Below are 72,089 nucleotides of genomic sequence, written 5' to 3' on the forward strand. Positions count from 1 at the left end.
CATAGGATTTAAGGATTGATTATGTTACATAGTTATTGGACCTCACAAGAAATGAATTAATCTTTTTTTCTCAAAACATTCTTCCTTTTATGTTTATCAATGCTTGTCCCGACAAGCATCATGTGGTTCGCCAAAATATACTTGTATATTTTAATAAATCCTAGGGATAGTTGATGAATTAAGTGCTCACCACACTGAGCAGACTTAAAAAGATTTTTAAGAACCCATTCTTTTTAGCAGCAGGTTAAGAGGGAATCTTGTAGATAAATTTATGCAAATATTTTAAGTTTCTTTGAAACATGGTAGAAGATAAGGATTTGAAAACTTTCAAACCTCAAACCCATTTTTTTGACTCTAATGAAAGAAAAAAAGGGTGACTCAGATGGCTTGGCTTGGCTTGGGGGACAAAACAAAATATTTTTGTAACATATTGCCCTCATTAGTTTAATCAGCAGCACATCAACTTGCACTTGAAGCATAATAATTCTTTTTTTTTTCTTTTTGCCTATTAAACTAATAAGAAAGAATAAAGAAGCTTTTTGCTGATAATTTAGCCTCACATCATGTCAGGCAGACGACATCGTGATTCTATAGTATTGTCTGATAACCGACGCTAAGACTTTATCCCCATCTCGGATAAATACTGCCTTCATAATCTGAATTGTTTCAGCAGCCTGTATTTTCTTTATCTTGTAAACTTTAGGTGAGATTCTGCTATTACATCATATACTTTTGTGAATTTAATATTTATACTTAATTTAATTAATTTTAATTTTTAAAGTTTAAAATTTTGGTTATGATTAAATAGTAATAATTAAATTTGTTTAATTAAATTCTACTATTAATTTTATATTATGTGTAAAATTTTCAATTATATCATTCTTAGATGCTATATTTTTAAAATTTTGAAAGTAAACGACATTCATTAAAGCTATTAACTAGTTTTCTTTGTGAGTTATATTTGAAGATGATAAGTTGTTGTAACATTACACATGCTAACACATCAAAATTTAAAAATAATAGATCTTAATGAATTTAATAATTTAATAATTTATCATTTGGTTAGGACTGAAATTTTAAAATTTTAAAAGTATAAAAATTAAAAATAACTAAATCTATAAGTTACATAAAGTACAGGGTCTAATAACAAATTTTAACCTATATTTTAGTACCAATGGCAACAGGGAAAACAACACACAGCTCTCCCAACCTTGGCTCAAGTTAAGTGGAACCTTTTACAGATTTTGCATACAGTTGGAGCACCATGGAACCCTTTTTGGACGATGGTTTTCTGGATCCTTCTCACAATTATTTTCAGCATGTGCTTCTCGTTTAAAAAATTAGTGCAAATTCTTGTTGCTTGTCGGCCATTAAAATACTAGGCTACAATACAACTTTTTGCACAAATCAGTATGTGCATAAAGTTTAGGAAGGCCCATTTGAAGCTACATCGAGACGATTAGGTGGGCTAGATCCATAAACAGGGGATAAGGTGATTTACAGTGGAAATGTCGGCATAACTCAACTTACATGTAGCACTTACAGGGTCTAATGCACAACTATGTTGACTCAGTTGTGAAAACTATGGGATTAAATTATAGAAGCACGTGCTAAAATAAAATTGCCGAAGTACTACTCTATCAAACATATGCCCATTTTGGAGATTATTTTCCCTTCATGGCATTGACATTTTTAATTGTAAACACAGCTCCCATCATCGCTACGGGCCGTTGGATCGAAGTTTGCTGCCGATGGGTCAGTGCAGCCTTCAGGGACAGGAAGACTAACCTGCTGAGCTGCTTTGCCTGCATCCAAACAATTATGAAAAGCTTACATGTAAGCTTCCTATATCCTTTATTGTGTTTTTCATTTATTTATAATCCTAAAGCCACCATCAAGGGGTCTAACCATAGAAACTTCCATTCTTGATGGCATCATCATTAGCATCTCCAAGAGCTGCCTCTTTCAAGTACTTATCAGACAACTGCACTCTCTTCACGTTCTCCTGTTCTTGGACAAGCATGTTTCCATACTCAAGTAGCTTCTGAAGAGTCATTTCGGGCTGCTCGAAAGTAGGAGGTCCCTCCCTCGAATTCACAAGTCTTTTGCCAACATTTTGCAGCCCAACATCTGAAATCCATTTCCTCACTTCATCGTCATATACTCTTGCCCTGAGAGCACCAAAGAAATCTGCAACAAAAGTAATTAAAGATAATTAGCGTTCTCTCGTCAGCAACCAATAGGAAATATCCTCAATTCAAAGATGGGTAATCACCAATAGATTGTCCAAGGAAAGTGTCAACAAGCTTGATAATGTCTTCCCGAGGAACATTGTCAGTTCTGAAAATACCCGAGCACACCCCAATCCTATCTTCCCGAGTAGGGGCCCAGTAGAATTTCTCCATACGACCATCACGGATAAGAGGAGCATACAATGTGGAGAAGTCATTACCGGTAACTATGATAGGAACACGAGGGTTCTCTTCCTTGTTGTACATACCAGGGAGCTGAACATTTGTAGGGTTATCAGCAATGTTCATGAGGGTAGCATTCACCATTTGATTGTTGACCGTGTATTGGGTGGTTCCTCCCATCCTTCCCGCACCTGCATCGAGATCGTTGATAAAGAGGCAACACATCTTTCCCTTTCTGATGATATCTGCTGCCTCACGATACCTTTGCCTAATCAATTTTGCAGGCTCTCCAGCATTCCCACTTTCCAGTTCACCAGCACTCATCATAATGGGACTGGATATTGTCAACAGATTTAAAGATTAAGGATGTAAATGAAAATTTGAAGGTTCTTGTTATAAAAAATCAAGCAATTTGTGTCAAACTAATAGGCTAACAAATGTCAGCAATTTTCCTGAATCACTCAAGTATGTGAAAGAGAGGGATGGAACAATAAGGATATAGACTTACTTGATTCCCATCTTGGCAAAGACAAGCTCACATTGGAATGATTTCCCTTGGCCTTTACCTCCCCAAATACCCAAAATAAGAGGAACCTGTCACAGTTATTCACAAAAGTATCCAACTTTATTGATATTCATCAAAATGATAGACTTAGCTGATTAAACATATCTCGAAACATTCTATGAACAAACCTTAATATTTGGCAGATTCAAGAAGTTTTTGGTGATGTGAACAACAACCTTGTCCATGAACGCAGGAGCAATGTAGAACCCATCAATGATATTGTCATAGTTGAACCTACAAACAGTTGAGCGACGTCAATTCCCACACTACAATTCCATGATTTCTTCAAATTTGCATAAACTTTTTAACATGAAATCCCTTAGCATGCAACTTACGTGCGAAGACCTTGACTGATGTAGTCATAGGAGCTCATGATAGCATGGTGAGTTCCAGTTCCCACAGGAGCCTGGAAGAGAGTGTCCACCATTCCCTTTCCTCTGGTAATATCCTGTTGGTCATCAGATTCATCATGGACGAGTCCCACCCACCTGTCTTTTGAGGTCTGCTTTGACTCATCATATTCACTAACAACCTTGAAATTCTTGGGAAAAACCTTGTTCTGGTTGACCTTTGAGGTACCCTTCTTCACACTTTTCCCCAAGAATATTGAGCTTGGAGTTGGACCACGGCCATTCGACTTCAGCTGTAACAAAGAAACTCTCTTTTTAACTACAACACCACAAGCTTCTAATAAAATAACAGAATGCATATCCTTATTACTTAATTATGATCTTCTTCTTAACTGTATATAAACAAGAAACAAATGACTAGAAATGCATTTCTTTTTCCCTCTAGGAGTTAAAAGACGATTAAAACAATGAAGAAGAGACAGTTGAAGGACTACAAAGTCGAGAGACGCTACGGTAATGACTAAGACAAGATCAAAAAAATAGGCGGGAAAAAACATAGTAATACCGGCACTCTGTTAACAGCTCCAACGGCTGGGACAGCAGTAGCCATGTCTCAACGGCTGAGATCAGAATTGGGAAAGTCTAAAAAAGAAAAAACTCGAAACAGTTGCTGGAGTGTTGTGGTTTGAAGATGAAGTTAGGTGTGGTGGGGGGCTTTATAGGGAGGAGGTATTGGAAGGAAGTGGGCAAAACCTGTGGATTAGCTTACGAATTGACTAACGGCCATACATTTACAATTTGGAGTTTTATGAGGGGGCATTTGGTGAGGTAGACGTTTGTTTTGGATGTGGGGCTAGTTTTGGTTACATACAAATAAAATGGAGGCTTCGCGGAACAGTGTTGCCTATGAGCTTGGGGTTTAAGCTTATGTTCCTCACCCAAATGGTTTGGCCTGCGTCAATTAAACAGCTACCCATTTTTTTTATTTATCGAAATCAAGATATTATTGCTGATAACAATAATTAATTTCTTTTGTTACCGAGTAATCTCCAAAAAAATAAAATAAATGGTTAGTCCGAGCTATCCATATTAAACATTGCCTACAACTTTGTATTTTTCTTTATTGGTAAGTTTGTTGAAACATTTTTAATATATATAGTGTTTCAAAGTATGAACTAAAAGTTAATGTAACTTTATTATTAATAAAAAATTCTGAATTATGTATTTTAAATTTAAAAGTTATGTTATTTAATTATTAACAAATATTCATAGTTATTCAATAGAAACGGTATAAAAATGTCTTTATAATCGAGTTATGCAAAGATTTGATAATTAATAATCTTTTAGAAAGAAAATCTTCTAGCAGGACTTCCTACTTCATTAGGAGAAAAGATTAGAAATCAAATTAGAGGAAATTACAGATATATTATTTCATATGAAAAACCTTACCTATGGTGAACTAATTAGTTTCGCCTAAAAAAAAGATTAAAAATTTGTCAAGATTTAAAATTACAAAACAACTTAAAATGAATACTCATAAAAAATAATACTAGATGATAAACCAATAAAGGAGCAGTTGAATCTCAACATTCTCCTTTAATGGAGATTCAATATCTTCATAAAAATATTGGAATAAAAGTAAGTTCTTTAAGAATGAAAGCTCCTGGTGGTGCAGGAAAATAAATCTCATCAAAAGTTATTAAAATGATAGTAGAATAAAATAACTATACAAATATCAGTTTTCATACAATATGAAAACAATTAGATTATATTGAAGATTTGGTAGAAATTCACCTAATAAAAAAGAATCATAATTATTCAAATAGATATCTATTGAATAATTATGATTATACTAAAGATATGACTATTCGTTTAGATAATTATATTCCTATAAAGAGATATGAGACCTCGTATAAATAAAAGTAAAATTTTATTCGTATGATACACTTAAAACATAGAAACTAAGTTTAGTTTTGTTCTCCCACTGTGTCTTTATTTTTAGATTTTTTATAAAGAAATATTATAAAATTCTTAAAAGGTAGATTTAAAATAATAATTTATATTTATATTTAAATCTCAAACTTAGTGGGAATATCTTATTTTTGTTCATTAACTATGTAATAATATAAACTTGAGAACATCATCCGTGGTTGCATTGTACTTTAATCAAGAAAAAGGGGTGTGGTTGTTGGCAGTTGAAGATAAATTAAATTGAATGCAGGATGGCATTGGCAACTCCAGAAACTTCTCCGTTCAATGTAAGAAAAAGAAACCAACAATGTGGCCAAATACATGACAAGAGGACGTCGGTTCTTTGGTTTCAAAGTGCAGCTGTCACGATCTTGAAAAGACATCGTGTTATTTTAGTTTGGGGTTTTGGGCCTGCATTGAACCGAGCTGTGACCAAACTGGCTCTGATTAATTCTTGACCTTCTTATCTTGTTATTGATTTGAAAAAACAGTGCAGTTCGAGATGCTTCCTAGCAATTCTATTTTTGTCTAAGGAGATCTATACAATTCTATTTTGTTTTATCTAAAGTTCTCATCAATTTATGAGAAGCATATAAATGGTTTTAATTTTTCTAATATTTTTAGTGTATTTATAAATTTTAATAATTTTTATTTTTAATTTTTTAAATTTTTTTTAAATATACATATCACATCAACACATTTATCTTTTCAATGATTTCATTTATCATATCATTTAGTGTTAATAGTTAAATGGGTCAACGGCTATTTTCATTATGGAAGAGTTTAATTATTTTTTGAATTTTTCTATTTATTTTTAATTTTTTGAAACTTTATTTTTTTAAATTTCAACAATTGAATTAAAAATCGATGGTCTAGTCGTCTTAACCACCAATCCAATTCTTACAATAGGTTTTTTTATTTATGAAGGATCTTTTATTTTCTTTCATCATTTTTTTTTTTGGCTTCTATGTTGATAATAATGGGTGGTTAAATGATAAGAGATGTGATATGACTTAACCCTGAAAATAGGAAAAGAATGATAGAATTGGGAGAGGCAAGAGAATAAGAAAGGAAAGAACCAAGAGTTGTTTTCCTAATGTATATTTCATGCCTCTGTATTACAATCATATTACTTGGTTTACAGGGAAAATAAAAGAAAAACGACAAAAAGGAAAGTTATAACAGCAATAACAAACTAACAGACTTATTTGATGAAAACGCCCCGTTTCATTTAAGTTCATAGAAATTACTTTTTTTTCACGAGAAATTTCAGCTCATATCAAGATAGTAAGGATGAGGTGGTTGAAAGGGGCCCTGGCCTTTTAGGTATGGCAAGATAGAGGCTTTGTGATGAAAGAAAAGAGTTCTTTATTAGTAGCTCAGATATAAATGGAATCTAAAGAATTCGTTGCTTCTGATATGAGAATTCTTCAATATTGATGACAAATATGAGATGACATGGTGTTGAGTTAAAATTATAAAGGAGAGAATGATATTAAATGTGATTTTTTTGTAACACCCCTAACCTGTATCCATCACCAAAATAGGGTTACAGGGCATTACCGACATTTACAAATCACACGGACAAAAATTTAAAATATTTCATATCATAACAATAAACACATTATATCAAAGTCGAATCATACATAGTGTCACTTATACAAGTCCTCGAGGCCCAAAATATACATTAGAAACAAATCGAGACTAAATCGAAAACTCAGAGAATTTTTCGGAAACACTTAAAATTTTTAAAACTGCAGGGTCATGTGACTCACACGGCCAAGAGACATGCTCGTGTCTTAGGCCATGTGGTCATTCGAAATAGGGACACACGGTCGTGTCCCAGCCTGTACCCCTGCCCGTGTGAGTATATTAACTTGAGTCACACGGCCAAGCCACACACCCGTATGCTAGGCCGTGTGGACATACTAACTTGCAAACATTTACAAAGCTACAGGGGACACACGGTCGTGTCACCTGGCTGTGTGTCGCACACGGCTGAGACACACGTCCGTGTCTCTGCCCGTGTGGATGAAAATAGGCTATTTTACAAGCCATTTTTCTCACCTAACAAGGATGTACCTACAGTAAAAAATGCACATGTATACCAGCCATAGCAAGGCACCAAAATCATGCATAATCTAGCTTTATACATATAGTATAACCACACTCAACCAATATGCACATAGGCATCTCAAATAACAACTTATAAACATGTATAACCAAGTAATCCATTTGGTCAAAATAAACAACTAACTTCCAATTTGATTTGCATCCATACATACCATAAATCTTACTTACCAAAACACAAACCATTTGGTACCAAAATGTCATTCTTTAACTAATATCAATTAACCAAAATACCTATACATAACAAGGTACCAAATCACCACATATACCACATATCATAAAGCACATATACCATATGCATATTCAACTATCATTTCATCTTCTGTCATTCAAACAAACAAGCCAAACATTAACCATAATAAGGCTACTCACATAAATGTCAAACTTTGCCATTATACCGTCAAGATACCAAAACTTAACCAAGTCAAATGGCCATTTCAACATTCAAACACACAAGCCAACATTAACTAGAATACCTATACAAGCTATTATAACCAAAATCAAAACATCCAAAAGTACCAATAGAACTGATGGATAGTGTGATATAACTCCGACAAGCTTCCAACCCGATCGAGCTTTCAATAATCTGCAAAGTAAAGAAAAATAACTACGTAAGCAATTAATGCTAGTAAGCTCGTATAAACTTTAATCATATCAATCCATTTCCAATATGAAATTTATACATATCAAGAATAATCATATACCGATACCATACGATTCATGAAAACAAATTCAACAACTCACAAAATAAGTAAATCCACAGCATCACCTATACATATTATCCCTAGCATAGTAGGATTTTAAACAACTTTAAACTCTTCCAAATTTCTTTATTTTCATTTGCGTCTCATTTCTTTCCACAGCCGTTCCATATGCATAACACACAAGTCATAAGCATATCATTCAACCATAGCCACAAGCTAGTGCATTTAAACATAGCCCTTTTCGAATTAATCACATGATAAGCCATTTCATAAGAAATTGCATAATTTAAACCTTACCACTTTTTCATTAGTACAAGAATATTTTCATTTGAGCACTTACCATTTCAATGCAACTTATAAGTAAACATAATACCATTCAACCAATAGCTTAGCACTTGCCTAAGCATCAAACAACAGCACATGTTAGCATACTTGAACATATTTCATATAAATTCAACATTGATAACCTTATTTTCTTAACATGTCATACTTGTTGTAACATCCTTTACCCGTACTTAACGTTGGAACAGGGTACGAGGCATTATCGGACTTAAACACAAGCAACCATACATTTTCGAGCCAAAAATTTTGGTCCAATTTTAAAACTTTTTGCATTCAATCATAAGGTCCCTATGCGAGCCGACGAGGCCCAAAACATATATTGAAAGCAGTTCGAGACTAAACCGGTTTTACCACCAAATAGAGGTTACATGCCAGTGTGGCTTGGGACATGCCCGTGTGGGCAGGCCATGTGTCACACACGCCCGTGTTCTTAACTCGTTTAAATCTCTGTTTGTCACCCAAGAACAAATTGAAGACACACGACCAAGTCACACGTCCGTGTGTTAGGCCATGTGGTCAATTTAAAATTTATGATTTTTCATAAAATAGGTGTAGACTTCACACATCCAGGACATACACCCATGCCTAAGGCCATTTCATCCACACGGGTGAGACATACGCCCTTGTCTCTGCCTGTGTGCTCAATTCTAAGCATTATATTTTGTAAAAATTAGAGTGCAGGGGACACATAGCCTAAACACATGCCTGTGGGGCAAGCCGTGTGTCACACACGACCTAGATACACACCCGTGTGCCTACCCGTGTGGACAAAAATAAGGCTATTTACCAAGCCATTTTGTCACCCTTTGTTGCATACACCTACACAACACAACATAACACCAATCCAAAAATTTACATACAACCAAATCAACCACAACCAAGACATTACACCTGATGGGCGTCGAAACCACCAAATATAATTTTTACAAAATAACTCTAATTAGTAGTAGAGTGGTAGTAGGGTCGAGTCCACAAGGATTGGATGCTATAATCAACTTCCGTGTATAGCTTATGATCAGATTGTTTGTCGTGTCGAAGGTTATGGCAATAGTCGTGGCAATAGTCATGCCCATGACTCCAATCGTACTTGCAAAAATTAGAAATAAAAATAAATCGGGGATTTTTGAAATGTTTAAAAACTAGATAATTGAAACAGCATAAATAATTAATTAAATAAATTAGAAAATAAATTCAGAATTTTGCAACATATAAAATAAGCCTTAGCCTTAGACTCGGTAAATTTCGTATCAAGAATCGATCCTCGAAAATTAATCTTCTCCTCCAAATGATAAGTTGGTTATAGCAGTTAAGAACGTCCTAACCACCAGCTCCTCCTCTAGTAGCTAGTTCCGATACGACCTGCAAACTAACCCTAATCGATTATCTAACCGATATCCAAGAGTTCCCGATTCATGATTCTGGCAGCCTTGCTTTCTGAAGAACCCAACTCGAATTAATGGCCTCAACCGCGTGGGTCATTTAAATCTGATCACTTCTTCCTCGATTTGTTCTCGGAGATCCAAATACAGCACGACCGACTCGTTCCTCTAACAATCAGCTAACACGACTCCAACCCAGCGTGCACTTTTTGACTTGTAATCGACTTAACCTTAAGAGATAAGTTGTCAATCCTGATACTTAGGAAAAGAATGAATACCGATTGGACAAATTTTAGCACGAATTCGTATCTCACGATACCCGTCCGGAAAGGACACCGGCCTAAAGCTAAGATGAAATTTAGTGAAGCATGAATTTATTCATGCTTGTAAGTTGTGGAAGGTGATTGAATTTGTGTGATAATGGAAGAAATTGGAGGATAAAAGGGTCTGGAAAACAATTGGACGAATTTAGAAAAAACAAAGAAATTGAAATAAATTGGACAAAATTCCCACGTCAAATTGAAAGAGAAAAGAAAATAATTCAATCCCAAATGGAAATAGGAAAAAAGAGAATAATCCAATTCTAAATTGAAGTAGGAATACAAAAGTAATGGATGATTTTCAAAAAACAAAATACCCTTATTTATATACATGGGATTTACTAAAAAATAGCCTAACTAATTTAATAAATTAAAATAAATAAAAATAAAAAAATAACATCTTCCTATTTTTGGATTTTTACAAAGTCAACAAATTTTGATAAGTCATTGGTTTTCTCCATCTTTTTTATTTGGCCCCAATTTAATGATTGTCTTTCAATTTAGCCCTTTTTAGCTTGTTTTCGACCGATTGCATCACTGACAAGATTAGATCATAAAAGGACTTAATTAGCAGGGTTCAATTCAACAATAAACCAAATTAAACACAAAAAAATATGCAAATTAACATGTTTATCAACACCTTATTCACATACTCACATTTATCATACATAAACTTATACATACATATAAATTCAAATCATGCAAATTTCCACATCCATGAAAAAGTATCATCATACGTATATACTTATACCAATATTAGCCAATTTCAGCCATTTACAAGATGAATTACCAACCAATAAAGGCCAACACATTAGGCCAATTCAATTATGACACATAACAGAATAATCAAGTCCCCTATACATGCCATAACTTAAAATAGTGCATTCATTAGTACCCAAAATAATAAGTTGATAGTGTGAGTGGATCTCCAACAGTCTCCAATCCCCGAACTAGCTTGATGACACTATAAGGCAAGGGAAAAGAAAGGGGAGTAAGCTATATAGCTTAGTAAGTTTCCATGCAAATAATAAGCATCATATCCAAATATTTATCATACGATTAACATTACAATAAATGGCATGAATATTACTAAGTTCTTATAATCATAACTTACTCAATCATAACCTTACCGAGGGTTCATCACATATCGAGCTCATTACATATGAGTTTTATGTTCATACCTGAGTCATCTTGAATTGGATTTGCATGCAATTCACCTTTGACATACTCATTAAATTACCCGTTGAACCACTTGGAATACTAAAGGATACTCGAGAATCTCGTACACATATTACCTTACCAATGTCATATTCTAGATATGGTCTTACATGTAATCTCGTATCGATGACAATAGCCAAGCTATGGTCTTACACAAAGTCTCATATCAATGCCATATCCTATATATGGTCTTACACGTAATCTCAGTAACCTTAATGTCATGACATTTGTATCCTATCTATTCCTAAGGTTCAACCAGGATTTCACGCTTGTCAGAACTTTGTTGAATACGTCCAATGGTCAATCACAAATTATAAAAAAATAAAGCATTTAAAACATAATTAAAACAATGCATTATTTACATACGAACTTACCTCGGTGCAAAATAGTAGAAATGGGACCTAATCGCCAAACACTTTGTTTTTCCCTCGATCTAGGTCCGAACCTCATTTCTCTTAATCTATAATAGTAAATTTAACTCATTTAATATTAAAAAATTTCAATTCACCCCAAAAGTTACATTTTTGTGAAATTATATTTTTACCCCCTAAACTTTGACATTTTTACAATTTAGTCCCTAGGCTCGTAAAATGATTTTTATCAAATTTATTCATTACCCAAGCCTACCAAATCTTTATTGTACTCATACCAGCCCATATTTTTTATTAAATCACACTTTTACTACTTATTTTATAACTTTTACAAATAGGTCATTTTTTACATTTTTACCGAAAAATCACTTAGCAAAAGTCATTTTTCAAACATCAAACTTGCATAATCTACCATTAAACATCAAAAGACACACATGTCTAACATGGTTCAAACCCTATACCTTAATCATTCATCAAATTAGAGGTAGAAATAGGTAGGTCGAGTGATAACGGCTTCAAAAATGTAAAGAGCATTAAAAACGGAAAAAGAACGGACTTACAATTAAGATTGAAAGTTGGAAAGGCCCTAGCTATGTCTTCCTTCTAAATTTCGGCACAAGGAGGAGAAGATGGACAAGATTTTGGCTTGATTTTTAGCTTTTTAATTCATTTAATAACCAAATGGCCAAAATGCCCTTTTATTAAAACATTAAAATTCTCTTACTTCATGTCTATTTTTGTCCACTAACTTAACAAATGGACTAATTATCATCTAAGGACCTCTAATTTAAAATTTCATAGCAATTAGACACCTCTAGCATGTAGAACTCAAGTTTTGTAATTTTTACAATTCAGTCCTTTTTGCTAAATTGAGTACTCAAACATCAAAATTTTCGAATGAAAGTTTCACAGAATCATTCTGTAAAACAGTAGACCATATAATTATAAGAAAACTAAATTTTTCTATGTCGGATTTGTGGTCCCAAAATCGGGCTGTTACACTTGAGTTTATTACTCGTCTCAACTTACATAATTTCTATATATCAACATATCAAAGATATTCATATATGTACATGTCATGATACATATCATTCTCTTATCGTTTCTTCATATACATATATCATCCATTTCAATATATCAATATATCATGTACCATCATTTCCAATGATTTCATATATATACTTGTATTAGTTTGTATCAAACTCATATCGTCTCATAACAGAACATTTACCGTTGAACCATTTAGAATATCGTTGGATACTCGGGTAGCTCACACATGTTGTGCTAAACTATAATCCGTCAATTCCTATACATGTATGCTCATACGAGCTTTAAATCGTATACTTTATCGAGCTGTAATTAGTAAGCTCATACAAGCTGGATATCGATAAGCTCTCTCAAGCTGAGAATTGGTAACCCTAATGACATGTCATTTGTATCCTATGAATTCTTAAGGTTCAAACGAGACTCAGTAATCGTAGTACGTCGTTGGATTTACATCGTTTCATAACACGATCAATTGCATACTAACATGTATATATTGATTTAATCACAATATAATCACCTATTAACATTCATTTTAATCAAAATTATACAGAATACAGTTCATATGAACTTACCTGGCTAAATTACAAAAATACCAAAGTTTAGGGGCATTTTGGTAATTTTTTATTTTCCTCGATTTTCCACCCGATATTGATCTAAATTAATAACTTCATTCAATAGATTAATTTAGAAAATAAAATAATTCATTTCATGCAATTTGGTCTTTTCTAAAATTTCTACAAAATTGCCCCTAAAGTTTTACTTTTATTCAATTTAGTCTTTGAACCCAAAACATGCAAATTAACCATTTTTAATACAAACCCAAGCTAGGCTAAATGTTCATAGTATTCAAAATATTCCATTTATGCAACAATTTCACATTAAATCCTTGTACTTTTATTAATTTAACAAATTAGTCCCTAATAAAAATTTATTAAAATTACTTAACAAAATACTTTTAAATATCAATCAACATCCCAAATTCATCATCTAACATCAAAAATCACAAGATTTATAAATGACAACATTCAAAATCTTTAATAGTTTCAAAATTGAAGGTACAGACTAGCTAAACCTAGTTGCAACGATCTCAAAAACATAAAAATTATCGAAAACAGGTAAAGTTTGCTTACCAATTCAACAAACCCAAGTTGGCAAAATGTTAAGCCCTATCTATGGCTTCCTTCTTCAACAAATTTCGGTGGAACCAAAGTTAAAGAAGATGATAATTAATTTTGTCATGTTTTGATTATAATATACATAATTAATTATTTACTCTTTTACCCTTATAATTAAAACTAAACATTAACAATTTATAAGGCCACTAATGTCAACCAACCTTTGGATGGTAAATTTTCTATTTAAGTCCCTTTTCCTTTATTCAAATAACAATTTAATCACTCAAATCAAATAATGATTAAATTTTACATCTTTTACAATTTAGTCCCTTTTAATTAATTAACCATCGAAACGTTAAAATTTTTCAATGAAACTTTAATACCACCTTAATGACACTCCGTAAATATTTATAAAAATATTTATAGCTCGATTTATAGAAATGAGGTCCCGATACCTCATTTTTTAAATTAATTTGACCTTAGGGTCAAACCATTTGAACTTAATAACCGTTTATATAACATATTATCATATCAAAAACCTTTTAAAAATCATATTTTACTCGTAAATATTAAATATAATATTTACGAACTGACTCCTCAGATTTGGTGTCCCCAAAACCACCATTTTTGACACTACTGCAAAACGGGCTGTTACATTTTTATTTTTTATTTAATATCAAATTTAAATATTTTATTTTAATTAAAAATTATAAATTCCTTACTATAATTGGTTAATTTTTTAAGAAAAATAAGATAATGATTGTGGCAATTTTACAAAAACAATAAGTTAAAGTACTTAGACAGTCACCCAATTTTTAAAATATTTTCATTTTAATCACTTAAAAGAACCCTTTTAATTTTATCACAGAAAATTTTCATTTTTGTTACTCAACCGACATTTGACTTAACATACCACATCATTATATTTTAGACTAGTTTCTGACCCCACTATTCATCTTCTTCCATAACCCATTTTTTTACAATATAGTCTAATACATATGTTTAAAGAATATGGGTCTACTTTCCAAGTTAACTTTCCTATTTCCAAATTGTAGAAATATTAGTCAATGCAATCCATGAAGCAATAGCACTACAATGGTTTAAATATGATAAAAAATAGAGAAATTGAGAAAGAATGATCAGGTAGGAAAAATACAAAACAAAGGAAATAAGTCAAGTTCCGTATGCATATATCATGTGGTTTAAATATAGTTTTAGAGTCATGTAAATGGATACCAAATTCATCACATTTAAGAGTCCAAAATTTTCTCCCCCAAAAGGGGAAAAATCAATGCAGAAAATCTCTTGAACGATGTCAGGATGATTATATACAAAATACTGAAGAGAAGTGGCATCTTAAAAGTCCATGAAGAAATGTATTACATATTTCGAAGTTGCTTGCATATCTCAATAAACATGTTATAAGCAGCTTATAAAGCACCCTGAAAGTAGCTCTAGGACCATATAAGGGAAGTTTTAAAAGTCGAATAGAAAAACGAAAAAAGGCTAAGAAAATGGATCCATCAAAATCTGAAGAGCTTTTATGTAACACCCAAAACCCGGCCTAGATGTTATGGCCGAATCCGGAGATGTTACATCAAAAGATTTTAAAAACAGGTTGATTTGATTATAAAACCCACATTCATTCGTGTTTAATACAGAAAACATTATTTTAATAGTTTATTTTCCAATTACTTATTACAATGGAAGCTTTAATCATTTATGTTGAAAACGCAGTCATGTTTTTAGGAAAATCATTGTTTGTATAAAACCGATGTTTCCAATAAAACGTTTTACCAAAGAAATTAAATCAGAAATGACCAGTTAAAAATCAAACACTTCAGAGAATCCCAAAATTTACAAACTCTCAAATGATTACCAAAAATATAAATAAAAACCATAAATTATTGACTTCAATCAGTTTTACGAAAAAGTGGTCACCTCTGAGTCCTGCTGCACCAATCCACCTAAGACTGTGGATTACCTGACAAACAAACAGCCAAATGTGAGTTTACATAAACTCAGTGTGTAACCCAAAAGAATTAAGCATGCAAGCATACAATTATCATATACAGAACCAGAACAGATACAGATACGGATATCATGTCCTTTTCAGATACAGTAGTAGAATCAGATACAGATATGCAAAATCCTACCCCTATACTCTACACAATATCTCCGTCCATCCCATCACACCATGTAGGGTTAAAAACACCCACCTATCCCTGCACACCACATCGTGTCATTAAGACACATATCGAATATAATATACAGTCAAGCTACCAGAATTTAGGCGTTTAACGCCGATCAGGATACTTCCTCCTCATATACAAATCCCACCCCAAAATAAATACAGAGCATACATACAAAATTTAACAGATAGATCATGCTTAACATGCACACTTAAACAAATAACAGGTAAACATGACATAATTATACTCAGAACAGTGTTTCAATCTAACAGATCACATAGTTTTAGGATTTACTAAGCCTTTACCGACCTTACGATAAGCCCACAGTCGATTAGGTCGACCAGTGCGACCTTATGAAAAATTTCAATATAATGGGCCCACATAACCATGTGGCTTGCTCGTATGGGCCCACACACCCGTGTGACCTACACACCCAGATTAACCTTGCCCATATAGCCCACACGGCCTAACCCAGAATCCACACGCCTGTGTGTTATACCCGTGTGGGCCCACACGCCTAAATTGGTCTTACTCTGTGGCCCACACGGCCACACTCGAGCCACCACATGACTATATGCTGTACACGGCCATGCCTTTGTCGACCACACAGCCGTGTACTCACACACGGCCAACTCTATGGGTGATCACACACCCATGTGGCGTCGACGGTTTTGTTTTTTGCCTTTGTCGAAGCTTCATTTTCTGCATTTTTGGTACACACCTGGTAATGATTTGATGCGAGAACTATCCCGAGCCTTCCAAAACCTAAAAACCAACATAACAACGTTCAATTTTAATCTTTTTACACTCGATTGAATCGAAAACCCGAAGTCAACCATAACTTAAATCAAGCACTTACCGCTTACTTCAACACTGTGAACGATTAACTACGATCCCGTAAGAGTAGAATAACAATCTTCTCGACTCACTACTGCCCAAAACAAAGGTATAACGCCAATTAAAACTTGGTAAAAAATTACAAGTTGTGGAATAGGAAAATCCCATTTACCAAGACGTACGATGAAAGCAAGAATGATGAAAACAAAGGTGTGACAGCCGACAACAGAAAACGAAACTGAAAGGGAGAAAAGGAAAAAGAAAACGGCAGGGAACAGAGGTCTAACGTCGGTTTTTTTCTTACGAATAGGGAGAGAAAATTTTGCAAAAAGAAAAGATAACAATTTTTGATAACCCCCAAATCCCATATTTTGCTCCCACTAACCCCCCTCTCTCAGAATTTCAATACAACCGAAACTCTATCAGTCAGCAGAGCAAAAATAAACCCCCTCGCTCGCACAGGGATTCGAACACAGGACCTCTAACACACCAACTCCCGTACCAGTGGAACCAGCAGGCTCATTCTGATGTAGATTTACAGAAAATTAAATATAAGCTCACTGAACAGAGATAGGACTTAATTCCAAAAAATAACAAAATTTTCCAAAGGTAGAGCTTGAACTTAGAACCCCTCACACACACCTAGAACACTTAACCACTGAAGCAGATACATATTTGTGTTAGATATTTACTGAAACAAAAACAAATAATTTAGGGCATTACATTTTATCCCATTGATAGTGCTCTAAGCTTAAAAGTACTAGTAATGGCTTGCATTGAAGAGAATTTTCTAGTTAGGGTAAGCATGGCGAAAATCATCTTGAGCCTTTTGTTCTTATTCAATCATCTTTCGAGATATCGGAAGGGTCTTGCAATTTAAGGATACAAAAAAATTATCTCAAATCATTATTCTTGTCGTTGCTTTTTAAGTGTTGCAGAAAATCCATAAGTTTCATTTTATGTAGTAACCAATGTATAATCCTATTTCATGATATACAATTTTAGTTTGGTTTTCAGTTTTGGATTATATTTTTATTAATTTGAAAATAGATCCTTCTTAAGTTGTTGAAGTCAAACCGACTTTCACAGTCGGCATAAAAATTACAGCCAAGAATTGTTATTCAAATTGGCTTCCAACTTTATGAAAATGTACCTTTGAAATTGATTGCAAGGTGGCTAAAAGTTTATAAATTGGCCTGCTAAAGGATAAACATTATCATGCTAGAAGTTTCATGAAAAATCAAAGGATAAAGATCATGATGGTAGCAATGGTTTGAATGGTCTTCAGTGGCAAGAATCGCTTAAGTTTAAGTCAGTTTAATAAGATTATAAATATAGTTCATGGGTTAGTATAATAGATGCTGAAATGTTAGTAAGCCTTAAGAAAAAAAAGAAGGAAAAAGTGTTGTGAGTGGAGAGAAAAAGAAAATAGCAGCAGCTAGTATAAAGAGAGAGAGAGAAAAAAAAGATATTTCATTGTATATTATTTGTGTATAATAAAAATTAGTATTCGAGCTTTTAATTTTTTATTACGCTTCCAACAAGTGGTATTCGATATAGGTTTGTGTCGACGTCACAATGGCAAACATGAGTCATAGATCCTGAAATTGACAAAGACAAATTGGAGCAATTGGAGCATCCAGATGAAGGCTTTGCTTGGTTTTCAAGATTGTTGGGACATTGTCGAAGAAGGATATTTCGAGCCCAAAAATGCAACTGCTAAAGCGGCTTTGACAAACAAAGAAAAAAGAGTATTGAAAGAAGCTCGTAAAAAGGATATTTCTATTGTGTGTTATTTGTATGTAATAAAAATTAGTATTTGAGCTATTAATTTTTTATTACGCTTCTAACAAGTAGTATCCGAGCTAGGTTCATGTCAATGTCACAAGGTAAACATGATTCAATCGTAGATCCCAAAATTAACAAAGAAAAATTATAACAATTGGAACATCCAGATGAAGGCTTTGCTCGATTCTCAAGATTGTTACAACGTTGTCAAAGAAGGATATGTTTAGTCTTAAGATGTAGCTACCGAAGTGGCTTTGACAAACAAAGAAAAAAGAGTATAGAAAGAAGCTCGTAAAAAGGATAAGAGGGCATTGTTCTTTATTTTTCAAGCTATTGATGAATCAAACTTTGAAAACATTCCAGATACGAAAACATCAAAAGAAGTGTGGGGAATTTTGCAAAAATACCTTTAAGGCGCGAAAAAGGCTAAAAAGGTACGTTTACAAACCCTTAAAGCCAAAATTGAGATGTTAAAATTGAAACTTTCAGAAAGTGTTGATGATTATGTCACCTGAATGAAAGTAATGATAAATGAAATGAAAATGAATGGAAAGACACTTGATGTCATAAGAGTAATGGAAAACATTTTACTGTCACTAACACGTAAATTTGATTATGTGGTTGTTTCCATTGAAGAGTCAAAAGATCTATAACAAATATTATTTGACAAACTTGTGGGTTCCCTCTAAGCTCATGAGCATAAAATCAAGCGAAATGATGACACTAAAAATTTGGAGCAAGTCTTGCAAAACAAGTTGTCTTTCAATGAAAGTGGAGCTAGCAATAGTTTTGGACAAGGTACAAGCAATCGTGGAGGATATCGTGGAAGATATAGAGGTGGACGAGGAACACGTGGATGAGGCAATCAATTATATGGTAGAGGCCAAAGAAGTAAGAATAGATGAGGATACTGCTGATGCATCAAGTCATCAAGTACCCACGTAGCCTCCTCAGCGCCAGGATTTCGCCACAGAACCTTTACTAAAGGAATTGACTTCCTCCTCAAAACCTTAATATCGCGAGCCAGAATTTGAACCGGCCCCTCCTCAAAGGTCAAATCCGGTCTAACCTCAATTTCCTCAATAGATTCAATGTTTGATGGGTCAGATTGGTACCGCCTCAACATCGAAACATGAAAGACATCATGGATACAGTCTAACTATGGAAGTTGCTTCAACTGATAAGCAACCGGTCCCACACGCTTCAGAATCTAATACGGCCCAATGAACCTAGGGCTTAACTTGCCCTTACAGCCAAATCTCAGAACCTTCTTCCACGGTGAAACCTTAAGAAAGACGAAGTCCCCTACAGAATACTCAATATCACACTTCTTCATATTCGCATAAGACTTCTTTCTATCAGAAGCAGCCTTTAGACGATCCCTAATTAGTCTGACCTTATCCTTGGTCTCAGAAACCAACTCAGGACCCGATACTTGTCATTCACCTAACTCAGTCCAACATAACAGAGTGCGACACTTACAACCATACAAAGCCTCATAAGGTGTCATCTGGATATTAGACTCGAAGCTTTTATTGTAGGCGAACTCAGCTAGCAGCAAATTATCTTCCCAACTACTTCGAAAAAAAATCGCACAGCTCCAAAACATATCTTCCAGTATTTGAATATCCCTCTCAGACTGAACATCGATCTGAGGATGGAACACAGTACTAAAATCTAATCTCGAACCCAAAGCTTCATGCAATTTCTTCCAAAACCGATAAGTGAAGCGAGGATCCCTATCAGAGATAATCGAAATAGAAACCCCATGAAGTCTTACAATCTCAGAGATGTAGAGCTTTCCCAACTTCTGCAGAGAGTAGTCAGTTTGAACCGAAATGAAGTGAGCAGGCTTGGTTAATCGATCCACGATGACCCAAATAGAATCCTTCTTAGTGGGTGTCAAGGGCAACCCACTAATGAAGTCTATTATTACACGTTCCCATTTCCATAAGAAAATATTCACTGGCTGCAACAAACCCAAAGACAACTGGTATTCAGCCTTAACTTACTGGCACGTCAAACATCGAGTCCCAAAATCTATAACCTTACGCTTCAAACTCGGCCACTAGTATAACTCACGGAGATCGTGATACATCTTATTACCACCAGGATGCATAGCATAAGGGCTACTATGTGTCTCCCTCAAAATAGACTGCCTCAGATCAGAATCATTCGACACACAGATCTGTCCTTGAAAACATAACACACCATCACTGTTTAACCCAAAATCAGCAGTAATACCACTTTTAATCTATCAAAACCACAAGCTCAGAGACTTATCCCCTAACTGCTTATCCCGAATCTGATCAATCCAAGTTAGCTTAACTTGCAACTCAGCCAATAGACTCCCATCATCAAATAGACTAAGGCGAGCAAACATCGCCCCCAAATCAGACATCGCTCTACAATTGAGAGCATTGGCCACCATATTGGCATTACCAGGATGAGACTCTATGGTGTAGTCATAATCTTTAAATAGCTAAATCTATTGACGTTGTCTAAAATTCAACTCTTTCTGAATGATGAGGTACTTGAAGCTTTTATGATCAGTGTAAATAATACACCTCTCACCATACAGATAGTGCCTCCAAATTTCAATGCAAAGACTACTGCAGCCAACTCAAGATCATGCGTCGGATAGTTCCCCTTGTGTGTCTTAAGCTAACGGGACGCATAAGCCATAACCTTACCATCCTGCATTAGAATGTAACCCAAACCAACATGCGACGCATCATTGTATACTACAAACTCATTTCCAAATTCAGGCAGTATCAGAACAGGAAATTGAGTCAGAACAGACTTGAGCTTCTCAAAGCTCGCTTGTTGTGCATCAGTCCACACAAAAGGGACACCCTTACGAAAAAGTTTAGTAAGAGGATTTGCAATAAGAGAGAACCCTTCCATAAAACACTGATAATAACCTGTCAGACCTAGTAAACTGTGGATTACAGACATGTTCTTAGGATCTTCTCGAATCCCATCAGTGGAAACTACATGCCTCAAGAAGATTACGTCTCACAACCAAAACTCGCACTTGCTCAACTTAGCGTAGAGCTATTTTTCTCGAAGAATCTGGAGCACAACTCGAAAATGCTCATCATGCTCATCCTCGGTCTTAGAGTAAACCAGAATGTTACGGATGAAGACCAGGACGAACTAATTCAGATAAGACTAGAATAATCAGTTCATCAGATTCATAAATATAGCCAGAGCATTTGTTAGACTAAAAGGCATAACTAGGAACTCGTAATGTCCAAATCGAATCCTAAATACAGTCTTATGAACATCAGCTTCCTTAACCCTCAACTGGTGATACCTAAAACGAAGATCTATCTTAGAAAACACTGAAGCCCCTTGGAACTAATCAAACAAGTCGTCGATCTTCAAAAGTGGATACTTATTTTTCACAGTCAACTTATTCAACTGCCAATAATCGATGCACATCTTCATGGTCCCATCCTTTTTCTCACAAATAGAACCGATGCCCTCCATGGAGACACACTAGGATCGATGAAACCACGATCCAGAAGTTTCTACAGTTGAGCCTTAAGCTCTGTAAGCTCCTTTGGTGCCATTCGATAAGGAGCTATAGACACTGGAGCTATACCCGGAAGAAGATCAATCCTAAACTCAACTTCCCGATTCAGAGGTAAACCAGGTAACACCTCAGGAAAGACATCCGAAAAATCCATCACAATTCTGATATCCCCAATAGAAGAGCCCTCAGAAGCCGAAACACTGACGTAAGCCAAATACGCCTTACACTCTCTCCGAACTATTTTTTTAGCCACAAGCGCGAAGATCACATTGGACAGATAATCTCGACGCTCGCCAATCATAACCACCTCTATATCATCATTGGTCTTCAGAACGACACTCTTACATGCGTAATCTAAACTGACTCGATGCTCAACCAACCAGTCTGTACCCAGAATTAGATCGAACTCCCCAAACGAAGCTCTATCAGATTTGCCAGAAAAATCGCCCCTTGCACTTCTAGCGGAACATCCCTATAAAGTTTACTAACCCGAACAGACTGCCCCAACGGACTCAGTACAATCACCTCACTAAAAGTACTCTCCTTAGTAACCCCCAAGTTTTTAGAAACAAAGCTAGCTACATAGGAATATGTGGAACCTATAACTATCAAAGCAGTATAAGGTATGTCGAATATAAGGAACGCACCGGTGATAACATCTAGAGCATCTCTATCCTCTCGACATCGAGCAGTATAAACAAGTAAAAGATGCCTCGCCTCAGTCTGACTGGCACCTCTGCCCGGTGCTCTCTGTACACGACCCACACTGTTTCCAGCCCTAGCCTATCCACAGCCCCTAGGTGGCTGCTGAACTGTCCTTTGAGGCTACATAAAACCCGGAACTGAAGCTGGCATCTGATCTGTCTGCTGTGGATACTGCCTAATACTGTTCTAAAGAGACCCACACCTTAGACAAGCCCCAATCCTCCTCCAACACTCGCCTGGCCCAGTAGGAGCAACAATGGCCCCCACTCTAACCGGCCCATCAGATCTGGCCTTTTTTTAGGCCTCTACACAAAACTTGAGAGCTTCAAATCCCTTTTGTTCTTACCTCTTTCTTTGTCCTTGGTCTGGCACTCCACGTGCTTAACATCCTCAGTAATCTTTGCCTTCTCTACCAATACTGCAAACTCACGCTCCTTCTGTAGAGCAATCAGTACTCTCAAACTGTCCCTCAGATCATCCTCAAAATAGATACACCTCTCGTACTCTGATGCCACCAAGCCTTGAGCATAGCAGCTCAACCTCAAAAACTTGGCCTCATACTTGGTCAGAAACCTATCCCCTTACGTGAGATTCATGAACTCACATCTACGAGCATCAACATAGCTTGCCCTCACATATTTACTCTAGAAAGTAGTTTTAAAGAAGTCCCAGGTCAAACGATCAGGCTGAGTACCCTCCTCAACAGTCAGCCACCACTGATAAGCCTCATCATAAAGCAGAGAGACTACACCCTTCAATTTCTGCTCAGGAGTGCAGTCTAGATCATTTATAATCCTCCCTGTGGCCACCAACCAATACTCGGCCACACTAGGGGCTACTCTAGTGACACCCCTAAATAACTCAGCACCATTGGACTAGAGTCGTTCAATTACCGACCTTCGGCCCCTAGCTCTAGAATGGGGTCAGCACCCTTTCCAAAATCCTCAGCATGGCTTGAGACAATGCGTCGTCCCCAGCCAAGTGACTCTAAGACACAGTCTCAGTAGCAGGCGATACTAGCGCCTCACTAGTATCCAGATTTTGCATACTGCCCAGAAAGAAAGACTCAGCTCAAGCCCTCTACTGCCTCTTCCACTGCTACGAGTACCACGTCTGCAAATTCCACGAGCACTCATTGTCTAATTCGAGTTTTATCTACATTAAAAATTTTATGCATCATTTTTAGTACTTATTAGCAAATATTTTATGCATAATTTATCAGAAGTTAGAAATATTTTTCGATGTTCCAATTTTCTAACTATCTCAGTATAGTCTCAGAAGGCACTAACTACAGTATTTTCAAAATAAACTATCTCAATTTTAGAAGTATTTACAATACCGGCGCCGGAGACTCGATGAACCACATACTTTCTCAGATCATTCAGTTTATTTAGAAACCAGTTCTTTTAAAACAAAATTTTGGAACCCAAAATTCACAGCTGAGTTTGTAACCTGACTCTGATACCACTAAATGCAATACCCCAAACCCGGCCTAAACATTATGGTTGAATTCGGAGGTGTCACATGGAAAAATATTGAAAACAGGTTGATTTGATTGTAAAACCCACATTCCTTCGTGTTTAATACAGAAAACATTATTTTAAAAGTTATTTGTCAATAACTTATTACAGTGGAAGCTTTATTCATTTATGTTGAAAACGAAGTCATGTTTTTAGGAAGATCATTGTTTGCATAAAACCGTTGTTTCTAATTAAACGTTTTACCAAAGCAATAAAATCAGAAATGACCAGTAAAAAATCAAACACTCCAGAGAATCCAAAAATTTACAAACTCTCAAATGATTACCAAAAATATAAACAAAAACCATAAATTATTAACTTTAATCAGTTTTATGAAAAAGTGGTCACCTCTGAGTCCCACAGCACCGATCTGCCTAAGACTGTGGATTACCTGACAAACAAACAAGCAAATGTGAATTTACGTAAACTCAATTTGTAACCCAACAGAATTAAGCATCCAAGCATACAATCATCATATACAGAACCAGAACAGATATAGATACGAACATTATGTCCTTTTCAGATACAGTAGCATAATCAGATACAGATATGCAAAATCCTACCCCCATCACACTGTGAGGGGTTAAAAACACCCACCCATCCCTACACACCATATCATGTCATTAAGACACATATCAGATATAATATGCAGTCAAGCTGCCAGAATTTAGGTGTTTAACACCGATCAAAATACTTCCTCCTCATATACAAATCCCACCCCAAAACAAATACAGAGCATACATACAAAATTTAACAGATAGATCATGCTTAACATGCACACTTAAACAAATAATAGGTACACATGACATAATTATACTCAGAACAGTGTTTCAGTCAACAGATCACATAGTTTTAGGATTTAGTAAGCCTTTACCGACCCTACGATAGGCCTATAGTCGATTAGTTCGACCCGTGCGACCTTACGAAAAATTTCAGTATAATGGGTTCACATGCTCGTGTGACTTGCCCGTGTGGGTCTACAAGCCCGAGTGACCCACGCACCCAGAATGACCTTACCTGTATGACCCACACAGTCTGACCCAGAATCTACATGCCCATGTTATACTCATGTGGGCCCACAAGCCCAGATTGGTCTTACCCGTCTGGCTCACACGGCCACACTTGAGCCACCACACAGTCGTGTGCTGCCCACGACCATGCCTTCGTCGACCACACGACCGTGTACTTTCACACGACCTACTATACGGGCGATCACACTTCCGTGTGGTGTTGACAATTTTGTTTTTCAATTTTTGATAAGCTTCATTTTCTGCGTTTCGGGTACACACCTGGTAATGATTTGATGCGAGAACTATCCCGAGCCTTCCAGAACCTAAAAACCAACATAACAACACTCAATTTTAATCTTTTTACACCCGATTGAATCGAAAACCCGAAATCAACCATAACTTAAATCAAACACTTACCACTTACTCCAACACTGTGAACGATTAACTACGATCCCGTAAGAGTAGAATCACGATCTTCTCGACTCGCTGCTGCCCAAAACAAAGGTATAATCCCAATCAACACCTTCATTTTCTGCATTTTTGGTACACACCTGGTATGATTTGATGCGAGAACTATCCCGAGCCTTCCAGAACCTAAAAACCAACATAGCAACGCTCAATTTTAAGCTTTTTACACCCGATTGAACCGAAAACCCGAAATCAACCATAACTTAAATCAAGCACTTACCACTTACTCCAACACTGTGAAACATTAACTACGATCCCGTAAGAATAGAATCACAATCTTCTCGACTCGCTGCTGTCCAAAACAAAGGTATAACCCCTATTAAAACTTGGTAAAAAATTACAAGTTGTGGAATAGGAAAACCCCGTTTACCAAGACGTACGACGAAAGCAAGAATGATGAAAACAAAGGTGTGACAACCGACAATAGGAAACAAAACTGAAAGGGAGAAAAGGAAAAAGAAAACGGTAGGGAACAGAGGTCTAACGTCAGTTTTTTTCTTAGGAAGAGGGAGAGAAAATTTTGCAAAAAGAAAATATAACAATTTTTTATAACCCCTAAATCCCATATTTTCTCCCACTAACCCCTCTCTCTCAGACTTTCAATACAACCGAAACTTTATCAGTCAGCAAAGCAAAAATAAACCCCCTCGCTCGCACAGGGATTCGAACACAAGACTTCCAACACACCAATTCCCTTACCACTAGAACCGACAGGCTCATTCTGATGTGGATTTACAGACAATAAAATATGATCCCATTAAACATAGAAAGGGCTTAATTCCAAAAAATAACAAAATTTGCCAAAGGTAGAGCTTGAACTTAGGACCCCTCACACACACCCAGAACACTTAACCACTGAATCAGATACACATTTGTGTAAGATATTTACTGAAACAAAAACAAATAATTTAGGGCGTTACGTTTTATCCCATTTATTGTGCTCTAAGCTTAGAAGTACTAGCAATGGCTTGCATTAAAAAGAATCTTTTAGTTAAGGTAAGCATGACGGAAATCATCTTTAACCATTTGTTCTTTTTCAATCATCTTTTGAGATATCAGAAGGCTCTTAGGATTTAAGGATAGAAACAAAACTATCTCAAATCATTATTCTTTTCGTTGTTTGTTAAGTGTTGTAGAAAATCCATAAGTTTCATTTTATGTAGTAACCAATGTATAATCTTATTTCATGATATACAATTTTAGCTTGGTTTTCAGTTTTGGATTATGTTTTTATTAATTTGAAAATGGATCTTACTTAAGTTGTTGAAGTCAAACCGACTTTCACAGTCGGCATAAAAATTGTAGCCAAGAATTGTTATTCAAATTGGCTTCCAACTTTAAGAAAATGTGGCTTTGAAATTGATTGCAAGGTGGCTAAAACTTTGCTAAAGGATAAACATTATCATGCTAGAAGTTTAATGAGAAATCAAAGGATAAAGATCATGATGGTAGTAATGGTTTGAATGGTCTTAAGTGGCACGAATTGCTTAAGTTTAAATCAGTTTAATAAGATTATAAATATAGTTCATGGGTTAGTATAATAGATGCTGAAATGTTAGTAAGCCTTAAGAAAAAAGGAAAGAAAAAGTGTTGTGAGTGGAGAGAAAAAGAAAACTAGTAGCCGCTAGTATAGAGAGGTAGAGAGAGAAAAAAAGATATTTTATTGTATGTTATTTGTGTATAATAAAAATTAGTATTCGAGCTTTTAATTTTTTATTACGGTTCCAACAAGTGGTATCAGAGCTAGGTTTGTGCCATCATAATGGAAAACATGATTCATAGATCCTGAAATTGACAAAGACAAATTATAGCAATTGGAGCATCCAGATGAAGGCTTTGCTCGGTTCTCAAGATTGTTGAGACGTTGTCGAAGAAGGATATTTCGAGCCCGAAAATGCAACTGTCAAAGTGGCTTTGACAAATAAAGAAAAAGAAGTATTGGAAGAAGCTCGTAAAAAGGATATTTCTATTGTGTGTCATTTGTATGTAATAAAAATTAGTATTTGAGCTATTAATTTTTTATTACGCTTCTAATAAGTAGTATCTGAGCTAGGTTCATGTCAATGTCACAATGGTAAACATGATTCAATCGTAGATCCCAAAATTAACAAAAACAAATTATAACAATTGGAACATCCAGATGAAGGCTTTGCTCGATTCTCAAGATTGTTGCAACGTTGTCAAAGAAGGATATGTCGAGTCTTAAGATGCAGCTACCGAAGTGGCTTTGACAAACAAAGAAAAAAGAGTATAGAAAGAAGCTCATAAAAAAGATAAGAGGGCATTGTTCTTTATTTTTCAAGTTGTTGATGAATCAACCTTTGAAAACATTCCAGATGTGAAAACATTAAAGGAAGTGTGGGGAATTTTGTAAAAATACCTTCAATGAGCAGAAAAGGCCAAAAAGGTACGTTTACAAACCCTTAGAGCCAAATTTGAGATATTGAAAATTAAACTTTCAGAAATTGTTGATGATTATGTCACCTGAATGAAAGTTGTGGTAAATGAAATAAAAATGAATGGAAAGACACTTGATTTCGTAAGAGTAATGGAAAAAATTTTATGGTCACTAACAAGCAAATTTGATTATATGGTTGTTGCCATCGAAGAGTCAAAAGATCTATAACAAATTTCAATCGAAAAACTTGTGGGTTCCCTCCAAGCTCATGAGCATATAATCAAGCAAAATGATGATCCTGAAAATTTGGAGCAAGTCTTGCAAAACAAGTTGTCTTTTAATGAAAGTGGAGCTAGAAATAGTTTTGGACAAGGTACAAGTAATCGTAGAGGATATCGTGAAAGATATTGAGGTGGACGAGGAACACGTGGATGAGGTAATCAATTATATGGTAGAGGCCAAACAAGTAAGAATATCAAACATCAAGTCGTGGATGAGGAGTTTGAGGCTAAGGCCGAGGTCGAGGAGGAGGCAGATTTCAACAAGGAAATAAATCTCAGATACAATGTTATAATTTCAATAAAAATGACCATTTTAGTTATGAGTGTAGATCAAATCCCAAGGTGGAGGAGAGAATGTAGCAATAGCTAATGAAGAAGAAAACGTGGAATCCAGCGTATTCCTCACTTATAAAGAAAGTGAAAAATCAAGTAAAAATATTTGGTTTCTTAATAATTGCAACAACAATCACTTGTGTGGTTGAAAGGACCTACTTTTAGAGTTGGACAAGAATATTCATGAACAAGTAACATTTGGAGATGAATCATATGCCACAGTCAGAGGTAAACGCAATGTTACTATTACACAAAAGAATGGAGAAAAGAAGTACATATCAGATGTTTATTACGTACTAACTTTGAAAAACAACATCATCAGCCTTGGACAGCTTCTAGAAAAAAGCTATGAAATATATATATGAAGGATTGCATGCTCGCTTCAAAACATAAAAGTGGTGAATTAATTGCCTAAGTTGTTATGACGCATAACTGACTATTTACTATGTCATTGAATTTGGAGAAGTGAAGTGTATGAAAAATGCAATCAATGATGATTCATGGTTTTGGCATTTAAGGTTCGGGCATCTTAGATTTTCTGGCCTGAAGCTATTATGAAAAGAGAAGATGGTAAATGGATTACTAGAAATCAATCCTCCTAATCAACTGTGTGAAGCTTGCACTAAAGGAAAACAAGACAGACAGAGTTTTGAAGTTGGAAAATCTAGACGAGCCAAGAGACAATTGGAGATTCTGTACTCCAACATAGCAAGTCCCTTTGATATTCCGTCACTTGACGAAAATAGATACTATCTTACTTTTATTAATGATTTTAGTAGAAAAAGTTGGATATATCTTCTTAAAACAAAATCAGAAGTACTTGACAAGTTTATTGAGTTAAAAGTTGTAGTAGAAAAACAAAGTGGACATTATATTAAGATACTCAAAACTGATAAAGGCGCTGAGTTTACTTCAAAACTATTTGAAAGCTTTTGTAAAAAGCATGGAATAATTCACTAGTTAACAACTACATACACTCCACAACAAAATAACTACACTATTCTTGATATGACAAGAAGTATGCTTAAATGTAAGCATTTACCAATAACTTTCTGGGTTGAAGCTATTTAATGTGTTATTTATTTGTTGAACCGGTGTCCAACAAAAAGTGTGATGAAGCCTAGAGCAATCAAAAGCCAAGAGTCGAACATCTCAAAAATTTTGGATACATTGCATATGCCCATATTCCTGGCCAAACGAGAAAGATACTTAGAACAAATGAGTGAAATGTAATTTCATTAGTTATGAAAAAGGAAGCAAAGCATGTAGGCTATACAACCTTCTTACCAAAAAAGTTATTATTTCAAGAGATGTTGAATCCGATGAAGCTAATTACTGGAGATGGAGCGAAGAAGAAAAGAAAATTGAAGGATTATTTTTCAGTGATGACAAAGACGTTGAAGGATTATTTTTCATTGATGATAAAGACGACGACTTCATCAATCAAAAACAAGACGACGATCAAAGCCCTCCACAAAGTTCTGTTGTAACAACTCCTACAATATCATCATCAACAATTCTAGCGATTTAGAGGAAGCACCTGCAAGAATGCATAGTTTACGTAATATTTATGATCTTATAGAACCCATAGAAGCAACAGTCAATTATTCTTTATTCTACTTAATGACAAAATGTGATTCAATAACAAATGAAAATGCAATTGAAGATGTCAAATAGAAGAAGGCAATGGATGAATAAATTGCAACAATAAAAAGAAATGACACGTGGAAGTTAACAAGTCTACCAGAAAGACATAGTCCAATTGGAGTCAAATGGGTGTACAAGGTGAAGACCAACAAAGAAGGAAAAGTGGAGAAATACAAAGCCAGACTAGTTGCAAAAGGCTACAAGCAAAGGTATGGAGTGGACTATGATGAAATATTTACTCCGGTCACCAGAATTGACACTATAAGACTTCTCACGGCAATTGCAGCACAAAATAAATGGAAGATTTATCATATGGATGTGAAGTCAGCATTCCTTAATGGCTACCTAGAAGAAGAAGCCTACATAGAACAACCACTTGGATATAATAAACAAGGAAAAGAAGACAAAGTATATCGCTTGAAGAAAGTTTTATATGGATCGAAGCAAGCCTCGAGAGCATGGAACATAAGAATAGATGAATATTTTTAGAATAATGGTCTAGGTGTGTTCATTGACTTTAAGAAAGCTATGACTAAAAAATTTGAAAGGAAAAATATTGGTGAAATATCATATTTTCTTAGAGTTGAAGTGAAACAAATGAAAGATGGAATATTTATGTCTCAAAAGAAGTATGCAGAACATATTTTAAGAAATTCAGAATGAAAGATTGAAAGTCGGTAGCCAAGCCAGCAGAACCAGGCATAAAATTAAGTGTCGATTCGTCTAGAGAGCCAATAAATCCAACGTTGTTTAAAAGTATCATTGGAAGTTTAAAGTACTTGAATATCACGCGACCAGATATCATGTACGTAGTGGGAATAGTTAGCAAATACATGGAGAAGCCAAAATAAGATCACTTAATTGCAGCAAAGAGAATTTTGAAATACATCAAAGGTATGATGGATCATGGTTTATTTTATACACACTCACAGTGTTCAAAATTGGTAGGTTATTTAGATAATAATTATGGTGGTGACTTGGATGATCACAAAAGCACATCTGAATATTTATTCCATATTGGCTCCTTAGTATTTTCATGGTCATCGAAAAAGCAACAAACAATAGCCATCTCAATATGCAAAGCATAATACATAGCTGTTGCAACATGCACGTGTCAAGCAATTTATTTAAAAATATTTTGGGTGAATTATCTATTATACAATGAGGACCAATAGCAATTTATGTTGACAACAAGTCCACAATATCTCTTACAAAGAATCCGATGTCTCATAGTTGAAACAAGCATAACGATACAAAGTATCATTTTATTCGAGACTAAGTGAAGAATAAAAGTGTGGAGTTAGTCCACTACAGAACAGAAGATCAATTGGCAGACATTTTCATGAAGCCATTAAAAGCGGACGTATTCTATAAACTCAAAGAAAAGATTGGAATAAAAGCTCGATTTCAAACTGACTTTCATAGTTGGCATAAAAATTGCAGCCAAGAATTGTTATTCAAATTTGCTTCCAACTTTATGAAAATATGGCTTTGAAATTGATTGCAAAGTGGCTGCAACTTTATAAATTGGTCTACCAAAGGATAAGCATAAGCATTATCATGTTAGAAATTTCAAGAAAAATCAAAGGATAAAGATAATGATGGCAACAATGGTTTGAATGGTCATAAGTGGCAAGAATTGTTGAAGTTTATTTCGGTTTAATAAGATTATAAATATAGTTCATGGATTAGTATAATAGATTAGTGAGCCTTGAGAGAAGAAAGAAAAAAAATTGTTGTGAGTGAAGAGAAAAAGAAAACTAGCAGCAACTAGTATAGAGAGAAAAAAAAAAGATATTTGTATTGTATGTTATTTGTGTGTAATAAAAATTAGTATTTGAGCTATTAATTTTTCATTATGTTTCAAACATAAACATTTTCTTCTCTTGCAATCAGTTATAGTAAGACAACCCCGAAAGCAATCACCAAAACCTGACTCCGATTTGACACCAATTACAGGCTAAGTCTAGTGTGAAAAGCAGAGGCATGGGAGGATGGATGGAGGAAAAAATGGGTTAAAAAAGAAGATGATGATGATTATGATTATGAACTGTGGTGAGTTTAGAAAATAGTCAGAAAAATATGATGTGACGTGCTAGTTAGACGCAGTTATAGAGTTAATAGTGAGTGATAAGTCGTAACTTATATATATTTTTATCCCATAATTAGCACATTTTTGGATGAATTATCATTAGATTTGTGGAATTTCATGCTCCTAATCCTTTGATTTCATGTTTTATACTTAAGTGAGCATAGGAGAGTAAAAAGAGCTAGAAACGGGCCAAAAATGGAGAAAATGGGTCAATGTGGGAAATCAACATGGCTTGGACTTCCTCATACGGGTAGACCACACGCCCGTGTCTATTTAGCAAACTTTAACACGGCCTAAACCACCCCACACGGGCGTGGCACACGACCGCGTCCCTATCGAGCCCAAGTCTAGTTCTACTAAGAAAAGGCCACTTTTAAGGGTTTTGAAGCATCCCAAAGCCTATATAAACACCCGATGAGGCACCTAGAGAAACACACGGAGTGGGAGGCAAGGAATTACTCGAAGAAAGCCGATTGATCCATCTCAGAAGCCGGATTCTCCTTCAAGACTGAAGATCTCCCTTCAATTTCCTTCAGGGGTTTTTAGGTTTCTTTATGTTTTGTTATTATTATTCTTCTGAGATGTTTTCTTTTACACATATGAACTAAATCCCCTAAATACCTAAGGAGGATGAAACCTAAGACGGATCTTGTTACTATTTTCTGAATTATATGATAAATACTTGATTTGTTCTTAATTATGTATTCTTAATACTTAGTTTAATATTCCAGGATATTCATTCAAGTATTGATGTGCTTATTCAGAGGCAAAAGTCCCTGTCTAAGAGTAGATCTAGCATAATTAAGAGGAGTTGATTGCACCCCTAGACATAGGGCGACATAAATCTGCCGGATTAGGGTCAAACCTAATAAGGGCATTCATAGATCGAGTTAATGCAACACTAGTGGTTTTAATCAGAAAGAGATTTTCAATTAATCAACCTAGGGTTAGACGTTGTTAGTCTCGAGAGAGATAATAATATAAATTAGGGATTTCTACGGATCGGGTTAAGTGAATAAATCGTCTAGTTCAGAATCAAATAACAAGTGAAGTCTAGGTGGATTCTTCCTTGGATATTGTCTAAATCAATCAGTTTTTCCCAAAAGTATTTCCCCAATTTACTTCCTATGCATTCTTAGTTTAGTTAATTAGTTTAGATAAAACAAATCCCTTTATTTTTAGGCTAGATAATAAAAAAAGGGTTAATACTAGTACTTTTAGTTCCTGTGGGTTCGACATTCCGATCTTGCTATAAGCTATACTACTGTTCTATAGGTGTGCTTTCCTTTATCGTGATAATAGTTAGTTTTCAAGTATGATCAATCCTAAATACAAAACTTATCAAGTACATCAAGTTTTTGGCGCCGTTGCTGGGGAACTAAAATATTAAGAACGCTTAATTTTTATTACTTTAGTCATTTATTTTTATTGCAATCTAAATTTATTTTTGCTTAAATTATTAAAATTTTCTTCTTTTTTTTTTTTTTGCTTCTGGGAGGTTTTTATAGTTTATGACTAGAAGAAACTCGTCAGGACCTCTACTTTTTGATAGTGAGATCGAAAGCACAGCTCACAGAAACTGAAGAAAAATAAGACGAAGCCTACGATACATAGAGGAAGGGCAAGAGGACGATTTTCAATCCACAACCGAGGAGATGGCTGATAATCATAATAATCAGTTACCTCCTGTGGCTATTGCAGACCCAGTAAATCAGAATCCTGCTCCTCGTACTATGTATGATTATGCTAAACCTAGTTTAACAGGAGCTGAATCGAGTATAGTTAAAACTGTTATTGCTGCAAATTATTTTAAACTGAAACCTAACACGATTCAAATGATACAACAGTTTGTTCAGTTTGATGGTTTGCAAGATGAGGATCCAAACACTCATTTAGCAAACTTTCTGGAATTCTGCGACACCTTTAAGATCAATGGCGTTTCTGACCATGCCATTCGCCTTCGGTTGTTTCCCTTTTTATTAAGAAATAAGGCTAAACAGTGGTTAAACTCATTACCACGAGGGTCAATCGCTACTTGGGAACAAATGACCGAAAATTTTTTGCTTAAATACTTTTCGCCGACTAAAACGGCTAAATTAAGGAATGATATTTCTTCTTTGTGCAGATGGATTTAGAAACACTCTATGATGCATGGGAGAGATACAAGGATCTATTGAGAAGGTGCCCTCACCATGGGTTACCACTTTGGCTACAGGTTCAAACTTTTCACAATGGTCTGAATCCTTCGACCAGACAGATGATTGACGCAGCTGCTGGTGGGACTATCAATAATAAAACACCTGAAGAGGCTTATGAATTTATAGAAGAGATGTCACTGAATAATTATCAGTGGCATGTCATGAGGACAAAGCCGACGAAAGCGGACGACATTTTTAACGTCGATTCGGTCACTATGCTCTCTAATCAGGTAGAACTTTTGAATAGAAAAATTGATAGTTTACTTGGTTCTTTGCAGGTTCATCCAGTAATGCAGTGCGATACAAATGGATGTGGAACGAGCAATTCAGAATACCCACCCTATGGCCACAACATGGAAAACGAGCAATTGAATTATATGGGTAATAATCATTGACCTCAAAATAATCCTTATAGTAATACTTACAATGCTGGTTGGAGGAACCATCCAAATTTCTCATGGGGAGGCCAAGGAAATTAGAGACCACCACCCCCTCCAGCTTCCAACAACAACCTTACCAGCAAGAGAAAATGCCGAACCTTAAGGAGATGATGACAAAATTTATTTTAGTAGCAAAAACCCATTTTCAGAACACTGAAACTGCACTTAAAAATCAGCAAGCATCGATCCAAGGGCTCGAGAATCAAATTGGACAGCTGGCTAAGATGATTTCAGAAAGACCACCAGGAAGTCTACCTAGTAACACCGAACCCAATCCAAAAGAGCATGTGAAAGCAGTTACACTTAAGAGTGGGAAAGTGTTAGCTAAATCTGAAAAGAAGCCACCACAAGAAGCTGACAGAACCGAATGAGAGGAAGGGAAACCCGAAAACAATGATAATCCAATGTCAAAGGAATATAAACCACCAATCCCATATCCAGAAAAGTTGAAGAAAGACCGCATGGATGCACAATTCGGTAAATTCTTAAACTTTTTAAACAACTGCATATTAACTTACCTTTTGTTGAAGCTATATCGCAGATGCATACATATGCAAAATTTTTAAAGGAGCTTCTAACAAATAAAAGGAAGTTTGAAGACTTATCTACAGTGGAACTTAATAAGGAGTGCTCGACCATACTCCAAAATAAATTGCCAACCAAACTGAAAGATCCAAAAAGTTTTACTATTCCCTGCTTAATTGGTAGTTTGAATATTGATAAGGCACTAGCTGATTTAGGCGCTAGCATTAATTTGATGCCATATAAAATGTTTAAACAACTTGGTCTTGGTGAACCTAAACCTACTAGGATGAGTATTCAACTAGCTGATAGATCTATTAAATATCCTAGGGGTATTATAGAGGACGTACTTATAAAAGTAGATAAATTTATATTCCCTGTTAATTTCGTTATGCTTGACATTGATAAACTGTAAATTATACATATTTTTACCCCATGTTTAATGCTTTTTATGGATGATTTCTCATTAGAATTGGTGAATTCGATGCTCTTAATGCTTTAATTTCATGTTTTATACTTAGAAGAGCATAGGAGAGCGAAAGGAACGAGAAACGGGCCAAAAATAGAGAAAATGAGCCAAAGTACGAACTTAACACGGCCTGGACTTCTTCATACGGGCAGCCCACATGGCCGTGTCAATTTTGCAGAATCGAAGCACGATTCACACGGGTAGACCACACGGCCGTGTCAATTTGGCAGGCTCGAACATGGCCTGAAGTAATCACACACGGGCATGTCCTTACCGAGCCCAAGTTGAGTCCAATTCGGAAAAGGCCACTTTTGAGGGCTCATAAGCATTCCAAAGCCTATAAATACACCCTAGAGGAGGAAGAAAAGAGAGACAGAGAAGGGGGAGTAAGGAATTACTCCAAGGAATCCGATTGATCCATCTCGGAAGTCGGATTCATCATCAAAACTGAAGATCCCTCCTCAATTTCCCTTCAGGAGTTTTGGGTTTTCTTTATTTTTGTATTCTTTATTCTTCTGAGATGTTTTCTTATTTAGTCATGAACTAAAACCCCTAAATACCTAAGGGGAATGAAATCTAAGACGAATCTTGTTATTATTTTCTGAATCATATGATAAATATTTAACTTGTTCTTAATTCTTGTTTTGATATCCCAGGATACTGATTCAAGACATGCTCTTATTCAGAGGAGGAATAGACCCTGTCTAAGAGTACTTTTGTCATAATTAAGCGGAGTTGATTGCGCATCTAGACATAGGGTGACAAAATTTTGCCGGATTAGGGTGAAATCTAATAAGGGGATCCATAGATCGAGTTAATGCAACCCTAGAGTGTTAATTAGAGAAAAGTCTCAGTTATTCAATCTAGGGATTAGACGTTATTAGTCTTGAATAGGGATAATAACATAACTTAGGGATCTTTACGAAACAAGTTGAATGAATAAATCATCCGATTCGGAGCCAGAATAACAAGTCTAGATGGAATTTTCCTTAGGTATTGTCTTAAGTCAATCAATTTTTCCCAGAGGCAATTCCCCAATTCTTTTCTCTATGCATTCTTAGTTTAGATAATTAGTTAATTAAAACAAAACCTCTTTATTCTTAGGCTAGATAATAAAAAAGACAGTCATTACTAGTACTTTTAGTTCCTTTGGGTTCGACAAGCCAGTCTTGTTAAAACTATACTACTGTTTGATAGGTACACTTGCCTACATCGCGATAATAGTTAATTCAAGAATGAGTAATTATAAATATTTAAAACCTATCATGAAATCACGTTCTCTTGGTAGGTTTTTATAGTTTATGACTAGAAGAAACTAGTCGGGACCATTACTTTTTGATGAAGAAATCAATCATACAGTTCGCAGAAATCAAAGAGAAATAAGGCGCAGCTTAAGATATATAGAGAAAGAGTAAGAAGACGATACTCAACCCCCAATCAAAGAGATGGCTGAAAACCAAGGCAATCAGCTACCTCCTGCAATTGCGGCTAATCAAAATCCTACTCCACGCACTATGTATGATTATGCTAAACCTTCTTTAACAATAACTGAATCTAGCATAGTTAGACCTGCTGTAACTGCAAATACTTTTAAATTAAAACCTAACACTATTCAAATGATACAGTAATTTGTTCAGTTTGATGGTTTGCAGGATGAGGATCCCAACGCTCATTTAGCCAACTTCTTAGAACTATGCGATACATTTAAAATTAATGGTGTTTCTGATGATGCCATTCGTCTTCGATTATTCCCTTTTTCATTGAGGAACAAAGCTAAACAGTGGTTGAACTCGTTACCACGAGGGTCAATTACTACTTGGGAACAAATGACTGAAATTTTTTTACTAAAATACTTTTCGCCGGCTAAAATGGCTAAATTACGTAATAATATCTCTTCTTTTGTGCAGATGGATTTAGAAACACTCTACGATGCATGGGAGAGATACAATGACTTACTGAGAAGGTGCCCTCACTATGGGTTACCACTTTGGCTCCAAGTACAAACATTCCACAATGGTCTGAACCCTTCGACTCGGTAAATGGTTGATACAGCTGCTGGCGAAACCATCAACAATAAAACACAGGAAGATGCCTATGAGTTTATAGAGGAGATGTCACGGAATAATTATCAGTGGCAAGTCATGAGGATAAAGCCAACGAAAACAGTCGGCGTTTATAACATCGATTCGGTCGCCATACTCTCTAACCAGGTAGAACTCTTAAATAAATAGATTGATGGTTTTCTTAGTTCTTCACAGGTTCACCCAGAAATGCAGTGCGAAGCAAGTGGAGGTGGAACAAACAATTCGGAATATCAACCTTCTGCCCACAACATGGATAACGAGCAATTAAATTACATGGGTAATAATCCTCGACCTCAAAACAATCCATATGTAACACTTATAATGCAGGTTGGAGGAACCACCCCAATTTCTTATGGGGCGGTCAAGGAAATCAAAGACCACAACATCCTCCGGGCTACCAACAACTACCCTACCAATAGAAAAAGAAGCCAACCCTTGAAGAGATGCTCTCAAAATTCATATCAATGTCAGAAACTCATTTTCAGAACACTGAGACAGCACTTAAAAATCAACAAGCGTCAATCTAAGGGCTCGAATCTCAGATAAGGCAGCTATCCAAACTGATCTCAAAAAGACCACTAGGAAGTTTACTTAGTAACACCAAATCAAGAGAGCATGTCAAAGCAGTTACACTAAGGAGTGGGAAAGTATTAGCGGAATCTGAAAAGAATTTTGCCCAAGAAGCCGTGGAAAGCGAAAAGAGGAAAGAAAAACCCGAAAATAGTGACAAACCAGTGCCGGAGGAATATAAACCACCAGTTTCATATCCAGCAAAATTAAAAAAAGATTGCATTGATGCACAATTCGGTAAGTTTCTTGAACTTTTTAAGCAATTACATATCAACTTACCTTTTGTTGAAGCCATCTCGCAGATGCCTACCTAGCAAAATTTTTGAAGGAGCTTCTAATAAATAAAAGGAAGTTCGAGGACTTACCTACAGTAGAACTCAACGATGAGTGCTCAGCCATACTTCAAAACAAGCTGCCAACCAAACTGAAAGATCCAGGAAGTTTTACTATCCCTTGCTTAATTGGTAGTCTAAAAGTTGAAAAAGCACTAGTTGATTTAGGCGCTAGCATTAATTTTATGCCATATAAAATGTTCAAACAACTTGGTCTTGGGGAACCTAAACCTACTAGGATGAGTATTTAATTAGCCGATATATCTGTTAAATATCCTAGGGGTATTATAGAAGACGTACTCGTAAAAGTAGATAAATTTATATTCCCTGTTAATTTTGTTGTACTTGACATGGATGAAGATGCGTAAGTACCCTTAATTTTAGGGCGGCCATTTCTAGCCACTGCTAGAGCTGTAATCAATGTTGGTGACGGTAAATTGGTACTTAGAGTAGGTGACGAGGAGATTATCTTTAAAATTTATGATGCTATGAGATTCTCTAGGGAACAGGATGATTCATGTTACTTTATTGACTCTATTGATCATATTACTCAAGACTCTTTTCAGGAAATTGTACAAGAGGAGACGACGAAATCGTATCCAGCTCAAGGTGAGGAACCTAATGACCATTCGTCAAGACAAGTAGAATATGAGGGTATTAAGATAAATGATAAACTTAAGCAAAAACCCTCTATTGAGGAGCCTCCCAAACTGGAACTTAAACAATTACCAAACCACTTAGAATACGCATTCCTTGGAAATAATTCTACATTACCAGTTATTATTGCTTCTAACTTGCAACCCAAGGAGAAAGAGGAATTAATCGAAGTACTAAAAGAACATAAAAAGGCCATAGCTTGGAAAATTTTTGACATTAAAGGAATCAGCCCTTCTTTTTGCACCCACAAAACTTTGATAGAAGATGAATACAAACCGTGTGTGCAAGCTCAAAGACGTCTGAACCCCAACATGAAGGAAGTTGTAAAAGTCGAGGTAATTAAAATTCTAGATGCTGGAATTATTTATCCTATTTCTAACAGTTCTTGGGTAAGTCCAGTGCAGGTTGTCCCCAAGAAAGAAGGCATGACGGTTGTGACCAACGAGAAGAATGAATTAATCCCAATAAGAACAGTCACAGGATGGAGAGTTTGTATAGACTACAGGAAACTAAATGATGCCACAAGAAAAGATCACTTCCCCTTGCTATTCATTGACCAAATGTTAGAAAGATTATCCGGACACATGTATTACTGCTTTCTAGACGGACTCTCTTGTTACTTCCAAATCCCAATAGCTCCTGAAGATCAAGAAAAGACGACATTCACATGTCCATATGGTACGTTCGCTTATCGTATAATGCCTTTTGGATTGTGTAATGCTCCTGCCACTTTTCAGCGCTGTATGATGGTCATATTCGACGAACTCGTGGAAGATATCATGGAAGTATTCATGGATGATTTTTCGGTATCCGGTAACTTTTTCCATCTCTGCCTTAAAATTTTAAAATGAGTCTTAATAAGATGTGAGGAAACAAACCTTATGCCTAACTTGGAGAAATGTCACTTCATGGTTCAAGAAGGTATTGTACTAGGGCATAAAATTTCTCGTAAAGGGATTGAGGTGGATAAATCTAAAATAGAAACAATCAAAAAATTACCACTTCTAGTTCGGTTAAGGCTATTAGAAGCTTTTTAGGACATGCTGGTTTTTGTAGAAACAATCAAAAGATTTTTCTAAAATAGCTAAGCCTTTTGACTAAATTGCTAGAAAAAGATATACCTTTTAACTTCGATCAGGAATGTTTAGAAGTATTTAATACTTTAAAGGATAAATTAATTAATGCTCCAATCATAATTGCACCTAATTGGAACTTGCCATTTGAACTAATGTGTGATGCGAGTGACTTTGCAGTAGGTGCAGTATTGGGACAGCGAAGAGACAAGTATTTTTAACCTATCTATTATGCCAGTAAAACTTTAACGGCTGCACAAGAAAATTATACTACTACGGAAAAAGAGTTTCTAGCTGTGGTTTTTGCATTTGATAAATTTCGATCATATCTCAAACTGTCTAAAGTTGTTGTTTACACTGACCATTCTACCCTTCGCTACCTTTTAACTAAAACTGATACAAAACCTCGACTCATTCGATGGATTCTCCTATTGCAAGAATTCGACTTGGAGATTCAGGATAAGAAAGGAGCTGAAAATCTCGCGGCTGATCATCTGTCCAGGCTTGAGAAATCCAATATCGGAGAACTAGATGACGTTAAAATAAATGATTCATTCTCTGAAGAACAAATTTTCACTATATCTAACTCCGAGGTACATTAGTTTGCAAACATCGTGAATTTTTTAGCTGCTAACATTATCCCAAAAGGGTTAACACACCAGCAAAAGAAGCGATTCTTTAATGATATGAAAAATTACTTTTGGGACGACCCATTTCTGTTTCACAGATGTGCAAATCAAGTCATTAGAAGATGCGTTACAAGATCAGAAACATCAAAAATATTGGAACATTGCCACTTAGGGCCAACTGGAGGACACTATAGTGGAACTAAGACCGCACATAAAATGCTTGAATCAGGTTTTTATTAGCCTCTATTATTCAAAAACACTATCAGGTATGTTACTTCATAAGACAAATGCCAACGGACAGGTAACATATCTAAACGTGATGAAATGCCTCAAAACTATATGCTTTCATGTGAAATATTTGACGTTTGGGGTATCGACTTCATAGGCCCATTCCCCAGTTCATTTGGGAATAAATACATCTTAGTAGCAGTTGACTACATGTCCAAATGGGTAGAAGCCCAAGTTCTACCTACTAATGATGCTAGAATGGTAGTACGTTTCCTTAAAAAACTCTTATCGAGATTCGGAACACCTAAAGCAATTATCAATGACAGGGGCACTCATTTTTGCAATACCCAATTTGAAAAAACCCTCAAGAAATACAGAGTTCATCATAAAACAGTCACCCCATACCATCCTCAAACTAATGGACAAGTTAAAGTATCAAACCAAGAAATTAAATGGATCCTTGAAAAAACAGTAGAATCAAACAGAAAAGACTAGGCAACGAAAGTAGACGATGCCTTATAGGCTTACAGAACTGCTTTTGAGACTCCTATTGGGGCATCACCTTACAGACTTGTTTATGGAAAAAGTTGTCATCTACCATTCGAACTAGAGCATAAAGCTTTTTGGGCTATTAAATTTCTAAACCTTGATCCTGAACTTGCAGAAAAAAACAGGTTGATGCAGCTGAACGAGCTTGATGAATGGCGAGCCAATGCATACGAAAATTCACGCCTATACAAAGAAGCGACAAAGTGGCGTTATCACATTCGTTTAAAGCAACAAAAACAATTTGAAGTTGGAGATTTCATCTTACTATACAACTCAAGACTCAAATTGTTTCCCGGGAAACTAAAATCTCGATGGTCAGGACCCTTCGTAATTCAATCTGTTCTTCCATATGGCACGATAGAGGTAAGTCACCCATCATACGATACTTTCAAAGTAAATGGAAACCGTCTCAAACTTTATAATGGTGAGAATTTTAAAGTCGATAGAGAGGAGCTACGACTCCACAAACTGCCTGAAATAAACCAACAAGGTAACAGTCGAGCTTAGACTATAAACAAGCGCTTCTCGAGAGGCAACCCGAATACTAACAGTTTTAAATTATTTACATTTCAAGTTTTAGACATTTAGGTCACTAACAGAGAACTTAAAGCACAGGTTCCCAACTCCATATGGCCCAGCACACGGCCGTGCTTAAGCCTGTGTGACCAACACGGATAGAAACACGACCGTACGATATGGCCGTGCAAAAATAGGGTAGAAGATTTCCCCAAACATGAGTTGCGATAAAACGCCACGGCCGTGCAACATGGTCGTGGTCGAATCTGCCAAATAAACACAGGCGTGTGGTACACCCGTGTCTAGCACCCGTGGACAACACTGTCAAAATGACACGGGCGTACGAAAATCTACACAACCGTGGAGGAAGCGAACCACACCAGACATGGCCGTGCGACACGACCATGTAGCCACACAGCCTATACACACAGGTGTGCGAGAAGGCCGTGTAACGACATCACAATTCGAGACGAACACGGACGGGACACGAATCATACGGGCGTGTGCAACGGCCGTGCCACTTCAAAAATTAGAATAATTATCTTATTCTATTTTCCTTTCATTAAGTTTTTAAGATTCATTTGTTTTCCTTTTAAAAACGGCTTACCTTCAGAGTCAAGCTTGCCATCCAGAGTTATCTCTAATACTCGATCTCGCCAATCCAAGAATATCATCCATTCTTAATTCAGGAAGTTTCACTTCTCCCCCTATCTTAATTTTATATACTCTAATACCTATTTTTGTACATTGACGGCAATGTACATCTTAAGTGTGGGGGGAGGCATTCATTTCATTATCAGAAAAATCCCTGAATGACTGCCCTGTTCTCTTAAAAAGCTCTCATATCATATTTAGGATAAATTTTAATTGATTTATGATTTTGATTGATATATCTTGAATTAAAACATAGGGATTTATGCATTGATTGTTTAAACTTTAAGACATTAGAGAATCAAGCATGTTAAGTTGATTTTTAAGAATTTAAAATCTTAGGCTGTTTCCCCAAAGTTTAGGTATTACTTTGAATTGGAATTCACAAGTTTTTAACATCAAAAAGCCATAATTTTTGTGAGAATTTTGAGCTTTTTGAGCATCTTGTAATTCTTTCATGCTCACTTTTATTATTGCTTTGAGTGCGCCAGTATTGAACTGTTATGCTAGAACTTGCTTGATTATGCATGTCGAGACCACACCATTTGATTTGACATATCAAAATGATTAAGGCATTTAGGATTAACCCACTCATGCCATGAAAAGCCTACCTTCACGATTAACCCTTAGTAAATCCATTTGAGCCTAACAAGTCATTCATTGTATTAACCTCAATATTATCCCTTAACCTATTATTGTTGAAATCTCCTAAATTAATTTGATCCTTATTTTTGTCGAGATTTGAGTTGAAGAAATTGCTTAGCTATGTCTTGTTTGTAATAAGTTAGTTTTTGAATATTTAACTTGTTCTTAAAAAAAATAAAAAAATAAAAAGAAAGAAAAACAACCTATGTATACATATCTGTAATTTCATATTCTGAAAGAAGCTCTATTGTACGCAAGTGAAGATTAACTCTTTTTCTAGTTAGGCAATTTTTCAATTCAATCTCGATTCTAACCCTTTCTTTCAGCTTGTGACCACACCCCCTAACCAAGCCTCACTACAACCCTCTAAAGACCTTTTGATTGATGTATCATCTTAAATTATAGTGGTGGAGATTTGATTTTCATGCAAGCCTATGGTAATGACTTTTCATTATTGACTATTGAGTGCTTCATTTACTGTCCTTAAACACCTCGAGTGATTTGAGTGAATCATTAGTGAGGATGTGAAACTCTGTGATATTCTGAATCAACGGTAATTATTTAAATGAGGAGAGACACCTATGTTTGCATGATTAAATACTCAACATAAAATGTTTGAGACTTTGATGTTCTTTTAGTTGAATCCTCAATGTATGATTACTTATGGATTAATTTGAGATATTATCGATAGAAATTATAAGTTGAGAAGAATTTATTTTGATTATGAGTTGAGAATTTTGCTTGAAGACAAGCAAATGCTTAATTGTGGGGGTATTTGATAAACTGTAAATTATACATATTTTTACCCCATGTTTAATGCATTTTATGGATGATTTCTCATTAGAATTGGTGAACTCAATGCTCCTAATGCTTTAATTTCATGTTTTATACTTAGGAGAGCATAGGAGAGCGAATGGAATGAGAAACGAGCCAAAAAAAGAGAAAATAGGCCAAAGTATGAACTCAACACGGTCTGGACTTCCTCACACAAGCAGCCCATACGACCGTATCAATTTGGCAGAATCAAAGCACGATTCACACGGGCAGACCACACAGCCGTGTCAATTTGGCAAGCTCGAACACGGCCTGAAGTAATCGCACACGGACGTGTCCCTGCCGAGCCCAAGTTGAGTCCAATTCAGAAAAGGCCACTTTTGAGGGCTCATAGGCATTCCAAAGCCTATAAATACACCCTAGAGGAGGAAGAAAAGAGAGACGGAGAATTGGGAGTAAGGAATTACTCCAAGGAAGCCGATTGATCCATCTCGGAAGCCGGATTCATCATCAAGACTGAAGATCTCTCCTCAATTTCCCTTCAGAAGTTTTAGGTTTTCTTTATGTTTTGTATTTTTTATTCTTCTGAGATGTTTTCTTCTTTAGTTATGAACTAAAACCCCTAAATACCTAAGGGGAATGAAACCTAAGACGAACCTTGTTATTATTTTCTGAATCGTATGATAAATATTTAACATGTTCTTAATTATGTTTTCTTAATTCTTATTTTGATATCCCAGGATACTGATTCAAGACATGCTCTTATTCAGAGGAGGAATAGACCCTGTCTAAGAGTACTTTTTTCATAATTAAGCGGAGTTGATTGCGTGCCTAGATATAGGGTGATAAGATTTTGCCAGATTAGGGTGAAACCTAATAAGGGGATCCATAGATCTAGTTAATGCAACCCTAGAGTGTTAATTAGAGAAAAGTCTCGGTTATTCAATCTAGAGATTAGACGTTATTAGTCTTGAATAGGGATAATAACATAACTTAGGGATCTCTACGGAACAAGTTGAACGAATAAATCGTCCGATTCGGAGCTAGAATAACAAGTAAAGTCTAGGTGGATTTTTCCTTAGGTATTGTCTTAAGTCAATCGATTTTTCCCAGAAGCAATTCCCCAATTCTTTTCTTTGTGCTTTCTTAGTTTAGATAATTAGTTAATTAAAACAAAACATCTTTATTCTTAGGCTAGATAATAAAAAAGACAATCATTACTAGTACTTTTAGTTCCTTTGGGTTTGACAATCCAGTTTTACTAAAACTATACTACTGTTCGATAGGTACACTTGCCTACATCGCGATAATAGTTAATTTAAGAACGAGTAATTATAAATATTTAAAAACTATCACGAAATCAGGCAATCAGACATGGATGAGGCTGTTGAAGTGCCTTTAATTTTAGGTCATCCATTTTTAGCCACTGCTAGGGCTGTTATTGATGTGGGTGATGGTAAATTGGTACTTAGAGTAGGTGACGAAGAGATTATTTTTAAAATTTATGATGCCATGAGATCTTCTAGGGAACAGGATGACTCATGTTATTTTATTGACTCTATTGATCATGCTACTCAAGATTCTTTTCAGGAAATCGTACATAAGGACACGTTGGAACTGTGTCTTACCCAAAGAGAGGAGGTAGATGATGATTTTGAGATAGGTAAGATAAAAGCTGAATTAAATTCCAAAAAACCCTCTATTGAAGAACCTCATAAACTGAAACTTAAACAATTGTCAAATCACTTGGAATACACATTCCTTGGAAATAATTCTACACTACCAGTGATTATTGCTTCTAACTTGCAACCCAAGGAGAAAGAGGAATTACCCCAATTATTAAGAGAACATAAAAGAGCCATAGTGTAATGACCCGAATTTTACCGTTACTAAAAAAGTGTATTTTCGGGTCTCCGTTTCTGAAAAATGGATTCGTAAATATTTATTAAAAATATTTACAAAGTAAAATGAGTGGTTAATTAGAGTTTAATTAAGTGAATTTAATTTAATTAAGAGTAATTAAGTAAAAGGACCAAATTGAATAAAGTGTGAAAGTTGAATTATAGATTAAAAGAAAATAAAAGGACTAAAAGGAAATTATACTAAAAGTATAAATTGAGGCGGTTTATCGTGAAGAAAATCTAAGATTTTTTTATGTTTAGTATATTATTATATTATTATATTATTATATAATAAAGATACTTTATGTTGTAATTATATTATATTATATTATATTATATTATATTATATTATATTATATATAAACTAAAGAAGCAAATGAAAGGAAATAGAAACAGAATGAAGCGAAACAGAGAGCAGGGGAGAAAAAGAAAGAAAGAAGGAGAGAAAAGGGAAAATTGAAGGTTTGAAGCTTTAAGCTTTAATAGGTAAGTCAATCAAGCCCTTTTACTTAATTTTGATGTTTTAGAAGTTTTAGAACAAAGTTTTGATGAAATTAAGTTGATATTTTGATAGTTATTAGATTTCTAGATATTGTCCATGTTAAATAAAATGATGAATTAAGGGCTAAATTGATAGAAATTCAAGTTAAAAATGATACAAGGATTGAATTGTAAAGTGATTCATAAGTTTTATGCTTTAAGGACTAAATTGAAAGAATTTCGAAATTATGGTTTTATGATGAAAAATAGATAATTATGTCTAAGTTTGGTTAAAAATTGAGTAGAAATAAAGTATGAATTAAGATAGAAAAGTAAGTGAATTTAGTTAGAATTAAATTGAAATTAAAGTAAATCAACATTTTGTACTAAGACTATTTTAGACAGCAGCAGTAGTCTAAGTTTGAAAAATCACCAAAAATTGTAGAAATTGAATTAGAGAATGAGTAAAATATGGAATGAAATATTATTGAGTCTAGTTTCTTATAGAAGAAACGATATAAGCAATTGAATTGTAAATTATGAGATATAATGAATTTTGTGAGACAAGGTCAGAATGAATTCGGGTTCCCCTGTTCTGACTTTGGAAAATCACCAAAAATTGAAGAAAAATAATTAGAGGCTTAAAGTTATATGTTTAGAATCCCTAATGAGTCTATTTTCAGGATAAATCAATAGAAATATTATCTGAGTTCTGTACTGACTGGTAACCCTGTTCAGGTGACGGTATAGGGTTAGGGGACGTTACAAATTAGTGGTATCAGAGCTATTCAAGTTTAGTCGATTTTCGGACTAAATCGAGCTCGGAATTGAGTCTAGAGGTACATGCCATAATTGAGTCGAAATTGAGTCGGGATCAGATGCTGATATATTTGTTTGGTACTGTTTTATAGTGAAAATGTTAGAGGAAAATATCGATGGTATTGATTATGAAATGTGTACTGGAGACAAATAGTCTCGTGAATTAGATGAAAACTGAATCAACAACACTGGGTATAAACTCAATGGGTAATTAATTACTGAATAATGACTGATGAAATAATAGAAAAAGAAATGATAAATAATTATTTAGAATTATAACTGATGTTCTTCAGTGAGTAGAAGAAATTGTATCTGCTACAGTATCTATCCCTCCTGTTTCTTACTCGGTTCCCGAAGTGCTTCAAGGTATAGAGCTTGTCTGAACGGGTAAGTTATCTGCTGTTAATGATCTGTACATGTATATATATAGTGTGGATGAATTGAGAATTACAGTTGAGAATGATCTTGAAAGAACTGAAATCTGGTTAGAGAATATTATCGGGATTGTAAATAAATTGTTCTGTTCACTGATTAAATGTTAAAATGGTATGATATTTCATTAAAAGATTTAGGTTATCGATGGTAGAAAAATTGATTATGTTGTGATTAAGAAAGGGTTATTTGGAAATTTTCGAGATGAGTTCGAAAGAAATATATATATATCACCAAAGATTTCTTGATCGAAACATACGTAATTCTTGAAGCTTAAACAGATCATATAATCGCAATCGTGTATGAAGGGAATTTGTTTGATTAAATAAATATATCGAGGGTATATTCCGATAGAAAGCGTATGATACAAATGGTTTGAAGATAGTTTAAATGAAGATGAAGTGAAGAATATAGAATAAGGAATGGAATATGTGTTAGACATGATTCTCCTGATTATTATCTTAGTGATTGCTTGAAGAAAATTGAAAAAAAACATTATTCAGAGTTCAAGACCGAGTAATGTAGTTAATAGAGGTAGGTTACCCTGTAATCTCAGAAATACGAGTGAAAGCCGAAGTGTGACAAATGACTTCACTGTAAAATCTGGAGAATGAACATCAGCTAGGGTATATGTTAATTGTATATGAGAAGATTTATCTCTACCGGATGTCATTACAGGTACTTTCTTCTTTATCGACACTAATATGATTATTTTAAATTGATCTTGGTTTGACTATTCCTATGTATTAAAGATTTGTCTGTTGAGTTTGCTGAAATTTTTGGATTGAAGCATTAAATTTTTCAGATTGGTATTTATGGGTTGATAAGATCTGCAGGAACTGTTTGATAATGATACTACTGTTTTCTGATCGATTTGATGTTCTTACTATTTGATATAATCTCAATAATGGAATGGTTAATTCTGCATGATATGGTGGTAAATTATAAGCAGAAGTATAATATGTTGCAAGATCAAGATGATGAAATGTTTTGTTGAATCAGAGAAGATTAAGCTAAATGTCTATTGTGATATTGAACATGCCAACACGTATATATGCGGAAAGGGGTCATGGTATTTACCTTGTTTATGTATTGAATATTAAAATATTTAAGTTAAGGTTTAAATCAATGGCAATAGTGCAAGAGAATTCTAATGTGTTTCGTAAGAGTTGCCGAACTCATCGTTGATTGAAGAAGTTGAATGTGCTATAGATTTTGTAATGAAATGATAGTGAAAAATATATTTGAAATCGAGGTTTTCTAAAACTAGTCATTATTACGAAAGATATGGAATTGGAATGATCGATAGACGTTAGCAAGGTTCGATTAGGTGAAAGCTCGATTAATCAAGCACTAGTTCGTTCATCCAAACCGATAAAGAAACTTGTGATTTACTGAGGATAGCAGTGTTTTGATGCAAAAAAAAGTGAAGTAATGGTTTATGTTACGAAATGTTAGAATCACATGGGAAGAATTATTTGATACCGATTCGAAGTGATAGTTATTGTTCTTGCATTAAAAGATCAAGATATGATAATTAATTATCATCCAAAAAGACAAATGAATGTATGTATTTTCAAATTGAAAGCTTTGTTTTGTGTTATGAGCTATGAACATCTCGATGTTATCATTTGAAGATGGATCAATTTTGGTAGAGATAAAAAATTAAACCGACTTCTTTATAGTAGATCTGCAAGCTCGTAAATGTAGTAATGAGTTATCGGTTAAATGGATATAGTATCTGAGATGATTTCGATTAAACATTTCGGATTGGATATGATGGTTGTTTGCTATTTACAAATAAAAGTGAACAGAGGATTCGTAACTTATACAGAGAATTTGCATGAAATTATAGTAGTACTATGTCTATGCATTCGGAAGAATAAGATGTCTGATGATTTGAGACAGATGTATTGAAGACTGGGAAAAGAAAAGCAATACTTTGAATTTGCATATAAATGTTTATATTAGGTACAGATATCTTCAGAACTGTTACAACCAGTGGTGATATCAAAATGGAAATGGGATATAATTTCTATGAGTTTGAATTGGAATTATCTCTATTTTTGAAAAAGATTATGCGGAGCTGTTTGATTCGTGAAATTGAAGAAAAGTGCAAGTAATTCAAAACAAACTGAAAGCAACTTTTGATAGACAGAAATTGTATGTAGATTTAAAATGTCGGGATTTCGAGCATTCTACCAATGATGCGGTATTTCTTAAAGTTTCACATCGGAAGAAAACTTTGAGATTGGGATGAAAAAGGGAAATTGAATTCTCATTCTGTTGGGCCATGTAAAATTTCGAAAAAAAAAAGTCAGACTGGTAATATATTATTGGGTTTTACTTCCAAAATTACAAGAAATTTATGGGGATTATCAGGATTTGGTGCTCAAAAGATGTAAATCAGATCTTTTACATGTTATATCGACAAAGGATATTGAGATTTGACGCAATCTATTGTATGAGAAAGAGCCGGTTGAGATACTAGCCTGAGCGGTAATGTCATAATATTGAGGAAACAATACGGGAACCGAAAGAAACAGTGAGATCACTGAACCCCCACCTCTCTTTTAGGCAAATTTCGAGGACGAAATTTCTTAAGGGGGAGAGAATTGTAATGACCCGAATTTTATCGTTACCGAAAAAGTGTATTTTTGGGTCTCCGTTTCTGAAAAATGGATTCGTAAATATTTATTAAAAATATTTACGAAGTAAAATGAGTGGTTAATTAGAGTTTAATTAAGTAAATTTAATTTAATTAAGAGTAATTAAGTAAAAGGACCAAATTGAATAAAGTGTGAAAGTTGAATTATAGATTAAAAGAAAATAAAAAGGACTAAAAGGGCAATTATACAAAAAGTATAAATTGAGGCGGTTTATCGTGAAGAAAATCTAAGATTTTTTTTATGTTTAGTATATTATTATATTATTATATTATTATATTATTATATAATAAAGATACTTTATGTTTTAATTATATTATATTATATTATATTATATTATATATATAAACTAAAGAAGCAAATGAAAGAAAATAGAACAGAATGAAACGAAACAAAGAGCCGGGAGAAAAAGAAAGAAAGAAGGGAAAAAGGAAAATTGAAGGTTTGAAGCTTTAAGCTTTAATAGGTAAGTCAATCAAGCCCTTTTACTTAATTTTGATGTTTTAGAAGTTTTAGAACAAAGTTTTGATGAAATTAAGTTGATATTTTGATAGTTATTAGATTTCTAGATATTGTCCATGTTAAATAAAATGATGAATTAAGGGCTAAATTGATAGAAATTCAAGTTAAAAATGATACAAGGATTGAATTGTAAAGTGATTCATAAGTTTTATGCTTTAAGGACTAAATTGAAAGAATTTCGAAATTATGGTTTTATGATGAAAAATAGATAATTATGTCTAAGTTTGGTTAAAAATTGAGTAGAAATAAAGTATGAATTAAGATAGAAAAGTAAGTGAATTTAGTTAGAATTAAATTGAAATTAAAGTAAATCAACATTTTGTACTAAGACTATTTTGGACAGCAGCAGTAGTCTAAGTTTGAAAAATCACCAAAAATTGTAGAAATTGAATTAGAGGATGAGTAAAATATGGAATGAAATATTATTGAGTCTAGTTTCTTATAGAAGAAACGATATAAGCAATTGAATTGTAAATTATGAGATATAATGAATTTTGTGAGATAAGGTCAGAATGAATTCGGGTTCCCCTGTTCTGACTTTGGAAAATCACCAAAAATTGAAGAAAAATAATTAGAGGCTTAAAGTTATATGTTTAGAATCCCTAATGAGTCTATTTTCAGGAGAAATCAACAGAAATATTATCCGAGTTCTGTACTGACTGGTAATGTCTCGTAACCCTGTTTAGGTGACGGTATAGGGTTAGGGAACGTTACACATAGCTTGGAAAATTTCTGACATTAAAGGGATCAGCCCTTCTTTTTGCACTTTTAATGGAAGATGAATATAAGCCATGTGTGCAATCTCAAAGACGACTGAACCCCAACATGACAGAAGTTGTTAAAGCTGAGGTAATTATACTCCTAGATGCTGGAATAATTTATCCTATTTCTAACAGTTTTTGGGTAAGTCTAGTGCAGGTTGTTCCTAAGAAAGGAGGCATGACTGTTGTAGCCATGAAAAGAATGAATTAATCCCAACAAGGACAATCACAGGTTGGAGAGTTTGAATTGACTATAGGAAGCTGAATGATGCCACGAGAAAAGATCACTTCCCCCTTCCATTAATTGACCAAATGTTGGAAAGATTATCAGGGCACATGTACTACTGCTTTTTAAACGGACTCTCTGGTTATTTTCAAATCTCAGTAGCTCCTGAAGATCAAGAAAAGACGACATTTACATGTCCATACGGTACGTTTTCTTATCGTAGAATACCTTTTGAATTATGTAATGCTCCTGCTATTTTTCAGCGCTGCATGATGGTCATTTTTGATGAACTCGTAGAAGACCTCATGGAGGTATTTATAGATGATTTCTCGGTATTTGGTAACTCCTTCCATATTTGCCTTAAAAATTTAAAAATAAGTTTTAATAAGATGTTAGGAAATGAACCTTGTGCTTAACTGGGAAAAATGTCACTTTATGGTTCAAGAAGGTATTGTGTTAGGACATAAAATTTCTAGTAAAGGGATTGAGGTTAATAAATCTAAAATTGAAACCATTGAAAAACTACCTCCTCCTAGTACGATTAAGGCTATTAGAAGCTTTTTAGGACATGCTGGGTTTTATAAAAGATTTATTAAAGCCTTTTCTAAAATAACTAAGCCTTTGACTAAATTACTAGAAAAAGATGTGCCTTTTAATTTCGATCAGGAATGTTTAGAAGCATTTAATACTTTAAAGGATAAATTGATTAATGCTCCAATTATAATCGTACCTGATTGGAATTTACCTTTGGAACTAATGTGCGATGTGAGTGATTTTGCAGTAGGTACAGTTTTGGGACAGCGAAGAGACAAGCATTTTCAACCAATCTATTATGCAATCAAAAATTTGACAGCCACACAAGAAAACTACACCATCACAGAGAAAAAGCTGCTAGCTGTGGTTTTTGCATTCGATAAATTTAGGCCATATCTAATTTTGTCTAGAGTTATCGTCTATACTGACCATTCTGCTCTTCGCTACCTTTTAACTAAGACTGATGCAAAACCTCGACCCATTCAATGGATTCTGTTATTGTAGGAATTTGACTTGGAGATTCAGGATAAGAAAGGAGCTGAAACTCTCGCAGCTGATCATCTTTCCAGGCTTGAAAATTCAAGTACCAAAGAGCTAGATGAAGTTGAAATAAATGATTCATTCCCTGAAGAACAATTTTTTGCTATATCTGATTCTGAGGTACCTTGGTTTGCAGACATTGCAAATTTTTTAGCCGCTAGCATTATCCCAAAAGGGTTGACACATCAGCAAAAGAAGTGATTCTTTACTAATGTGAAAAACTGCTTTTGGGAAGACCCTTTCCTTTTCCGTATATGTGCATATCAAGTCATTAGGAGATGCGTTACAAGGTCAGAAGCATTGAAGATATTGGAACATTGCCATTCAAGACTGACTGGAGGACATTACGGTGGAAATAAGACTACACATAAAACACTCGAATCAGGTTTTTATTGGCCTACACTCTTCAAATACACCAACAGGTATGTTTCTACTTGTGATAAATGCCAACGAATAAGTAATATCTCTAAACGTGACAAAATGCCCCAAACGTACATGCTCTCTTGTGAAATATTTGATATATGGGGTATTGATTTCATGGGTCCATTCTTAGCTCCTTTGGGAATAAATACATATTAGTAGCCTTTGATTATATGTCTAAATGGGTGGAAGTCTAAATGGGTGGAAGCCCAAGCCTTACCTATTAATGATGCAAGAGTGGTAGTACGATTCTTTAAGAAACTCTTGTCTCGTTTTGGAACACCTAGAGTAATTATCAGTGATAGGGGGTACTCATTTTTGTAATACCCAATTTGATAAGACCCTTAAGAAATACGGAGTTCACCACAAGACAGCTACCCCTTACCATCCTCAAACTAGTGGACAAGTCGAAGTAGCAAACATAGAGCTTAAATGTATCCTAGAAAAGACAGTAGAATCAAACAGGAAGGATTGGGCGGTGAAAGTAGATGATGCTTTATGGGCTTATAAAACTGATTTTAAGACCCCCATAGGGACATCACCTTACAGACTTGTTTATGGAAAAAGTTGTCATCTACCATTTGAGCTAGAACACAAGGCACTCTGGGCTATAAAATTTCTAAACCTTGATCTCAAACTTGCAGGTGCAAATAGGTTGATGTAGTTAAATGAGTTAGATGAGTGGCCAACCATTGCATATGAAAATTCACGCCTATACAAAGAAAAGACAAAGCGCTCCACGACGCTCGTTTAAGGCAACGTAAGCAATTTGAAGTTGAAGATCTTGTCCTGTTATATAACTTGAGGCTCAAATTGTTTCCTGGGAAGCTTAAATCACGATGGTCAGGTCCTTTTGTAGTCCAAACTGTCTTTCCATATGGCACAGTAGAGGTAAGTCACTCAGCACAAGGCACTTTCAAGGTTAATGGACATCGTCTCAAACTTTATAACGGTGAGAATTTTAAAGACGATATAGAGGAGCTACGGCTCTACGAACTTCCCTGAATATACTCACAAGGTAGAGTCGAGCTTAGACTATAAATAAGTGCTTCTCGGGAGGCAACCCGAGCACTAACGGTGTTGATTTCTTTAAATTTTAGTTTTTAACATCTAAATCATTAACTGAGTCCTTGAACACAGATTTTCTAAATCTATACGGCCAGACACACGGGCGTGCCTTAGGTAGTGCTCATACCACAGGCAGCAACACGGCTGTACGATACGGCCGTGTGAAAACAGAGTAAAATTTTTCCCAAAACATGGGATTCGATACATTTCCACGGCCGTGTGACAGGGCCGTAGGCAATCTTGCCAAATCAACACGGGCGTGTAACACGCCCGTGCCCACTACCTGTGGTCGAAACTGTCAAAATAACACGGGTGTGCGACACGCCCGTGCCTACTACCCGTGGTCAAAACTGTCAAAATAACACCGGCGTGCGCATATGTACACGGGCATGGGAGAAGCGAATGAAGCAGGACACGGTTGTGTACACAAACATGCTCAAAAAATACGGGCATGGGCCGAATTCCAGACGTGCCCAAATTTGAAAACCACGAAACACACGGGATGAAATAAGGGCACACGGGCGTGCCCCACGGCCGTGTCCCACGGCCGTGTTCCCCAATATCTATATAAACCCCCACTATTCATCATCCCCTTCCCCAATACCCTAACTCTAGCCGCCGCTCTCTCCACCGCCGTCGCCCCTAAGCTCCGACCATCATCTTAAAATCCACCATTTCTCTTCCATTTTCCTCCATACACATCAAAATCTTCTCTCTTGTCCTCCTTTTCCTACACATTCCTTCCTTCTTCTCTCTTTCTCTACACTACAAACCATCAACCTTACATCAAATTTGTCAGCACCTTCACATCTCATCGCCACCCCCACCTCGTGAACCATCTGGCGATGAGGATTTTTGAAGAATTTTATTTATTATTTTTATTTTACTTTTATCTTTATTTATTTTTTAAAATTAATTTTTATTTTATTTATCTTTAATACTATTTTTACTTCATCTTTAGGTTTTACAATTTATATTAAGCAATTTATGCTTTTGTCCATTTCTTTACGAGTAATCATGCTACTTTATATTTCCTAAAGAGTTATTGATTCTATCACAGTTATGAAGAGCTCCAAAGCTCACTATTACTTAGGAATTTGCAACTCCACTGGAAAAGGTCCTCCACGACTGACATGCCTTGCTCGACCACGACCATAGCTACCAGTAGTTATAATTTTCTTTTGGCACAACACTTGTGGACTAACAACCTCTACCACCATCGGAGTATCCTCCTCCAATCTCACCCTTGCCTTAGTCGATTACTTTCTATGACTCCAATTCAAGGATTCCATTTAACATTCAGGAAGTTTCACTTCTCTTCCTATCTTATGATCTTATATCTATATTTTTCAGTAAATCTATCTTTGTACATTGAGGACAATGTACATCTTAAGTGTATTATTTATATCATTATCAGAAAAATCCCTGAATTTTGTCTTATTCTCACGTGATTCACTCATATCACTATTAGAATAAATTTTGATTAATTTATAATTTTTATTGATATGTCTTGAATTAAAACATAGGCATTTTATGCATTGATTGTTTAAACTTTAAGTAATTAGAGAATCAAGCATTATAAGTTGATTTTTGAGAATTAAAAATTGCTAGGTTATTTCCCCAAGTTTAGGTATTATCTTGAAGTCGAAATTCACAAGATTAACATCAAAAAGCCAAAATTTTTGTGAGATCTTGAGCCTTTAGAGCATATATTATTTCTTTCATGCTCACTTTTATTTTTGCTATGAGTGTGTCAATATTGATTTGTTATTCTAGAACTTGCTTTGATTATGCATGTCAAGACCACACTATTGATTTGATATGTCGAGATGATAAAGGCACTTAGGTTTAACCCACTCACTCCATAAAAGTTTACCTTCATAATTAACCCTTAATGAACCCCCTTGAGCCTAACAAGCCATTCATTGATTTACCCTCAATATTAACCCATAACCCATTATTGTTGAAATCCCCTTAAGTAATTTGATCCCTATTTTTTATGAGATTTGATTTGAATAAATTGCTTAGCTATGTTTTATTTTTGATAGTTAGCAAAGTTTTATGTTACTTGATTTGTTCTTAATTAAAAAAAATGAAGTTGCTGCAATTGAGATTTGTCATCTAGCATATTACGAAATTATGTAATGCTTGGATTAAAACCATGTTATCCATGAAGAAAAACTCAATTCTAGGATCATCTAATTAGGAATGTAATTTGTCAGTTTTAGTATTTTTCTAGTTAGGTAATTTTTCAATTCAATCTCGATTCTAACATTCTCTTTCAGCTTGTGACCACACCCCCTAACCAAAGCCACGTTACAACCCTCTAAAGACCTTTTTATTGATGTATCATCTCAATATATAGTGGTGGAGATTTGATTTTCACGTAAGCCTATGGTAATAACTTTTCATATTGACTGTTGAGTGCTAAATTTTTTGTCCTTAAACACCTCGAGTGATTTGAGTGAATCTTTAGTGAGAATGTTAAACCCTTTGAAACTTTGATGTTCTTCTAGTTGAATTCTCAATGTATGATTACTTATGAATTATTTTGAGATATTATTGATAGGAATTATAAGTTGAGAAAAAATGAATTCTTAATTGTGAATTGAGGATTTTGCTTGAGGACAAGCAAACGCTTAAGTGTGGGGGTATTTGATAAGTTGTAATTTATACATATTTTTATCTCATGCTTAGCACATTTTTGGATGAATTATCATTAGATTTGTGGAATTTGATGCTCCTAATCCTTTAATTTCATGTTTTATACTTAGGTGAGCATAGGAGAGTAAAAAGAGCAAGAAACGGGTCAAAAGGGAGAAAATGGGTCAACATGGGAAATCAATATGGCCTGGACTTCCTCACACGGGTAGACCACACGCCCGTGTCTATTTAACAGACTTTAACACGGCCTAAACCACCCCACACGGGCGTGGCACACGGCCGTGTCACTCTCGAGCCAAAGTCTAGTTCTACTCGAAAAAGGCCACTTTTAAAGGTTTTGAAGCATCCCAAAGCCTATATAAACACCCGAGGAGGCACCTAGAGAATCACACGGAGTGGGAGGCAAGGAATTACTCGAAGAAAGCTGATTGATCCATCTCAGAAGTCGGATTCTCCTTCAAGACTGAAGATCTCCCTTCAATTTCCTTTAGGGGTTTTTAGGTTTCTTTATGTTTTGTTATTATTATTCTTCTGAGATGTTTTCTTTTACACATATGAACTAAATCCCTTAAATACCTAAGGGGGATGAAACCTAAGACCGATCTTGTTACTATTTTCTGAATTATATGATAAATACTTGATTTGTTCTTAATTATGTATTCTTAATTCTTGCTTTAATATTCCAGGATATTGATTCAAGTATTGATGTACTTATTCAGATGAGCAAAAGTCCCTGTCTAATAGTAGATCTAGCATAATTAAGCGGAGTTGATTGCACCCCTAAACATAGGGCGACATAAATCTGACGGATTAGGGTCAAACCTAATAAGGGAATCCATAGATCGAGTTAATGCAACACTAGGGGTTTTAATTAGAAAGAGATTTCAATTAATCAACCTAGGGTTAGAAGTTGTTAGTCTCAAGAGAGATAATAATATAAATTAAGGATTTCTACGGATCGAGTCAAGTGAATAAATCGTCTAGTTCAGAATCAAATAACAAGTGAAGTCTAGGTGGATTCTTCCTTGGGAATTGTCTAAATCAATTAGTTTTTCCCAAAAGTATTTCCCCAATTTACTTCCTGTGCATTCTTAGTTTAGTTTATTAGTTTAGATAAAGCAAATCCCTTTATTTTTAAGCTAGATAATAAAAAGAAGGTTAATACTAGTACTTTTAGTTCCTGTGGGTTCGACATTCCGGTCTTGCTATAAGCTATACTACTGTTCGATAGGTGCACTTGCCTTTATCATGATAATAGTTAGTTTTCAAGTACGATCAATCATAAATATAAAACTTATCACACACATCAGTGAGTAAATAAGAAGGTTCTTTTGGGGTGATTGAAAGGACTTTAAAAGTTGGGTAATCAATTGGATGATTTGCTCAAAACAATACAAATTAAAAGTAACTTTTTATCTAATCATATCATAGTGGTTGGTCGTAATAGAAATCAAAGAAAGGGAGAAAAAAATAAATCTATTTCAATTTAAGTCGACTTTTAATATCATTTTGATGTTGTCATTTAAATACTATTAAATCATATATATACATATTATAAAGTTTTTAATGTGTTCACTTTATAAAAATTTAACACGCGACATTATATTATAATATTATTAAATTTTAGATGAGTGATTGTAGCATGTTGGGATTATTTATTGGGACTACAATTATTGTTTTTGTAAAGGTAGATTAGACTATAGCTAATAGGTGATTGGATAGTGTTGAATAAACCATTCATTGATTGAATCTCTACAAAATAAGATTATTTCTGAATTGAGTTGATAAATATTGTGTGCATATCTTCTTCTTTTTTTTCTATTATGCTTATTTCTCTATTCAAACTCCTGTATGAATACTTATGTAGACAATTAGAACTAGTAGCAAACTATCTAGTTATATCACACAATACCCTTAAAATTATCAAGAAAATGCATCAAAACCATTGTTGCAAATCCATATCAGAATTTGTTTGAGTTGATGCAATAATATTTTAAATCGATTAATTTAAAAGTAACTTTTTTATAATTTTTTTAAATTAAATGATGTTTTTTAACAGTAATATCACAATTAGATTCCAACACCATATTTTACCAACCATAAGCAATCATAAGAAAAAAACCAAGCTTAAATGCAAAAATCGTGAGCCATACTGCTGATTAGAAGCACAAAGTAAGGGTAAACTGTATATTAGTATCTAAATTATGGGTAAATTTTCGTTTTGTTACTTAATTAGAAATAGTTACAATTTGGTTATTAAATTATTCAAAAGTTTTCATTTAAGTCACTGAACTATTTAAAAGTTTTTATTTAAGTCACTGAGTTGTTAAGTTTTTTTTTATTATTATTTATAAAAGTTCCGCCAACAAATTTTAAGCGACGATTTAACAATTAATATGATGGATTAGTACCCATCAACAAATAGAAGAACATATCTTAGTTTCAAGTCGATTTGACGACTGATGTTGGAGACGAAAGAAAATTGTTGTTTGAATTTTGATTTGTAGATTCTGACGTCCAAAGTTATTTTATAAAAAAAAATGAATTGTAAAAGGGAAGGAGAAAGAAAACTTTCAATTGTTGTAAATAATGCAAATAGAGAAAACCATATAGCACCGATTTTAATAGCTCGGCGATTTAAATAGAAATTCTTGAATAATTCAACAACTAAATTATAAACTTTTTCTATTTAAATGATCAAAACATAATTTAATGAGTAATGATATAATTTACCAATGCTGCCATCTGTATCCATGGTTGAACCTACAAGTCAAGAATCAGAGAACTTACGTAAAAGGTCCTGGGATTAGACTTGGTAATAATTTTTTTATTCTTTATTTTACAGTAAGATACAAAAAATATAAGTATGTAATAAATATCAAATCTATCTATTTTTTTTCTAAGAAGAGAGAAAACTTGACTCTAAAAAATATTGCATACATAAAATAAAAGCAGTAACTGTCATATAGTAAGTGTAAAATTATAAAGTTAAACTTTGAAGATTATAATATATTTAAAGTAAGGTTTTTAAAATTGAATTAATGGTCAAATTGGTCATGTGACTAGTTTGTACGATTCAATTAAATAAGTCATTAAAAATTCGACTCAATTAGTCCGGTTCAATTAGTTCGTACTAGTTCACAACTCAATTGATTTGATACTTCTCTCTGGACAGATACTTTAACCAATTCAAAATACAATTCAAACAACCATGACTATATCTCTACACTTTATACATTTAGGATTTAGTCGTCTTACTTTTATTTTCAAGAATTTAATCATTTTACCTTTTGGATTTAATAATATGCTTTCAAATTATATATAACCATATAGTATTTTAATTAAAAAGTCAACTATATTAATTATTTGAATTAATCAATATCATTATACAAATATAAAGACCGAATTATGTTAAAAATTAAAATATAAGTATTAAAAGGATCAAAACTGAAATTAACCATTATTATAAAGTGAAAAAATAGACATCATGAGGTATATAAATAGTTAGATATATTTAAATTTTCAGCATATTTAAGGATTAAAACTGAAATTATACCACAATTTTAAATTTTAAAAAGAAAAGTTTTGCGTAAAAATGGGGCATGATGTGGACACTTCTTTAATATATAATATATTCCTAGAAACTTATCAAGTTGAGTGCCTGAGTCTTGAAAGAAAATTATTTTTATTGATATTTATTATAGTGGTTTCTTTTTCATACATATCATATTCATCATTTAAGTACGAGTTTACGTTTCGTTACAGTTAGAGCAAAATTAATAATAATGATAAAATTAAAAATTATAATAATATTATAACGTTATACAAAAAATAAATTAAACGCATCATATCATAACTTTTAAATTAATTATTTTTCCTTTAACAATTTTTATTTAACATTCCATTGCACACATGTCAGTCATGGTTGGTGGTTTTCAGCTAGAACTGCATAAAAAAACAAACACTACGCCTATCATGTCTCTTAAAATTATACTATTTCGTATGGTTTCTAGGTACACTTCGCATTAAAGGATTTACTTATTTGATTCTCTGTTTTTAATTTTAAAATTTAAGTTCTTTTATTAATATTATAAAATTTTTCTATTAAATTTTGTAGTGGGACATTTTAAAATTTTAAAAGATTCACTTAGTATTTATGTAACAAAAAAATATAATGTTCCTAGATTTAATAGAAAATTTTAAAAGTATTAATAAATTTTAAAAATTCACATCAACAATTTTAATTGAAATAAAGTATTTAGATTAACTAATGACATTATAAAAGTTGAAGTACCAAATAATGTCAAAATCAAATTTTCATATTTGAGCGAAATATAGGGATTAAATTTATAATTTAACCAATTTTATATAATCTCGAGAAAAGTAGAGGATTAGAATTGATATTTGGCAATTAGCTTCTCATGTCAAAAAGAAAAAAAGTAAAAAGAAAATAATTTGTTTTGGTTTGGAGTACTGAACAACTATCATGTAGAAATAGAGGATTAGAATTTATAATTGGCCATTACCTTCTCATCTAGAAAAGAAAAGAAAATAATTGACATTGGAATATTGGATAGGAAGCATGTAATATATAGAAACATTAGCCAAACTTTTTGAAGCTTACGAATTAGGGTTTTATATTGTTATGATTGTAAAATGAAAGTTTACATTTTATATATTTTAAAGGATAAATTTTATTTTTATTTTGAGAGGGCAAATCATATACTAATTTTAAAAATATAAAAACTAAAGTTGAAATAGTTGAAGCCAGGCTCCCCTATATTCATTTAAGAAAAAAGAAAACAATTAATATTAAATAAGTGTAAATTGATATTAATCAGGTGTCGTGTAAGGTGTGATGTAAGGAATGCCTTTAGTCCTTCCTTTATATATATATAGTAGTATAGATATTAGACAACCAGTTTGTGTTTATGTAAATAAGAAATTAAGCAAGAGAAGGAAATAAATCTAAACACAATAAAGTTGACTTTTAACACTGTTTTCGACTCTCTTTTTTTATGACGAGGAAGACGACCCATTGTTTGCGTATTACTAATTCATGCAAATTACATCAATTATACACTAAATTACTCTGATAAGCTTAGACTAGACATTTTTTTATCATTACAGAGACCTCTCTCATTGTTGGTCGTTCTTCAGGCGATTTCCTTGCACACATCAACCCAATATTTAATATTCTGGCCATGCCGTCATCATGTTCTGCCTGCCATTCTTTTGCCTTAAGTTCATTATCCACAATATCATAAATATGATCAGGAAGATGCATTGAAACCCATTTTTGCAAATCCATATCCCCACTGAACAGATGGTCTATGGGTCTTTTCCTTGTAAACATCTCAAGGATCAATATTCCAAAACTGTAGACATCGCCTCGCGTTGAGACCCCCGCACCCATGCCATATTCTGCATTGCTGGATAAGATCAGTTCTAAGATGGCTTTGAAAAAAAAATACCAAAAAAAAATGTAAAAAGGAGTATAAAAAACAATACCTGGAGCCATGTAGCCAATTGAACCTTTTAGTCCTACGGAGATACTAAGATGAGCATTAGGTGAGTTTTTAAGTAGGATTCTTGCAAGTCCAAAATCGCCGACATGAGCTGACATCACTTCATCCAGGAGAACGTTACTCGGCTTAAGATCACAGTGCACAACGGGGCTTTCGCAATCATGATGCAAATACTCTAGTGCTAAGGCAACATCTTGAGCTATCTTCAACCTCTGGTTCATGTCAACAACTTTTTCAACCTCACAGTCTTCAATTCTTGGGTGAAGCAATTGTTCCAAGTTTCCATTTGGCATGAACTTAAGGACTAAAGCCTTGAAATCGCCTGCTGAACATACGCTTATGATTTTAACAAGGTTCCGGTGCCGGATACTTCGAAGAGCCTCACATTCAGCTATAAAGCTCTTGGAAGCTCCATGTTGCCCCATTTTGAAGACCTTGATAGCTGCCAAACTTCCATCCTCAAAAACACCCTTATAAACTGATCCAAAGCTACCCTCTCCAATCATATACTCTGGACTGAAATTCCGGGTAGCTAATTTGAGATCGTGTTGTCTACACATTGGATACATCTCCGGTGAGTTAGCCTTCTCATTAACCGCACGGAGGTCAGAATCTTTCTTTCTTACTAACCAAAAGACTAGCATGGAAACGATGATGATGAATGCAACCGAAGCAAACGTCGCTGCTAGTACAATTTTCAACTTTGAACCACCCGACTTTTTTTCATTAGAATCACATTTAGGTAGTCCTAGATTAGGTACTCCACCACAAAGCTTGAGATTCCCCGACAGAGAAACGGCTGTTGAATTCTCGAAAATCCCTCCTTTTGGAACCTCCCCTGATAGTTGGTTCCTGGACAGGTTTAAAACTTGCAAGAACTTCAAAGATTCTAAAGAAGCCGAGATGTTACCAGTGAGGTTGTTGGAAGAGAGGTCAATATACTCTATCGCTTTCAATTTGTCTAGAGAATTTGGTATGGATCCCTGAAACGAATTTCTAGACATATTCAAGTACAAAAGGCTTGAACAATCTCCAATGGTAACTGGTATATCTCCTGATAATTGATTACTTGCCAAGTCTATCGCTTGAACCATATTTAGATCACCTACTTCGGAAGGAACAAATCCGCTTAAAGAATTGAAAGAGAGATTCAAGACCTTTCCCAAACCTGGGATTCCAAATATATCACCGGGTATAGTACCATTAAGCAAGTTCACTGACAGGTCTAGCAACTGAAGACGCTGACAGTTTCCCAAGCTTGAAGGAATGGTCCCTTCTAAAAGATTGTTGCTTAGATGAACTTCAGCTAAATAGGTCAAGTTTCCAAGAGACTCTGGTACCTTTCCTGAGAACTTGTTTTCGTGTAAGAAAATGTACTGCAGGTTTGGCAAAGTTCCTATTGAAGGTGGAATGGTGCCGGTTAAGGAATTGTGTTCGAAAGCAATCAGGGTTAAGTTGACCAAATTGCTTATTTCTCCTGGCAAGCTTCCGTGGAAAAAGTTGTTGTTCATCACCAACAATGAAAGTTGTCTAGAGAGGTTGCCTATGGAAGATGGAAGCTTACCAGTAAGCTGGTTTTCCGCCACGGAGAATACTTGAAGTTGGGTAGAGTTTGCCAAAGAAGCTAGGAAATCCATGCCACCCGCTCCATCATTAACCAGTTGATTACTCTGTAAGCTCAATATTTGAATGTTTGGCAGGTTCCCTAGCCATGGGATTTGGCCACTGAAACTGTTGTTTGCGAGATCAACTCGAGTTAAGCTTGAAGCATTGCCTATGGATGGTGGTATGCGACCAGACAAGAGATTCCCTCCCACGAAAAAGGTGGTTAAGCTGGTTAGATTAGTAAACGTATCTCGGGGAAGGGTACCAGTGAGTCTATTAACAGCCATGGCTATGACAATCAACGAGGAACTATTGAATAATGAACATGGGATTTCACCAGAGATATTGTTAAGGCCAATTTGAAGATTGATTAAGAAGGGAAGGCGACCCAACCCTTCTGGTATAGGCCCTTTCAAGCTGTTTGACCTCAGAATTAGATTTGACAAAGAAGAGAGATTCCCAAAAGAAGATGGAATAGGACCTGTGAGAAAATTTTGCATGAAGGATACATCTTCAAGCTCTGAAAGTGCACCTAATTCGTTTGGAATGGTTCCTTCGAGTATGTTGATTGACAGATCAAGATAAGACAACTTTGAACATAAACTTAACGATGCCGGTATTGTTCCTCGAATTCGATTAGAAGCTAGAATGAGTGTTCTCAATCGGAAAAGCTGACCAATTTCTTGTGGAAGGCTTCCAGAAAAACTGTTGTTTTGAAGGTTGAGGTAGCTAAGAAAAGAAAGGTTACCAATGTGAGGAGCAATAGTACCCACAAGGCCAAGGTTTTCAAGGTTGATACTTGTAACTCTCTGTTTAGTGACATTACAATTTACACTAGTCCAGTTGCACAAGGAAGAACTGGGATTCCACGTCTCAAGAACCCCAAGAGGATCATCAGTTATCCGAGACTTGAATACAAGAAGCGATTCCTGGTCCGTATTGTTGTTGAACCTTGGCAAGCCTTGGGAACCACCCAGCAGTGGATGGAAAGTGAGGCAGATGAGAATCAGAATGATGGTTTTTGTGGACATTTCTGTTTACTTTAGGCTTGGCTACATTGAGGTGGAGGATGGGTTTATAACAAATTTCAAGTAATTGAAATACTGAAGTTTCTGACGTAAGTATATATTTAAGTAGTTGCTTATGGTTACTGCAAATCAAGCCAGGTTGATAGTAAACAGTGCTGACTCTAGGCCACAAGAAAACCGTTGAATTTGGGGTTTTAATTATTTGTCACCATCACAATCAATCTTTTCTTATAAGAATGTGAATAATAACTCACATCATTGATTTGAACGTATTTGCCTGCATGTTGATGTCCTTTAAATGGAGTTAGATTTATCTATATATGAGGCAAAGGTTGTAGGTTATTTACCATAACTATGTTTTTAAGAATGGAAATAACTTTTATGAGTCTTTTCGCCATTTACTTTTAAAAAAATAATAATAATAATAATTAAATAAGGATGTTGTCTGTAATTTCAAAAATAAAAATGCAGATTATCCTCTCTAAGTCAAGTTGTTTCAAATATTCTTTCAACTTCAATATTTGGTTTCTAAGTAATGGGTGTTCACCCTCGAAGTCACATTGTAATCTCCCTTAATCGGATTTATATATGCATATAAATTTAACAAGGTATATAGTAAAAGTAGTGAGGAAATTTCACGTGAACCCAGAGGTTATTTTTTGCAGGAAAAGATCCAGCTGAGACTTTTGAACAATTCGATTACGATTTCACAACCATGATTGAAGACTTTCAACGAGAAGCCATATTGCGTTCAAACTTTGAGTGGGTTGTCAAAATTTCCGGTATTTAAAGTCAATGGTTGACATGGATGAATGGAGTCCCAGTTCGAAAAGATAGATAAAATGATTTCTTTTTATTTCTCTTCACTCTAGAATACGCAAGTTTTCAAGAAATGATTACCAACCGACATTATGGATGGTGGGTTATATATTTTATTAACTCAAATATGGGACATTTGGTCAGTCAGATATAGCTGCTTGCATTAAATAGGATATTTTCTATTTAAGTGGACATCCATTGTTCCTCAAAATCCATATTCCAACCAACCAATGGTTTTCTTTTTCTTTTCTCTTTTTAAACCTATTCTTTTACAATAATTTATAATTCTATTTTAATTCATAAATAAAAAATAATATATTTTAACATATTTAAATTCACCACCATCTTTCTATATTTTCGTACGCATCTTCTTTTAATATAATATATAAATATTTTTTGTATATGATAACAGTCTAATTTACATGTTTAGTCTGCTTATTTTGATTAAATCTTAAATGAGTTCTTTCTACTTTTTGGGAGTATAATAACAAATTAGAAAGTTTGATTAGAAAGAATCGATAGAGAAATTTTATGTTATATATGATAATTTGTCCAATATATGAATTAAATTAGAAACCTGAATTTGTAAAAAAAAGGCTAGTTTTAAGTATTCTATTTGGTTTTTTATTATTTAATTTTATTATATCGGTTTACTTAATTAAATTTTGTTTCTGCTTATTTTTACTCTTATTCTGATTTCAATTATATTTATTATTTCTACTTTTATCAAATTTAAATTTCTCTTTTGTATTTTTGCACAAGAGTCACATGTCGTGAGCATGATAACTAGCTAGACGCAATCTGGTTGAGCCAAACAACAATTTTAGATATTCCAATCTCTGTGGGATCAATCCTACTCCCTATACTATTATTTAAACATAAAAATATTATTTTTTATGGATTTAACACACATTAACATATAAATCTCAACCAACTCTAAAATTGTTAAACATGATTAATCAAATAGTCTTTTAAAATATTTAACTTTAATATATATACATAAAATTCCGTGTTAAAATTTTAAATTTTAAATAATCATCTTTTATATGACTAAATTACTTAAAAAAAACCCTTTTCCATGCATATTTACGGAAATGGACCAATTATACTATTATTTACCGGAAAGGGCCAATTTTTACTAAAAGCGCCTACGTGGCCACGTTTTAGGGGAAAAGCCAGGAAATCGCTCCTTTGAGGAAGCGTTTTTGCCACATCAACCTAAAATGTGCTTACGTGGAAGCGTTTTGCTGACGTGGTGAAAAACGCTTCCTCAAGGGAGCAATTTTCTCCGTGTTTTTAGATGTTAGGGATATTTGCATGTTTAGTCCCTATGGGGTTTTTAGGGTTTTTAGGGTTAGGATTTTGGTAAAATAAGTTAGCGTTTAGTATTTAGGTTTTTGTTAAAACAAGTTAGGGTTTTAAAATTTTAATAGTTTTTAAAAATAAATAAGGATTTAGTGTTATTTTATAAAAATTATTTAAATTAGGGTTAATGGTTTTAAATAAATTAAGTTAGGGTTTTAAATAAATTAGGGCTTAAGGTTTATGGTTTTAAATAGATTAAGTAAATTAGGGTTCTAGGATTTTAAATAAATTAAGTTACTATTTTAAATAAATTAAATTAGGGTTTAGGATTTATTAAATTAGGGTTTATATTTTTAAATAGATTAAGTAAGTTAGGATTTTAAATAAATTAAGTTAGGGTTTAAAATAAATTAAATTAGCATTTCGGGTTTATTAAATTAAGGTTTATATTTTTGTTTAAAATTAATTAAATTAGGGTTCTAAGATTTTAAATAAATTAAATTAGGGTTTAGGGTTAAAATTAATTAAATTAGGGTTTAGTTTTTTAAAATAACATTATGTTTATTTTTTTAACAAAATTGACTATTTTTACCATGAAAACATAATTTTGAAAAGACGTTTCTGAACAAATAGTGTCAAAAATGCTGTAAGCAGGATGCACTGTCAGCAAAAATACAGAAAAAGCTCCCACGTGGACGCTCTTTTGCTATAGTTGTTCCTGAAAAAATAATTTTGAGAAGACGTTTCTGAACAAATAGTGTCAAAAACACTTCAAGCAGGATGCAATGTCAGTAAAATTTCTAAAAAAAGCTCCCACGCGAACGCTCTTTTTCTATAGTAGCTCATGCTTGGCCTTAGGAATATCATTCTCAGGTTGCATAAATATCAACAAGAAAAATTAGAGAGGCTAAGCAGAATAGAAATTGAAGATGAGTGAATGTATTAGTGTTGTTATTTACTATGGTGGTAAGGTCTGTGACATAGAGAATGACGTTGTTTTTTTATCAAAGAACACAGTGCGAATGGCTTTTAACCAGAGTATAGATTTTACAGAATTTCGTAAAAGAATTAAGTGAAAAATCTTCGAAACAACGCCAAGTAGGTTTTCTTCTATGAAGTATCGATTTTGTGCTTCGATTGATCCCGTGACATATGACTTATTTGATATCAAAGGTGTCCGTAGCTTTGAGGCGATGGTGCAGACTCATCTCGCTAGTGAATCACCCTATCTTGAGTTATATGTTTAATTTTTATCGCCAAATGAAACATTTGCAAATTCAACATTAACTATTGTTTGAGAGGAATACACGACCCTTAGCCGAAACTCTGTTAGTGGGAGGCAGAACACAGAAACGTCCTTGTTTGGTGGCAGTATGGAAAACACAACTCATGCACGACACTTAGTTAGTGGATGAGACATGCACATCGATGGGTTGATGTTCAATGCTGGAAATACGTGTTAGGGAACAACATCAACTTCTAGTGGTTGGTAATCTATATATGATTGGGGACGTTACGAAATGACCACAAGAAGAGATAATGTACTCCCTATGACGTCCACCGACGAGGGGACCTCGTACGTTGCAGATGATGGTGGGTTGGATGATAAGTTCAATGTGGATCCACCTCAAGAGGCCGACCCCAATGGTGTAGAAGTTGCATTATTTTCTGAACCAGAGCTTGTTCCATCCGAACCTGAAGACGTTGAAGGGGGTTTAGATGAAGAAGAAGAAGATCCGATTCAAGGCGTACTCGCCTCTAGCCCACATACATAATGTCGATATATCGGTAGATGATGCGTTGGAGTTTTCAGATCTACCATACAGAATACGTGACTGTACAGGTTCGACATTGGATTCGGGTGATTTGGAAGTTGGTAAGAAGTTTTCCAGTAAGGATAGTTTTCTTGGAGCTTTGAAACAACGTAGCATCAATCACGGGGTTAATTACAACGTGGTTAAATTTAAATCCGAGAAGTTTGAGGCCAAGTGTGCAATGCAAGACGGTAAATGTTCATGGAAAATAATAATGGATTTTTTAAGGAAAAAGACAAGTTTGTGGGAGATAAAAAAGTATAAAGGTCCACATACTTGTGTTGCCAGTACAGTATCACTGGGTGTTTAGGGTTTTGAATAATAACGTTATTACTTAATTTGCATTATTTAACATACTTCCTTGACAGGTGTTTCACAAAATCATCCCAAGATGGATTTAGGCATGATAGCTAGTTTAATACTACTAATTTTGAAGGCGGATCCCAGGACTTCTGTGTCATGCATAATTGCTAGTATTCATAGCCAAATGAGGTACACGCCCTCTTACTGCAAGGCTTGGATAGCTAAGCAAAAGGCGTTGGAAAAGATGCATAATGGGTGGGACGCTTCATATAATGAGTTTTGACAATGGTGTCAGGTGCTAGAGAGGTACGTCTCAGGTTGCATGACAGAGTTTGAAACGGTCCCTGCGTACTACAACGACCGATTGCTTCGTGGATGCCAAATGTTCAAACGTCTGTTCTGGAGCTTTAAGCAATGTCGAGACGCATTTGTGTACTACAAGCCATTGGTACAAATTGATGGTACATTTATGTATGGTGGATATACCCATCTGCTATTGCTAGTTGTGGTACAGGATGGCGGTAGGAGAATCCTTCCAATTGTGTTTGCAATAACACATGGGGAGTCAGCTGATGATTGGGATTTCTTTCTTTCTAGGTTAAGAAGGCATGTACGCCCCCAACCTGATATCTGCATTATATTGGATCGGGGTATTAGAATACTAGCCGCAATTGAGTGACATGGAAGCCTATGAGATCACACACACCATCGTTATTGTCTAAGGCACGTTGCGTCCAATTATTACGGGTAATATCGGTCTACGACTAAACGAAAAGAAGTGACCAATATAGGTATTTAATCTCTATTAATATACTTTCGATTGTAATATTCAATTTATTCTGAATGGAATATTGGTATGTAATTTTCACTATCAACTTATATTGGCAGGGTACAAGATCAATAAGGACCGTTTTCATGAGATGTTGGGGATTTTGCGTTCAGTTAATGATCAAGGAGCAGACTACCTCTGTAACATACCCAACGTATAGTGGACATAAGCATACAATGACGGCTTACAATATGGTCATATAACCACAAACCTTGTAATGAACCGAAAGTTACGGTATCGGAAATTGAGTCTTGAGTACTGTTTCCGTGAAATTAATTCATGAATATTTATTAGAAATATTTATGAATTATAGTTGAATGGTTATTTAGTGTTTAATTAAGTGAAGTAGCTTGAATTTAGTTTAAAGGACTAAATTGCATACGGTATAAAAGTTTAATTATAGATTAAAGATTAATAAAGGGACTAATCTAGCAATTAGACCCTAAGTGACATGTGTGTGTTAATATTGAATAACATGTGTAATAGTTGGTAAAGATATTAAATGTGTTAAAGTAGTTTTCTTATAGATTAAGTTATTTTATTAGAATAATATTATATTATTAATATTATTATATTGAATATAGATTTATGAGTAAGTTAAAAAAAAAGAAAGAAAGAAAGATAGAAAAGTTACAGAGAGCAAACGTGAGAAAGAAAGAAGGAAAGAAAGAAAGAAATAGAAAAGGAAAATTTGAGGATTAAGGCCCTAAAGTTTAATTGGTAAGTTGTTTTAGCTCATTTTCTTATGAT

At 34.5% G+C, this 72,089-nt stretch overlaps 3 protein-coding genes and 2 non-coding genes across 5 annotated transcripts; 1 reads left to right on the plus strand and 4 right to left on the minus strand.

The window, feature by feature from the left end:
* Nucleotides 1-1,331: 1,331 nt before the first annotated feature.
* On the minus strand, nt 1,332-4,022 carry LOC108459497 (ribulose bisphosphate carboxylase/oxygenase activase 2, chloroplastic-like). Its single transcript, XM_017758876.2, has 7 exons — nt 3,895-4,022; nt 3,315-3,622; nt 3,108-3,213; nt 2,923-3,008; nt 2,276-2,748; nt 1,909-2,190; nt 1,332-1,805 (listed from the first exon to the last, which is right to left on the minus strand). The coding sequence occupies exons 1-7, from the start codon at nt 3,937-3,939 to the stop codon at nt 1,693-1,695; spliced, it is 1,413 nt and encodes a 470-aa protein (XP_017614365.1). The 5' UTR covers nt 3,940-4,022; the 3' UTR covers nt 1,332-1,692.
* Nucleotides 4,023-34,831: 30,809 nt separating this feature from the next.
* On the minus strand, nt 34,832-34,937 carry LOC128292177 (small nucleolar RNA R71). Its single transcript, XR_008282162.1, has one exon. It is a non-coding gene; the product is annotated as a small nucleolar RNA R71 (small nucleolar RNA).
* Nucleotides 34,938-38,241: 3,304 nt separating this feature from the next.
* Nucleotides 38,242-38,348, minus strand: LOC128291939 (small nucleolar RNA R71). Its single transcript, XR_008281923.1, has one exon. It is a non-coding gene; the product is annotated as a small nucleolar RNA R71 (small nucleolar RNA).
* Nucleotides 38,349-63,018: 24,670 nt separating this feature from the next.
* On the minus strand, nt 63,019-66,366 carry LOC108459331 (probable LRR receptor-like serine/threonine-protein kinase At3g47570). Its single transcript, XM_017758686.2, has 2 exons — nt 63,620-66,366; nt 63,019-63,532 (listed from the first exon to the last, which is right to left on the minus strand). Exons 1-2 carry the CDS (start codon nt 66,270-66,272, stop codon nt 63,210-63,212), a joined length of 2,976 nt encoding a protein of 991 aa, XP_017614175.1. The 5' UTR covers nt 66,273-66,366; the 3' UTR covers nt 63,019-63,209.
* A 3,577-nt stretch (nt 66,367-69,943) lies between these two features.
* On the plus strand, nt 69,944-71,189 carry LOC108459298 (uncharacterized). The gene is made up of 4 exons (XM_017758645.1): nt 69,944-70,139; nt 70,237-70,398; nt 70,576-70,661; nt 70,806-71,189. The coding sequence occupies exons 1-4, from the start codon at nt 69,944-69,946 to the stop codon at nt 71,187-71,189; spliced, it is 828 nt and encodes a 275-aa protein (XP_017614134.1).
* Nucleotides 71,190-72,089: the final 900 nt, after the last annotated feature.

The sequence above is a fragment of the Gossypium arboreum genome, chromosome 4 (assembly GCF_025698485.1).
Source record: "Gossypium arboreum isolate Shixiya-1 chromosome 4, ASM2569848v2, whole genome shotgun sequence".
Lineage (NCBI taxonomy): Eukaryota > Viridiplantae > Streptophyta > Magnoliopsida > Malvales > Malvaceae > Gossypium > Gossypium arboreum.

Bases quoted from the DNA above. Each gene is read 5' to 3' on its own strand.
- LOC108459497 (XM_017758876.2), bottom strand. From the start codon at position 3,939: ATGGCTACTGCTGTCCCAGCCGTTGGAGCTGTTAACAGAGTGCCG. The intron at 3,623-3,894 runs GTATTACTATGT...TCTTTGTTACAG, and splicing joins GAGCTGTTAACAGAGTGCCG to CTGAAGTCGAATGGCCGTGG. The intron at 1,806-1,908 runs GTTAGACCCCTT...GTTTGGATGCAG, and splicing joins CAAGAATGGAAGTTTCTATG to GCAAAGCAGCTCAGCAGGTT.
- LOC108459331 (XM_017758686.2), bottom strand. From the start codon at position 66,272: ATGTCCACAAAAACCATCATTCTGATTCTCATCTGCCTCACTTTCCAT. The intron at 63,533-63,619 runs GTATTGTTTTTT...CCAGCAATGCAG, and splicing joins AATTGGCTACATGGCTCCAG to AATATGGCATGGGTGCGGGG.
- LOC108459298 (XM_017758645.1), top strand. From the start codon at position 69,944: ATGACGTCCACCGACGAGGGGACCTCGTACGTTGCAGATGATGGTGGG. The intron at 70,399-70,575 runs GTAAATGTTCAT...CTTCCTTGACAG, and splicing joins CAAGTGTGCAATGCAAGACG to GTGTTTCACAAAATCATCCC. The intron at 70,662-70,805 runs GTGTCATGCATA...CAATGGTGTCAG, and splicing joins AGGCGGATCCCAGGACTTCT to GTGCTAGAGAGGTACGTCTC.